Source organism: Lethenteron reissneri, chromosome 6 (genome assembly GCF_015708825.2).
Source record: "Lethenteron reissneri isolate LAM-NWPU_2019-01 chromosome 6, ASM1570882v1, whole genome shotgun sequence".
In the NCBI taxonomy this organism is placed as follows: Eukaryota; Metazoa; Chordata; class Hyperoartia; order Petromyzontiformes; family Petromyzontidae; genus Lethenteron; species Lethenteron reissneri.
Window position 1 is genome coordinate 8965421 of NC_083784.1, and position 72089 is coordinate 9037509.

General features: G+C 50.5%; 2 long non-coding RNA genes across 2 annotated transcripts; both read right to left on the reverse strand.

Annotated features, from left to right (window-relative positions):
• Positions 1 to 25545: 25545 nt before the first annotated feature.
• On the reverse strand, positions 25546 to 28843 carry LOC133355202 (uncharacterized). Its single transcript, XR_009756671.1, has 2 exons — positions 28687 to 28843; positions 25546 to 27049 (listed from the first exon to the last, which is right to left on the reverse strand). It is a non-coding gene; the product is annotated as an uncharacterized LOC133355202 (long non-coding RNA).
• An 8330-nt stretch (positions 28844 to 37173) lies between these two features.
• On the reverse strand, positions 37174 to 40678 carry LOC133355208 (uncharacterized). The gene is made up of 2 exons (XR_009756672.1): positions 40517 to 40678; positions 37174 to 38887 (listed from the first exon to the last, which is right to left on the reverse strand). It is a non-coding gene; the product is annotated as an uncharacterized LOC133355208 (long non-coding RNA).
• Positions 40679 to 72089: the final 31411 nt, after the last annotated feature.

Genomic DNA, 72089 nt, shown 5'->3' on the forward strand with positions numbered 1-72089 from the left:
TCCCCGCTTCTCTAGGGTCGGTCACCGCTGGCCGACGGTGCCAAACCGTACTCTGTGTGTGTGGCGATCTCGCCACTCCCCCCCAGCCTTCTCTCTGCGTGGCCTCACTCTAGCCCAGTCTCCAACAACTCTCCTCCTCTTCCGGTTTCTCCCCTTTAAGACCTGAACCCTTTCCCCCACGTGACGTAACTCCTCCCCCCCGTGACGTCACATCCGGAAGGCCGTTTACGCCCGCATTACACCTGTTTGAAAAATTGTGAGTGAACCAAATCAACATCAAACAATTAATAACCCAACACGTGCGTCAATAACGTTGCCTTTAAAGAAGCAGAAGATACTATTAATAAGTGACGTTTCCGTCAATGCCCGATGTTCATAAGATCAAGGTTTATGTGCAACGAGGAAGGCTCATTGCCGGCAACATTACCTATTATACACGGTCCTTTCAAAGCTACAATGTTATTGACGAATGCATTTTATTTATATGTCCTTGTGCATCGCCGCAGCATCGCCAACTTAAAAGAGCTTCTTAGCTCACAGGCTACTTCATGATCAAATGTACTGAATTAATTTGTATACATAAAGCAAGCAAATAAACACTGAAAGAGCTCATTGCTCTCCTCGTCACGCGTATGTTGCTACATCTCTATTGCCGATACCTCTTCTGTTCAATCACTTGTAGTGTTTAAATTGTAAAGGGGTCCCCAAATGTTACTTCTGTTCAGGGCCCCCCAATAGGACAAAACCACCACGACCTGCGATGAATATTCAATGACAAAAACAAATGATGATAATAATAATGATAACACTTTGTAAATCCACTGCAGCATAAAAGCTTGCCCCACGTCTTGTTGGTCACGGACTTTGTTTGACCATGCTTCACCATGCAGGTGGGCTTAATGCAATGAATCACATGTGGATAGAGTTAATGATGACCATGGATTAGACCCCATAGACTCGTGTAACTGCACAGTAGGCCACGCGTCCACCAGTGGACTAATCAAGGCATCTATTCACATTCGGATGGACACTGTACAGGGATTGACCAGTGAGGTGTTGTGTAACGTGGGGTCGATCGGTGTGTATCTGGTCATAATTACAGATGCACACATGTTCCTCAGAATAACATTTTGGAATAAAGAGTTGCCGGTGGTGGAGTCACTCCATCCTCAAGAGGAGGGCAGAACACAACGCAGGGTATCCACTCATCGCCTTCGAACTCGTCTATTATTATTGTTGTCTGTACTAGCCGGCCTGTCCCCTCGTTACGATCACCGGGAGGGGAGGGATAAGGCGAGCCGGTTACACAGGTCAGTACAGGTTGCTGAAGGTTTCAGATATTATTCACTACTGATATTAGCCGTGGTCAGGAATCGAGCTCAGATCACTGGGTTAACTGCAGTTTGCGAATTCAAATGTATACGGGTAAAGTATTGATGTGAATGCGATATGTTCACGTTGGTTCATTTCGTTTGGCGACCTTGAATGTATTGTGAAAATTCCACATTTCCCCATGGTGGAGACCACGTCACCGCTTAGACTTCTCACTAAAATTGTCCTTAAATGTATTGCCCTAGAGGGATGATGATGATAATGATGAGCTGAGTTGACCTCCAGCCAGGATATGAACTCAGAACCCCTCTGCTTATGAGTGATATCCTCTGGCAAGAGTGCCATGTGGCTGGATATCATGAGAAACAGGGGCACGTTATATTATCTCTACTGTTGCTGAAATTATAAATTGCAAGGATTCAAAAAAATTTGACGTATGAATCATAACAAGCTCCCGAGTAGTATCTCACTTTGATTTGGTCCAGTTGTATCAGAGCACAGGCAGTGAAAATTTGACATGCAAACAGTGGGGTTACAGAGGCCATGCCTCTCCCTCTGCACATTTTTGTCCTCTACACACGGACCTCACTGCTCACTTAAAAGCCATTACTGTTATCCAACACCCATGGTCATCTTTCTCCCACCTCTCAGACTCTCTGGCAGGTCTTTATGTGCTGCACAAAATGTACCAAATGTCAGTATAAACCCACGATGATCGTGCGAGTAAACAATGAATGAAAAGCCATGAATGTGCCTTTGTAGGAAAGTGTTCAATGAGTGTGTAACGTATGGTATGTGCCATATAGATAAAAAGCATGGACGTTAATTTAAATTAAAGGAACACAAACAGAAAGTCTACAAAGAAGCATTGACAGATGCACGCTGTCTTTGGAGAGAGAAAGAGAGCAAGTATCACACGCAGTCATGTCAGGGTTGTTGTTGTTGGTCACGTTCTTAATGAATTCTGTTCAGTCTATTTTGAGCAGAGAATACATATTCGACACATCGTGTTGACTGTGAAGGAAATTAAGTGGCCTTGGGCAGGACACATCATGGTGAGAAGGGATGACGGCTCATGGATGAAACTGGTGATGGAATGGCAGCCAAAGAAGGACAAAACTTAGCTGCTCACCCCGAGGTATAAACGCTCTAATACATGTGGTGGGTTCACTTGAGAGACACACTAATTCAGGAGGACACCACGTTTATTCTACGATCACAACGGAGCAATTACATAACCAGTAACCACAACGGGATAGCTACATAACCGGTAACCACCACGGGGTAACTATATAAATGGGTCAGGTCAGTCGGCACACTGCCTGACCCACGATGCCGAGCACGAGGAGAAGACGCAGCACGGTGGGTTCCATTCCAGCAGAGAGCCCCGATGGGACCATGGGACCTCCATTTTATGGCCCCCAGCGTGGCCTGGCTCCGCCCTCGGCCACACCCCCTTCTGGAATTTACCAGAAGATTATGGCCCATACACCACGTGTCCCTTCTGTCACCTTAGGCCCACATCCTTACCTTGTCCTGTCACGTGCCCTTGCCAGCCAAACCGGGCTGCGACATCCTCAGATGCCCCCTCTCTGCCAGCCACCAAAACCATGCTCCCTTGGGACCCTTTTCCATGACATAGCATACCCTGCTTGCAGAGAAGCATACTACACTCCCAGTTCCCCTCTCTATCAGTAACTTGCGCGAAGCACCGTAGTGACCCAATATATGTCACTACACATGCATTGTCTTTGTACTGTTCGCCTTTTTTGCCATTCTCTGGTTTGACACTGGTGAAACTAGACCATAAAAAAGGCTATCTATGGTGTAGGCCAATCAGTTTCAAGGACAACGCATATATTGTCAGAGCATGTTTGTTTGCATGTTCACCACAGGTACGTGTGGTTAATGCAGACTTCATTCATTTCAAAGGGTATCTATTTGGTGTTTCAACATCTTAGCACCGATAGTATTGCAATAAAGGGTAAAACCTATTATTATTTTTCAAACTAGACAAAAAAGTGTTATCTTACCAGGGAAGGCACACTGAGCTATATAGCTCTAAATGTTAGTCTGCCCCATTGAAAAGCTACCGTTAGCATTTTTTTCAGACATTTATACAATTTTTAAACATGCACCATTGTAAATTTTGACATCAATAACCCTGTTAAAAGTATATATTTTTTGCTATTCAAAGTCCAGCTCATTTAAAACCGGAGAAATCACACTTTTTCTAAATTGGTGACCATCTTGGCCGCCATCTTGAATTCTGAGCATCATGCCAGAAATCAGGCTCTGCAACATAATTTTTCACAATCAGTGGGATCGACTTGCAGTACCCTAAACACAGTTTGTTTTCCGTTCGTTACGAGATTTTCCTTTTGCATCGATTTCTAGACCCTTTTTAGAAATTGCTGCATCGACTATAATGTGTTTTTTTATGGATTTACACACAACGCTGTAAGCATTACCTCCGTCATATACGTGGAATTTCTCCGGGTATTCCGGTTTAATCCCACATGCAAAAGCTCATTCAAGGAGCTGGCAACAAATCCCAATGCAGGCGCTTCCTAAAAAAAAATATGGTACTATTATTGTACATATAGATATTTGGTATCCACAGTGAAAAGCAACGATTTTGGCCCCTAGCCATAATTTATAAACTCAGAAGCTTTCTCACTGCATGTTTTCACCTGAAGACGATTGCTTGTATTGCGATCGAAACGTGACTTTACCGAAAGTCCCAAATAGTATGAATTCCTGCAGTCACGAAAGCTTTAAGTCAAGATATAATTTAAAAAGCTTGTAAATTGCCCGTCACAATCACACGTGCCAGGTCAAGTGATGAATGCATCATCACGTGACACGAATATATCTGTGTTTACAACTTCATAAATGAGTCGGGTTTTTTAATGTGATGCACACGGGCAGTGGTGTGATAGTCGGTAAGGACAGGGGCTCTAACATTTAAACAGCGTAGTGAATTTACCGAAAGAACCAAGAAGATGAAAGCGTAGTGAATTACATTCGTAATAACTGGGTACTTCGTTACTAATTCGACAGCTATAAAAAAATAACCGCTTGCTACCCATGTGTTGTGGTGGCAAGACGGTTGGGAGGGAGTGGTGGGGAGGATGAAGAGAAACCAAAAGACTGCCTGCAAACTTTGGACCAGGAATGAGTCACCACAAAGCTTGTGTCCGATTTCTAATCTCTGTAGGGGAAGAAACCCGCATAGACCACCCTTGATCGCACATTCATCGAGTGATGCGTGCTCATTTGTTTCTCATAAAATATATGGACAAAGGGATATGTGCCTTCTTCATCTTCTTGGTTCTTTCGGTAAAGTCACGTAGAAGGGAAGTAATAAAATAATAAAAATAAAACATAATAAAACAATTCTCACGACGTTTCGGCCACAACGCAAGCAGCCGTCCTCAGGTGAAAACCAGGTCCGTCGAGGCGACAGAGTCTGAATGAAACAGCACACGGGCTTAGAGCATATATATAAGCTGGGCGCATTGACAAAGGAATTTGCATATCAACAGGAATTTAGCATATTTATGGGAAATGCAGGAATGTAATTAGTACTGCATATGCATGTGCATTATGCAGGATTAACAGCATCAAAGGGAGCTGCAGTTACTGCTGCTGTAGAAGTTGCTGCTGCTGCTGCAGTTTCTGCTGCTGCTGCAGTTACTGCTGCTGCTGCAGTTGCTGCTGCTGCTGCACTTGCTACTGCTGCTGCACTTGCTGCTGCTGCTGCACTTGCTGCTGCTGCTGCAGTTGCTGCCTTATCCATTTTAATATAACACTATGTATTATTCTACCCACCCTAATGTGTATCATACTGCTATATGTTTACTGTACAATTACGACACCATACATTACTCTGCACACTGCCTGGCTGAGATAATCACGAATGCAGGGCTGTAATCATATCAGTTTCCTTTCACTGTTGCTGTTTTCATAGATTACTGTAACCGGAGACACACTTCCACGTTTGACTTCTTGGCAGGTGGATTATTAGTGTAAAGTAGGAGCCGACACCAGATTGCAGGGGTCTCGTCCTTTATTCCTTTCCTTCCATCCACACCTGTCCCCAGCCGTCCCAATCTCGTTCCCGCCAAAGGCCCCTTCTTCCCGCCCGTTCTCTCCTTATATCTCTTCGATCACCCCTCCCACTAACCCCTCTATTGGTGGGAATCCTTCCCCTGACACCCCTACATCACCCCCCCCCCCCCCCCCCCCCGGAGAAAAAATAACCGTCCTCGGTTCTGCCTCCCCCATGGACCCTTTAAATCTCCCATGCCTCCCACCACTGACAGTGACGACAGCCCTTACCCCCCCCCACAACCATACAATGCAACATAACACAACGAAATCAATTGCGCGGCCTGCCCAGGTCTCCAGCCAGCATCCCGTAACAGCCCGGACATCCACAGGCAGCAGATGACCGTGGCGGCCCCCTCCTTCGAAGGCCCTCTCGTCGCGGTCCCTGGTTCGGTGGTGCCGGTGTCGCCTTGCCTGGCGCCGCTGTCTCTCCGGCCCCCGCTCGTGCCGCCGCTCTGTCAGGCCTCACATGGGGTGCTGTAGGTGACAAGGGAACACAGGGCACCGAACCCCCTGCCGGTCGGCGCGTGGTGGTCGGCGACCTCGGCCTGGGTAGGGATGATGATGATGTTGGCAGTGATGTTGGTGGTGATGTTGATGAAGATGACGGTGGAGAGATGTATGGCTTAAGGCGGGTGGGGTGTACAAACCATCGTCGCTTACCCAGTTGGACCTGGACGCACTGCGGTCGGAGTGCTTTAATGACCTCGACCGGCCCTTTCCAGGGTCGGTGCAGCTTTGGTGAGAGGCCAACCGGCACCTGAGGACAGTGTAGCCATGCCTGGTCCCCGACTTTGAAGGGCTTGGCTGTCACTGTCCTCTCCCGTATCCGTACATTACTCTCTTGGCTCGTGGCCGATGCGGCCTCGGCTGCTTGGCGGGCCTCTCTCAAATAAATGAGGGAGGTCTTTAGTGCCTTCGGCCATGCGTCGGCTCTTGCGGGAATGTCCGTCAGCTGCACCTCAATAGGCGGAACGGGATCCCGTCCGTACATCAGGAAAAACGGCGAGAACCCCGTCGCCGCGTGTGGGGCCACCCTGTACGCCGCTAAGACAGATGGAATGTGGAGGTCCCAGTCGGAATGGTTTTCGTCCACCACTTGGGACAGCATGGCCGCTATGGTGCGGTTAAGCCGCTCTACCATCCCATCGGTCTGGGGATGATACGGAGATGTTCGGACCTTTTTAGTGCCCAGGATAGAGCAGACGTCCTTCAATAGCTGTGAGGAGAAATTCCTGCCCTGATCCGTGAGCAACCGCTCCGGTGCCCCCTTATCAAGGACATAGCCTCCCACGAAGGCATCGGCGATGGTCTGTGCCGTTTGGTCCGGGAGGGCCCACGCCATCGGCCACCTCGTGCAGTACTCGACTCCGACCAACAGGTATTTATTTCCCCGTGGCGTGACCGGCAGTGGTCCCAGGATGTCCAACGCAACCAATTCGTTGACCCTGGTCACCGTGATGGGCTGTAGGGGCGCCCGGCTTACCCGGGGTGGCGGCTTTCGCCGCGCAAATTCGACGCAGGTAGCGACCCATCGATGCACGTCAGCGGTCATACCTGGCCAAAAGTACCGACTCTGTAATGTGTACAGTGTCTTCCGCCCCGCCAGGTGCAGCAGCTGGCGGCCGTGTACGTCCATAACCAATTGTTGACGCAGCGACTCCGGAACTACCAGGCATCGTCGGCGCCCTGTCGGGTCCCATCGCATGAGGAGGTCCTCCCATACGATGTACTCCTCCCCCCCTGCCTCTGTGGAGGCGCGTAGCGTTCGCAGTGGGGCTTCCTCCAGCTGTAGCCGTCGCCAATCGTCCAAGGTCAGCCCCAGGTCGTGGTCGGTCAGCTGGACCTCACCCTGTGCGTCCTCCGCCGTGCGTACAGGAGCGATGACTGTCCCCTCCGGCCTCGCCTCCTTGCAGCGTGCCCCGCCTGTGGTGCATGCACAAGGGCCCTGGGGCGCCAGTCGGGACAATGCGTCTGCGTTGGCATGTCTGGTCCCTTTGCGATGCACTACTTGGTACCTGTACTCCTGCAGGCGCTCTATCCATCTGGCCAGCTGGCCCGAAGGCTGGTCGATGCGGAGCGAATACTGCAAGGCCGCGTGGTCAGTGCGGACCGTAAATTTGCGACCATACAGGTAGGGTCGAAATTGCTGCACGAAGTGAACGACTGCCAGGAGTTCCCTACGTGTGACGCAGTAGCGCTGCTCCGCTGATGAAAGCACGCGACTACCATAGGCGATAACCACCTCGCGACCCTGCTGGACTTGCGACAAAACACTGCCGATGCCCACATCGCTGGCGTCCGTGTCCAGGATAAAGGGGAGGCCAAAATCCGGAAAGGCCAATGGTGGTGCATCTGTCAGACGTGAGCGCAGCTGCTGGAATGCCTCTTCCTCCAGAGGGCCCCAATAAAACCTCTGGTTCTTCGCCGTCAACACGTGCAAGGGCTTGGCAATGGTTGCGAAGTTGGGTACGAACCGGCGGTAATAAGAAACGAAACCCACAAACCGGCGTACCTCTGGAACCGTTGTGGGAACAGCCCAGGCCCTCACGCAGGCCGTCTTTTCCGGGTCTGTAGCCACTCCAGACTCACTGACGACGTGGCCCAAGTAGCGTACCAACGACTGCATAAGGTGGCACTTCGACGGCTTGAGCTTCAAGTTCGCGTTCCGGAACCGCAGGAATACCTGACGTAATCGGTCAATGTGTTCCTCGAATGATCGGCTGAAGACAATGACGTCATCCAGGCAGATGAGGCACGTTTCCCATTGGAGGCCTGCTAAGGCCAACTCCATTATGCGTTGGAACGTCGCCGGCGCAGTCTGGAGGCCCATAGGCAGGCAGTTGAACTCGAACAGGCCCTGTGGTGTCCGGAACGCTGTTTTAGGCCGGGAGTCCGCGTCTAGTGGGACCTGCCAGAACCCGGACAATAAATCCAGCGTACTGAAAAATGTTGCTCCCGCCAGTGCATCCAATGAGTCGTCAATACGTGGTAGGGGATATGCGTCGGCTAGCGTGACGGCATTGAGGCGTCGGAAGTCCACACAGAATCTCAGTGACCCGTCTGACTTCTTGACTAGGACCACCGGTGCCCCCCAGGGACTCGAGGATGGAGAAATTATGTCGGCCCGCAGCATCTCCTGCACCGCTTGTTGAATGTGCCCTTTTTCCATTGGGCTCATTCTATATGTGTTTTGGCGCAGGGGTGCGGCATCTCCCGTGTTAATGTGGTGCTGCGACAGATTTGTGCGCCCTAGGTCGAACGGTCCCCGGCTGAACACGTCCGAGAACTCATGCAATAACGAGTGCAGCTGCTGTTTCTGGTCGGGCGGCAATCCCGGCTCAGGCCCCGCCAGCTGGTCCATCCATGATTCGGCCCCTCTGTCCTCGGACTGGCTGATGCTGCCTACAAGCTCGGACTTTGTCCCTGGGGCTCCTAGTGACAAGGGACTAACGTGGGCCAGAACTGTTCCCTCCTGCACCGTCACTGTTCTATCGGAGGTGTTCAGCACCTGAATGAACAGATGCTGGTTCCTCTGTACAATAGTTTCGGCTCCCACCAGCGCATGGCGATCCATGGCAGCTGACGCCGGAGACACCAGGATGGGTGAGTCTGGTCGGGCTGTCACGAGGGGAGACCGATATTGCAGCGGAATCAGCATCTGGGCTGCCGGGGGAATGGAGACAGACTTACTGACCAGAGCCTGCACGTAGGGTACACCCCGGCTGGCCCCCTCCGCCTTTAGGAAATGGAGATGCGTTCCCTGGACTTCCAGCCGCCCATTGGCCAGATCGATTTTCATTAACATCCGCCTCAGAAAGTCCGTCCCCAACAGGCAGGGTACGGGCAACGTTGCGGAGACAAGGATGGGTCCTGCTACCGAGAGCTGCCCAATCTGTATCGGGGCTTCAACCTGGCCCAGGAAGCCCATGCTGCCTCCATTTGCTGCAATGAACGTTGTCTTGACAGGGACTAAAGGTCGGATTTTATCCGGCAGCATCTCGTGCATGGTGCTCGAGATGATCGTGGCTGATGCCCCCGTATCCACCAAGATACGTGCCGACACTCCCGCGATTTCACCGACCAGGACCGAGGTTCCCGACGTGGCCGCTACCACACGCCTTGCCAGCTTCCTCCATTGTGTGGCTGAGTCCGGCCACTGACCAGGCGGCGTCTCGTTATCCTGTGGTGCATGGTGAAATGATGGGGGATGGATGTGAATGGACTGAAGATGGGGTTCCTCCCTTTGCAGTGCGTCGCAGCAGGGTGAGCGCGCCCTTGTTACATAGTGTGGGCTTACCCCTGGGTTGAGGGCTGTGCTCTCTATGTGGTGCAATTTGCCCCCCCTTGGTGATGTAGGGTGGGCCCCCCTTGTGGTGTGGGGGGCCCCCCCCATTGTAGGGGGCAGTGGGGACTGGGGGGTGGGCCTTCCCGTGAGCCCCTCCCTTCTCCCCTCCCTTCCCTTTGTCACGGGGGCGTGGTCCTCCTGGTTCCGTCTCGCTCTGCCGCAAAGCGGTGGTGAGGCGGCCCGTGGAACTGCTCCAGGGCGCACTGTCAATCTTGTGGGCTGCCTCCGCCCCCGGGCCGTTGCCCCTGGCAACTCGCCGGCGTCGCAGGCAACTGGTGACGTCACGCCTGCCGGCGACGTCACGCCCGCCCGCGAAACCACGCCCGCCGGCGACGTCACGCCCGCCCGCGAAACCACGCCCGCCCGCGACGTCACGCCCGCCCGCGACGTCACGTCCGCCCGCGACGTCACGTCCGCCCGCGACGTCACCTCCGCCCGCGACGTCACCTCCGCCCGCGACGTCACGTCCGCCCGCGACGTCCCTCCCGGCCTCGGCGCGACTCCCGACGCGGTCTCCGGCCCCGGCGCGACTCCCGACGTGGTCCACGGCCCCGGCGCAACTCCCGGCGCGATCCGCGACACCACTCCTGGCCGCGACGTCACTCCCGGATGCAACGTCACATCCGTTCGCGACGCCACTCCGGGTCGCGATGCCACCCCTGGTCGCGACGCAATCCCAGGCCCCGGCGCTATCCCCGGCGCGATCCCCTTCCCCCGACCCGGACAATGGGGACCGGGGAACGACACCGACGGCGCCCACCCCGAGGAGACTCCCGGTAAGTTCGCGGCGTCGGAATTATAATTGCTCGGCCCGACCGAGAGGCCGGGCGGGACGGCGTCACTCGCCTGGATCCTGTCGGCGTTCGGCCCCGGCGGGTTCCAGGTGACGTTGGCGGCCTCCGGCTCTGTGCGGCACCCCCTCGCCACATGCCCCTCTCGACCACAACGGTGGCAGACCCACGGGGCGTTCCGTCGGGGGGGCTCGGCGCGATGTTGTAGAGGCGGCTGCCAGCGACGCGGCGGTTGGTCGCGCCCCTGGTCCCTCTGCTCCGCCAGTCCCCGGATCGCCGCGTACACCTCCCGCAGCGATGGCTCCGTCTCAGACGTCGGGGGTCCGTCCCCAGCTGCTCCACAGGCAGCCTGTGGCGACGGTGCAGGTTCGGCGGTTGGTGTCGCTGGACCCAGTAGCGCCGCGGCAACGGCTCGGCTGTTCCCCCCCGCCGCGCCAGCCACCGGGCCCACGGGTGGCGCCCGGCCCATGACCTGCTCGTGGGCTTGGATGGTCCGGGCAGCCCACAGCGAGGTGCGTTCCCCCGGCGTCACCACGGGCATTACAACGCCGGCGCGGCAAGCGTAGGCGATGAGGTGCTCGACCACGAGGTCCTCGAGCGCTTCTTCAGCCAGGCGAGGGAAAGCTCTCCTCGCCAACACGAGCAGTGCACCCCTGTAGGCTAAAGGGGATTCTTTAGCCCCTCGCTGGCGATCCTGGAACCGTTTAAAGGCTCATTCCGCTGGGCAATAGATCTCCCCCAAAGCCTCGTAGGCCGCCTGTAGCGTGGTCTTGCTGTGCGAGGGAAGGGAGGTGTAAGAGGCGAGTGCTTCCTTGCCCAGAACGGATGGCAGCGCTCGTAGTGCCTCTTCGTCTGTCCACTCGAGAGCGTGGAAGGCAGCCTCGAATCGGCGGACAAACTCCTCCCAGTCTTCTTCCTCAGCCACCAACTTGTCGACGGGCCCCAGCCGACGCGGCCGTCCGGCCACCTGCTCTCCGTGTTGGGTGGTTAGCCCTGGGGGTTTTGGCGGGACCGGCGGCGGCTGGCGTGACGAGGTTGGTTGCGGCTCTTGCCCGGCCGGCTGGTCGGCCTCCGAGTCCCGTGGCCTCTCCTCCCGTAGTACGCGTGGGAGTGGGGGTCCCGGTGCTGGCGGGCCCCCCATAGGGAGCCTCTGTAGGAGCTCCTGGAGTGCCCTCTCCACGCGGGCCATGCGGTCCTCCATGGGGTCCTCCAGGCGATCCGGGCCCCCTGCTGCTGCTTCTGATAGCAGGCCCCCTTGTTGCCCGGGATGGGAAGGATCCCCGGCCCCTGCTTCCTCCTCCCTTGGCTCTTTCCCGCGGGGATTTTTCTTTGTAGCCATGAGATCCCACCGCTGCCACCAGATGTAAAGTAGGAGCCGACACCAGATTGCAGGGGTCTCGTCCTTTATTCCTTTCCTTCCATCCACACCTGTCCCCAGCCGTCCCAATCTCGTTCCCGCCAAAGGCCCCTTCTTCCCGCCCGTTCTCTCCTTATATCTCTTCGATCACCCCTCCCACTAACCCCTCTATTGGTGGGAATCCTTCCCCTGACACCCCTACATTAGCATGCCTTCGTAAGCCACTATTGCGAAAGACGTTCAACATACATACATAGAACTGACGAATATGTTGAAATGTGATATAATTAAACAATATCTTCAAAATAAAGCTATAAATATATCCCTGCCTGCATGTGAATCTAAAAAAAGTGTTGCATTGACAACTGTGCACATCGAACGTCTTATCTCTCCAGTCCTAGGTGTTGATCTACCGGAGTTACTTTGCACAAGTGTGCAAATAAACCCAGCCGCTTTGCCGAGCTGTCAGCGTCAGAACTGACGCTGAAAAAAGTCAAAGGCGGAGGGGTAATTTGACCCCCACACTTGCCAAGTCTACTCTATATTTGCTGTTAAGCTGCTGCTGTAGCCTCAGTTGAGCTTACGATCGAATCGCCCCGAGCTGCACCCGATCTCACCATATCGCATAAGCTAAGCAGGCTTTAACTTTGTTAGTTCTGAAACGGGAAACTGCCTGGGATTTGCCAGGTGTTGTCGGCTTGAGCTGCCAGGTTGGCAGAAGTTGTCTCCGTGCAGAAATTGATTCTTGACTCTTTCTGTGTGAAACTTTAAGTGTTTATCCCTTCTCGTGCGGCGCGAACTAAACTCAACCTCAGCCTTGGTCCATCCCCACTTTCCCATACAACATCTGCAACACCTCCGCCGTGAAAGCAGCAACACTCCGGGGAATACATCCGCTACCAGGATAAAGACCTGCCCCATGCAACCGCACCTCAACAACAATTCGCCTACACTCGAGGAGAAGAACAAGATGCTGAAAAGGAAGAGGATTCTGAAGAAGATTCTGCAGAAGTAAAAGAAAACAGCGGAACATTGCAGAAGCCAACAATCGAATGTTTCGGTAACGATATTGGAGAACGCAAACATCATTCCCGAACAAGCGCTTCATTGCAGTGAACCTCCGCCAACAGGAGGCTCACTGCCGCCGCAAGTAGCAGCGGGCTACATCACAATCGAAATGGCCACGGCAGGAGTGTAGTGCCATAAGAGGGGAGGGGCTGCTGGGGGCTCTGGGATCCTAGGCAGATAAGCCCTCGGCGCCAGGCGCTAGGATCCCAGGCAACCCAGACGCTTAAGCCCCTTGGCGCCACCAACGGGGGGGCTGTGTGTGCTCTGTGGGATATCTGGGGGCGCACACAACCCCACCCCTCGTTGGGGACGAGGTATAAAAGGGCAGCTCCCTGGCCGATCGGGGCCAGTTGTAGCTCAAGACCCAAGACCCAAGACCAGCCAGCTTAGGACCCTGGATCCCCTCGTCCCGCTTGTCCTTGTAAGGGCCGGGATGCTGTGAGGGCCAGTGGTGGAACTCTGGGACTCCCGGCTCTACGTCCTTGTAAGGGCAAGTTCCGAGGAAGCCAGAGTTCAGACCCGCACCTTGGCTGGGTCGGGTCAGATTAGCCTACCCTAGGGTAATTGCAGCCGGAGGACCCCAGAGCGTAGCCAGAGTAGTGTATCTAGGCTATGTACCTCGGCTGTGTACCTAGGCTGTAACAGAGTATCAGGACTGTTGGAGTGTTGTATTGTAATAAAGAAGTTACCTCTACAAGTGTCTCCGGAACCCATTACAGGAGCAATAACCTTATCCACAAATGCAGAAGTAAAAGGATCACCCACGTGCGCAACCGCAACACAGTGGAAAGCGTTGCGAGCTCGTGTCCACTGCAAGTTGCTGTCCGAGGCTCTTAAGTCGGCAGCTGGATTTACAACTGAGACATTGATTGATAGTTGCCACGGATCTCCCTTGTGCAATAGCTGGGAAACTGATACATTTACGTGCGTCCGTGTGACAAATAAAAATTAGCTTAAACAAATTAGCTTGAATCCAGATGCATACGAAAGAGGTGTGTGAGTTGTCGTTAGATACTCCAGTTTTTCTCCACATGCCAGACGCTCATTCGTGGTATTGCAAAACATCGCTATGAAATGCCATTAAAAAAAAGTATTGCATGTCAGTGAGGCTTTCCAGGGTAATTCAATTTTATTTTTAATCTGATGAAAGTAGCTCACTCGCTCTCCCTGCTCATTTCACCATCCACCCACTCCTCATTCTTCCAACTCCTCTGCTCACAAAGGCAGAAAATGCGTCATAATTGCTACGACGTGTATGGCCTTCTTTTGAGCTTAGCTCAGATCACTTTAAAATAGACTGTGATTAAAAAGAAAACCTGTGGTCTGTAATCGGAAACCAATAGCATTCACAAATGACAGCTTCACGATTTATCAACTTGTTTTCATGGTGTCCTACACAGGATCTTGCGCCAATCCCTTCCTGAATACTGTAATTTGTCACGCAGGAGGAAAACGGAGTGCCTGGAGAAAAGCATTAACTGGGAGGGTGATGGTGCACACCTTTCCACTGGCAGTGCGGAGGCCAGGGTTGATATTTTATATCAATTTTGTTCAACTCCCGTCCCGTGGGCCCTGAGATCACCTTCCCTGGCAGTACAGCAAGTGGACTAATCTTATATTCTTAGGTTTTTTCGGTAAAGTCACGTAGGTAAAAAAATCTCCATTTGTGTCCATCTTTACGGGCGTAGAGCATCGCACCCAGGGCCAGTTTAAGGCATGGGCTTTAGGGGCTGCAGCCCAGGGGCCTCTGCCAGCCTCCAGAGATTAAGTGAAATGTTATTTCATTTGTGAATGCTGATTTTTATTGGTTGTTAGCCTTGTAAAAATAAAATTGAATTATTCTTTAACTTTTGAAAATATTACTGGGGGCCTCACAGTCCCTGTAGCACAGGGGCTTACAAAATCTTAATCTGGCCCTGGTCGCCCCGCTCGCAGGCATAGCTTTTCTCTGGATACTCGTTATTGAAGTTGGTCAAACATCCTGAAACTATAAACGAAACCGTTTTTTTTATTTTACCACTGAAACAACCTGGCCACAAATGATAGCTCAATGGAGCGGCTTGTCGAGTGGAAATTTGTAGCAGCCAAAATACTCTAAGCACAATGTTTATGAATGTGCAGCGAAAAACCGGAGGACACGGAGAACAATCCCACGTGACCACAGAGAAAGAGACATGCAAACTCCCAATATACAGGCCTTAGGGTCGGGATCGAACCCATGTACTCTTGCATATGAGGCTAGGGAGATAACGTCGCACCATCGCGGCACATCAATTTAGGGATGCAGAGCTGGCTACCCTACCCGAGTACTCGTCTGTGGTTTCTCAAACCTCTCAATCTTGAGGAAAACTGTGTGTGGTGTTAACAAACCAAAAATCTCAAACGTTCGCTTTTTGTAACTTTTTTTCAACTTTGTAAACACGAGGTTACGATATTTCGATTTAAAGCTTTCGTGACTGCAGGGATTCATCTTCTTGGTTTTTTCGGTAAAGTCACGTAGAATGGAAATAATAAAATAATACAAATAAAACATAAAAAAATAATTCTCACGACGTTTCGGCCACAACGCAAGCAGCCGTCCTCAGGTGGAGAACAGGTCTGTCGAGAAGACAGAGTCTGAATGACACACCCCAGGCTTGGAGTGTCTATTTAAGCAGAGGTGGAGGGGGGAAAAGCGCCTTGACAAAATAATTTACATATCAAGAGAAATTTATCATATTTATGGAAAATGCAGATATGCGATTAGTACTAATTGTGAAATGGGTAGGGGGTTTGGCGGGGGGTTTAAAGTCATATCATGCCCGTGCATTATGCAGGATTAGCAGCATCAAAGGGAGGGGATAGGGGTAACATTAATAAAGGGAAGGAATGTTAGTATGTAGCTGCAGTAACTAAACCACCACGTAAACAACTAAAGTATAAACTACATAGTATCATCAGTGTACTAAATATACTTTCCAATACGCTGAGCTACTAACAGTAAGTAATACATTACAATTCTATGTCGCAAAAAATATATATGCTTCCAGCTAAACTTTATTATCTTACATCACACGGGACTACACCGTACGATATACTGCCATAGACAAACCCAACATTAAATTATATACTGTATAATTTAATGTTATTACACTATGTATTATTCTACCCACCCTACTGTATATCACACTGCTGTATATTCACTATACAATTACGATACTATGTATTACTTTGTATTAAACATTACAATTGTATACTATTTATTATTATGCAATCCGCTATACACTATACCATTGACCGTCGCGTGAAATATACTAAGAGGAAGCAACGAAATATGTCAATGGGAGAGTGGTGGTAGGAGACTTGCAGCGGAGCAAAGAATCCATTCCCTGCGGATAATACAATATATTTAATCAATGCCAGTGAGTAGACTGCGGTCTGAAAGTCACCGTAAACGTGAACACAATCAGTTAAGATCCGAAATGGTTTATTACTTCCTTCCAATGATGCTGAGCCAGAATCCATCTTCCCCGTTGAAATTGTCTCTGTGTTTATATATGTGGATCGCCTCATGAACGAATCTCTCATGGTAGCCAGATGGCTTGCAGAGAACCTCTGTCTTGGAGAAGTCAATATCATGTGAGCCCACTGAATTGTAACAGCGATCTGCCACGGCTGAGGTGTTTGTCCTACCGTGTTTCAAGTCTGCTTTATGTTCACGGATGCGGTACGAGACATGTCGTTTTGTTTCTCCAATGTAACTGCTACCACAGAGCAAACTTAGTTAGTAGACGCCAGGGTACTGTATGTCTGGAACCACATTTTTTACAGATGGGACCAGATAACGGATTTTATGTACTGTGTTGAATCGGACCTGGATCTTGTGTTTTATCAGGATTTTGGAGATTTTTTTTGTGACCCCAGCAATGTAGGGTAAAGTGATGGTTTTGAAAGGCTCCTCAACAGGATCCTTCTTGATGGTTGGAGTGATGGCTTTGCGGATTGTCTAGTCGGAGTAACCATTAGCCTAAAGAGCTTGGCAGTACGTGTTTGAGTTCACTGGCAATGTGTTCCTGGTCGGAGATGCATTGGGCTCTATGGTATAGAGTCTTGATGAGGGAATTCTTCTGGGATGGATGGTGGTGGGAATCCGGTTTTAGGTAAGCATCCGTATGGGTGGCTTTCCTGTAGATAGAGTGGCTCATCGAACCATCAGGTCTCCTTTTAATTAAAACATCCAAAAAGGGTAGCTTACCATCTTTTTAGACTTCCATGGTGAATCTGATGGCTGGGTGTATGGAATTGATGTGGTCGAGGAATTGGTCTCAAGCAGGCCGGCTATTTGGCCAGATGACAAACGTGTCATCTACGTACCTCTTCCATAAGGTCGGGCATAGAGTGGCAGTCTGGATGGCGTCAGTCTCAAATTTCTCCATGAAACGAGACTGATGCCATTCAGTGTCCCCGTCGCCATGGTAGGCCCATCCCGATGCAGGAATCCCTGTGTCCGGTAGGATCACAGCCGATCCGTCTACAGGAGGCACGACAGGTGCACTTGCAGGTTGAACAGGCAAAGTTCAGTGGTGCGTTGGACCCTGACAGACACCGGCAAGGCAACGTTAGGAGATGATGCATCCACTCGCGGGGCCACGTAGGGTTTCAATCGGGACGTGTGAAAGTATCAACGCCGCGATCCGACCTGAACGCGCGCGGACTGCAGGCTAGGGACCTCGATAAGCACAACTGGCCCCTGCCAGGGTTTGTGCAACTTAGGGGAGGTCACCACCCACACCTGTGGGCAGTGGAGCCAGGCCATGTCCCCCACTCGCCAGGGGGACCCACAATGAGAGCGCTGGGCGCAACGTTCGTTCCGGGCCTGGGTCCTGGCCGTAGCCAATCGGGCCGCCTCCCATGCCTCTGCCACGCGTTGAGCGGCGTCACGAATATACTCGGGGAGGGGCTTAACAGGACCCCTCGCCTGCGTGCCAAGTTGCACTTCCGCCGGCGGCACCTTCTCGCGGCCGTAAATTAAAAAGAAGGGTGAGTACCCTGTTGACGCATGCGGCGCCATCCGGTAAGCGGAGAGCACCCCAGGGATATGCAAATCCCAATCGGCCTGCTTTTCGCTAACCGTATGACAGAGCATGGTTGACAGGGTCCGGTTCAACCGTTCAACCATCCCATCAGTTTGTGGATGGTAGGGAGACGTCCGAACCTTTTTAGTCCCAAGTGCGTCGCACACATCCCGCAATAGGTTGGAAGAAAAATTTTGCCCTTGGTCTGTAAGTAACCTTTCTGGCGCCCCCTTGTCCATTACATATTCGAACAGAAATGCCTCCGTGATAGACGCCGCCTCCTCCCGTTGGCCCCCAGCTGAACCTCCGGTTCTTTGCCGTAAGGAGGTGCAACGGCCTAGCGATCATGGCAAAATTTGGAACTAACCTGCGATAATAGGAAGCGAACCAGACAAAACGACGCACATCACCCACCGTGGCCAGAATCGGCCAGTCCCAGACGCACGCCGTTTTCTCCTGGTCCGTGGCCATACCGTCAGAGCTGACTATGTGGCCCAAATAGCACATGGATCGTTGCAAAAAGTGACACTTCTTGGGCTTAAATTTCAAATTGGAGGAAACGCACCCTAGCAAAAACAGCATCCAATCTCTGAATATGCTCCTCAAACGTACGGCTGAACACAATAACATCATCCAAATATATCAAGCACGTGTCCTTCTGCAGACCGGTCAACAGGAGTTCCATCAACCTCTGGAACATAGCAGGGGCAGTGTTCAACCCCATGGGAAGACAATTAAACTTAAACAGGCCCTGCGGCGTACAGAAAGCAGTCTTTTCCCTCGAGGACTCGTCCAGGGGGAGCTGCCAGAGGTCAAGAGTGGAAAAAAATTTCGCCCCAGACAAGGCATCGAGGGAATCATCCATCTGCGGCAGGGGGTAAGCATCCGCAACCGACACCTTGTTTAACTTCTGAAAATCGACACAAGAGCGTAATTTACCATCCTTTTTCTTTACCAGGACCACTGGAGCACCCCACGGGCTGTTGGACGGAGAGATAATGTCGGCGGCTAGCATCTCATCCACTGCGCCTCGTACATGATCCCTCTCCGCCGGGCTCAACCGATGTGGATTCATCCGAATGGGAGCAGCATCCCTGGTATCAATATGGTGAGAGAGCAACGAGGTGCGTCCCAGATCGAAATCGTCTTTACTAAAGACATCAGAATATTTCTCCAACAGCGCGCGAAGTGCGGACCGCTGATCCGTAGTCAAGGACGCATTTTCTTGGCACAACCCGGCGATCCATCGATCGTCCTGCGCCGTCGGTGCCGAAACCCCCCTTACGAGGCCCCGGTGGGCCGGACCGTCATTTGCTGTAAAGGCAATCGTAACATGTGCCAAGACCGTTCTGGCCCACACGACGACATTGTCCGTGCCTCCATTCAACACTTGCAAAACGGAGGCTGACCAGGCCGAACAATCGATCCAGGCCATCCGTAACCACGTTGGACGGTGACAACAACACCCCCGCCGCCCCCTCGACCCCAGGCACGGGCTTCCGATAACGCAGTGGGATAAGAATCTGCGAGCCAGGTGAAATGTCGACCGAAACATCGGAATAGCGCCTGCACCTGACGGTCTGGAGCGGACTGTCCCCATGGCGACGGCAAAAAGAAAATCTTCTGGCCCGCTGGTAACTCAATACAATTCTGATCTACCCTTATCTGAATGAGCATCTTTGCCAGGAAATCGGTCCCCAACCTGGAGATTAACACCGTCCCCGAAGCTGACACACCCCCAACCGAAATACGCGCCTCCACCTGACCAACGATGCCCATACTCCCTCTGTTCGCCGCAACCCATGAATCGTAAACTGGTCATACCCGCGACGGCGGAATGGACAGGAGATGGAATATCACGTCCTAGATGATAGTTGCGGACGTGCCCGAATCAACCAAAATCCGCACGTCGACCCCCTGTATCGAACCCGGCACGGTCGACGACCCAGTAGCGGCTGCGACCACCCTCCGTGCCAATTTCCGCCACTGCGTCAGCGAGCGACACGGATCCCTTAGAGTCCCTCTGTTAGAACAGGCCCTCGGAACACATACCGACGGTGATGCATGAGATGACAGGCCTTGCCGGGTGTCTGATGCGTTCCGACTTGCCTGACACGGTTGACTCTCTGGCGTTGACATTGCATCCTTGGCCGGGGACTCTGGTTAAAGAGGCGGGCGAGGGCGACTCTGACAGTCCTGCGTGAAGTGTCCAAGACGCCCGCAGCGGTAACACGACGAGTCGGCCCAACGCCCGGCTCCCCCCCCCCCCCCCCCGATCCCTCAGCGGTGGGCCGGAGCGCGACTCCGTTCCCCCTCGAGGAACCCACTGGGCTGCCGCTGCAGAGAGATCGCCAGGCTTCCTCTCGTCCGGCACGAAGACGGCCTTTGATGGAGTCCACCCGGTGGCGCCTCCCTCCACGGTCGGGCTCCCCGTCCAAGCAGTCACCTGTGCCCAACGGCGCAAGTTGAACTGCGCGTCGAGGCACGTGGCTGCCATCTGGAAGGTCAGCTGCTCATGGCCGCATATCGTTATCGGAATGCCCAAGTCCTTGGACAGCTCCAACATCTTACCCAGTATCAAGGGCTCTAACAAGTCGGGCTCCGTCTCTGGATACGCGGCCATGGCCAGCTCAAGCACAGCGCCCCAGGAAAGCCACAGGCGATTCCTCGGGTGCCCGTTGCCTCTGGACGAATCTGCGGTGTGCGTCGTCCGGAGGCTCGTACGCTTCCGCCATCTCTTCAAAGCCCCTTTCAGCGTCGCTTTCTTCGCGGCCTTGATGGAGCGGAAAAATTTCAAAGGCTTGTCGTCCAGGAGCGTCGGCATAATTTCCAAGGCCTCTGCATTCGTCCACTTGGCGGATCGGACGGCCGACTCAAAACGCCAGGCAAATGCGCTCCAATCTCCTCCAATTGAGAATTCTTTAATCGTCGTCAGGCGATGGCTGCGAGTCCCCGAGCTGCTGTCTTCCGATGCAGGCATCTCCTGCGGCGGCGACAAGATGGCGTCTTCCCGCCGTGGCAGCGACAAGATGGCGGCTTCCCGCCGTTCGTCCGCGACCACACCCAAGATGGCGGCGTCCTGCCGCGTGTCGAAGAGGGCGGGAAGCGTCGCAGAAGCCCCAATGGTGGACGGCTGGGCCTCAGAAGGCTCCCCGCTTGAAGGCCCGCCGCATGGCCGATCCAGCATCGTCGCTGGTGCGACCAAGGTGACTAAATCCAGCAGAACGGCCAGCAGCGAATCAAGCTGGGCTGCCACGTTTGGCCAGCCATACTCGGCGCCCATCGACGCTGACGGCCCGGCCGCCCCGACAACATCTTGTACTCCCGTCACGTAGCTCGCCGCCACTTCTCCCACGCCTTCCACGGTCAGGACCCCCCACCCCCGAAGGAAGGTCCTCTTCGTCTTCTGAAGATGGTGCAGGTATATTATTTTTCTTGAGATGTTTCGACATCTCGTTCCACTTCTGACCCCAGTGTAATAAAAGACTCCGTCAGGCACTGCTGGTCTCCGCTTGTCCTTTATTTAGGTTCTTCTCCGCACCCCCACTGGCCTCCTCTCGGACCAGTGTCATCTCGCGCACGCCCCGTGCACACTCCCTCTCATGTGCCACGCATGCTCTCTCTCTCTCGCGTGCTCCGCATGCTCCCCCGTTAGCTCCTCTATTCCCGCACTCCGCACACCGCTGGCCGACGGCGTGCTGAGGTCCTTCGGCTACGTGGCCAATGGCGCGGAATTTTCCTCACCACCCAACGTGGCTTAGCCTCTTAACTTCCCCGACTCCCCCGATCTCTTCCGGTCTCCCACTTATATACATTCCTCCCACGTGACACTGACTCCTCCCCTTCCGGATCCTCAGATCCGGCCTTCCCATACTACCCCGCTGGCTCCGCCCCCATTCACCTCGCCTCCCATTGGGAGCCAAGGTGAACGATGGCCCCTCCCACATGCCCCGCAGACCAGGCTCTGCCCCCCAATACCCCGGGCCGTGTAATAGGACCCGAGCCCAGCAACAACCCATTTACGCTCGCATTACACATTGCTGGGGTCACAAAAAGGATCTCCAAAATCCTGATAAAATACAAGATCCAGGTCCGATTCAAAACAGTACATAAAATCCGTGATCTGGTCCCAGTTTGTAAAAGATGTGGTTCCAGACATACAGTACCCTGGCGTCTACAAACTAAGTTGCCGTTGTGGTAGCAGTTACATTGGAGAAACCAAACGACATGTCTCGGACCGTATCTGTGAACATAAAGCAGACTTGAAACACGGTAGGACAAACACCTCAGCCGTGGCAGATCACTGTTACAATTCAGTGGGCTCACATGATATTGACTTCTCCAAGACAGAGGTTATCTGCAAGCCATCTGGCTACCATGAGAGATTCGTTCATGAGGCGATCCACATATACAAACACAGAGACAATTTCAACTGATAAGATGGATTTTGGCTCAGCAATTATTGGAAGGACTTAATAAACCATTTCGGATCTCAACTGATTGTGTTCACGTTTACGGTGACTTTCAGACCGCAGTCCACTCACTGGCATTGACTATATATCTTGTATTCTCCGCAGGGAATGAATTCTTTGCTCCGCTGCAAGTCTCCTACCACCACTCTCCCATTGACATATTTCGTTGCTTCCTCTTAGTATCTTTCACGCGACGGTCAATGGTATAGTGTATAGCGGATTGTATAATAATAAATAGTATAAAATTGATAATTGGTTCTTTACCCTTCTATCTGGCAACAAAACTGACAACTTTTTACAAGGAGTCATGTTTGCATAGACCGCAATACCTGCAGTCATAAATACAAACAAAAGACATAACTCTGATAATGTGCACTGTCCTTGAAGTTGATTGGTCCACACCCGAGACAGCTTTCCTTCGAGCCTAGTCTCACATGGGTTGGACCAGAAGACGCCAAAAGGCGCACAACTCAAAGACAATGCACCATCAGAGTATGAGAGCTCGGGGCAAACATCTAAACTATGGGGACCTCATTTGCCAGTAAAAATATGATAATTGGTTCTTTACCCTTCTATCTGGCAACAAAACTGACACCTTTTTACAAGGAGTCATGTTTGCATAGACCGCAATACCTGCAGTCATAAATACAAACAAAAGACATAACTCTGATAATGTGCACTGTCCTTGAAGTTGATTGGTCCACACCCGAGACAGCTTTCCTTCGAGCCTAGTCTCACATGGGTTGGACCAGAAGACGCCAAAAGGCGCACAACTCAAAGACAATGCACCATCAGAGTATGAGAGCTCGGGGCAAACATCTACACTATGGGGACCTCAATTGCCAGTAAAAATATGATAATTGGTTCTTTACCCTTCTATCTGGCAACAAAACTGACACCTTTTTACAAGGAGTCATGTTTGCATAGACCGCAATACCTGCAGTCATAAATACAAACAAAAGACATAACTCTGATAATGTGCACTGTCCTTGAAGTTGATTGGTCCACACCCGAGACAGCTTTCCTTCTTTTGTTTGTATTTATGACTGCAGGTATTGCGGTCTATGCAAACATGACTCCTTGTAAAAAGGTGTCAGTTTTGTTGCCAGATAGAAGGGTAAAGAACCAATTATCATATTTTTACTGGCAAATGAGGTCCCCATAGTGTAGATGTTTGCCCCGAGCTCTCATACTCTGATGGTGCATTGTCTTTGAGTTGTGCGCCTTTTGGCGTCTTCTGGTCCAACCCATGTGAGACTAGGCTCGAAGGAAAGCTGTCTCGGGTGTGGACCAATCAACTTCAAGGACAGTGCACATTATCAGAGTTATGTATTTTGTTTGTATTTATGACTGCAGGTATTGCGGTCTATGCAAACATGACTCCTTGTAAAAAGGTGTCAGTTTTGTTGCCAGATAGAAGGGTAAAGAACCAATTATCATATTTTTACTGGCAAATGAGGTCCCCATAGTGTAGTATAAAATTGTAATGTTTAATACAATGTACAACGTAATATATAGTATCGTAATTGTATAGGTGAATATACAGCAGTGTGATATACAGTAGGGTGGGTAGAATAATACATAGTGTAATATTACACTGTATAAGGTGGTGTATAGTAATACAGTATGTAATTTAATGTTGGGTTTGTCTATGGCAGTATATCGTACGGTGTAGACCCGTGTGATGTAAGAGAATAAAGTTTAGCTGGAAGCATATTATATTTTTGCGACACAGAATTGTAATGTATTACTTACTGTTAGTAGCTCAGCTTATTGGAGAGTATATTTAATATACTGATGATACTATGTAATTTATATTTTAGTTGTTTACGTGGTGGTTTAGTGACTGCAGCTACATACTAACATTCCTTCCATTTATTAATATTTTGGCGTTATCTGGTCCATCCCATGTGAGACTAGGCTCTAAGGAAAGCTGTCTCGGGTGTGGACCAATCAACTTCAAGGACAGTGCACATTATCAGAATTATGTCTTTTGTTTGTATTATGACTGCAGGTATTGCGGTCTATGCAAACATGACTCCTTGTAAAAAGGTGTCAGTTTTGTTGCCAGATAGAAGGGTAAAAAAACAATTATCAACCAAGAAGAGGTTACGATAGTTAGATTTCTCCACAGAAAAGTCCGAATGAACCAGATTGCTGCACTATGTGTCTTCGGTCTCTCTGTGTCCATATCGCGACGTGTTTCTCGGGGAATACTCAAGTGTACAGTCAGCTGTTAAACGTACGCCAAAGGCACACAAAGCAGAGCCAGTGACATTGTCCAAATGCTTCTCTCTACCCAACTGCGGTTGCTGAGATTTATTTGCAAAATAAAGGGGATAAGTTGAGTGAGAATTCAGCCTGAAAAGTTAAAGGATATCAACGTTTAGCTGGCATAATGTATAATATGAGGGGTTTGGGGGGGGGGGTAAATGGCGAAAATATAAATATGCCGTTAAACCCACCCACCACCGTGACAAACGTTACTATCCGGCTGCATCGGGTGGTGGCGGGTTTAACGACACATTCATATTCACGTGATCTAACCCTAAGAAACGTCTATTATTAATAATAGTGGTCGCGAAAGTCTACGTGTTAAACTGGTATAATACAATTCAGACAGAGGCTGAGCTTCACAATAAATACTGTGTTTGTAATTTACAACCCTTTGTCAATACACAACATCATGTTGGTCTTGAAGGTTCTTGGGTGTACTTCACCACGCTAATCAGCGCAGGTTTGTCAAGCAAAGAACTGGTTTAGTTAACACTGACGTTAATCGCCGTAGCCAGGAGTCGAAGTGAAATATCACCGTTGTGCCACCTCTCAAAATCACCGCACACATGGAAGCAAAGACTGCTTTTGTAAAAAATAAAACCAAAGCAATTTATTGAGAAAGTGCATAGCGCAAATCAACGATAAAATAATGGACTTGTCTTCAGTGCTTAATTTACGGCTCTCCCCACACCCAGATTGCAATGTACATTATATAATGGCACAGCACATATAATTAATTTGCATTTTTTATTAACTATAAAAATCGACGTAAAAACATTGATTCACACAAATAGCTTAATTTAAGAAGGAAATCACTCCGGGATCATCGCACGGTGCATAGTTTTCAATGTACACGCCATGTAACAAAATCGACGGATGTTGTTTTCGGAACGCGTGCACGGCTGCCTTGCTGTCGGCGATTTGCCGGCCAAGATCATTTACTGAGAAGGTGGCCCTGGAATGTGAATCAATCGGTATGGTTTTTAATTGCAATTTCTTTAATTTGCTTCTCATATCCGGATACAGGTGATTTGGCAAGCCGTTCCTGAAATATCACTTCCCCCCCTCAAAAAAAGTATGAAACACGTATATGGAAAGATTATGCATGTGTTTAAAATGTGTCCACAATATTTAAAAACCACAGCAAATGATAAATATACCAGTTTTTTTTGTTTAAAGATAGAATAATTAATTTGAGGATACTGAATCTCTTCATGTAGATGTATCGCAATGTTGTTATAACACGTTCAGAGCTGGATTGGCGACTTGTAAATGCGATGATGTTATTCGGCGTTACTTCCCCCCCCCCCCACACACACAAATGTTAACTCCGTGTGATCAATAAAAAAACTAAAACATGGATGCATCAAAGTTTTAGCTTTTGACATCGCATACAAGCCAGACACAAAGCCGAGGGCCCATGTACAACGTCGCAGTTGCCATTTACCTGTACATTGGATTTAATTGCCAAGTTATTTTGCTTTTTTTTGCGAGTTGTTTGTAGACATCAAAAAAAGTGCGCTTGGTAAAGACCAGCGCTTCGGTTTTGTACATTTGGGGATGTTTTCAGGCCATACGTTTGTTAGATGTAAGAAACGCGCCTCTAAAGTTTGATTTCTGCAACCTATTAAAACTTAAATCACAACTTGGTGTGGAATTTTTTTTACGTCCAGTTTGCCTGGGTGCAAAAAGTATTCAACGATGATGGGTCTTTGTGCCCTGTGTAACCATGTGTTGCTGCTGCTGGCGGTGGTGGTTTCGGATGGAATGTTACGGGGTGGATGTTATGAGTCAGCAGGTGAATATTATTAGGCATGGGGTGGATGTTACGGGGCATGGGGTGGATGTTACGGGGCATGGAGTGGATGTTATGGGGCATGGGGTGGGTTGTTACGGGGCATGGGGTGGTTGTTGGCACCAACTGCAGGGCTGGATGCGTCCCCTTGCTACCACGACGCCACCAGGACGAGCGCTGCTGGGAGGAGCACCGCAAAGAGTCCGCCCGTTGCCATCGCCGGTGCCTTGGCGGTGGTTTGCCGAGCCGTGGTGATTGAGGTGGAGGCCGTTGAGTTGGTCGAGGTGGTGTTGGAGGCGGCAGGTGTGGTGGTGGTGGTGATTGTGCTGGGGGAGGTTGTGGTGGAGGAGGATGTGGTGGAGGAGGAGGTTGTGGTGGTGAAGGCTGTGTTGGCGGTGGTGGTTGAGAGTACAGCAGTCGTAGAATCACTCACCGTTGACTGCTGTAATATAAAAAAATACACGCCGTTATTAACATTGTTTAAATTGGGACATTTTTTTGTGGTGATTACAGTTTCATTGGTGAAGATAAAATGTAAAAAAAAGCTGGTGTTGCATGACAAGTTGTTAGGTATATAGGGGTTCCTAAATACATATTCTGTGATAGAGCCTACATTTAACCACGCGACGGCCTACTGGTATGCATAATCTCTTGGAAAAAAAAGTACTTGGTTAACTGGATTTGTTGAGTTTTTATGTATTTATGCAATATAGCAGTAAAAAAAAATTCTATATTTTTTCATACTGAAAAGGCTTGACTTGTGGATGCTGATAAGGTTAAGTGCCAAAAACATGATACCATAATTTTCCATATAAAGAGGGTTTTTTACGTAAAAGTGAGATCTTTTCAAAATTGATATACTTCATTGCACGTACATATGTCTATATCGGAGTGAAGCGATCGTGGGCAGTGGTTACCACACTGCAATGAAACACATCAATTACGGTTTGATTCCCGCTACGCATAATATCAGCGGTGAGTAATATCTTAACCGGTCCTGTGCCTACCATCTTTGAACCAATCTACAATGACCAGCATGGTGAAGTAAAGCCAAAGAAAGCCCTGTGACCAACACTCTGTGGATAATTCTTCCATCCAGCAATGCGATTGACAAAGGCTTGTAAATTATGAATCATTATTATATATGTGTATATTGTTGCTATAAAACCCTTGTGTTGTGGGACTTGGCAATGAGATGATGTATCCGAAAATCGCGATTCATAAGTAGATTTTTTTTGGGGGGGGGGGGGGTGGATCGTTGGGTATCATGTCAATTATGCACCCTCCATCACCCAGCAAAAGCCAAACAAATCGAGTTTTGTTGTGTGAACAAACGCGCCAATCAGCTCTCTGATTTTCAGAAAACCGCTCACATTGAAAATAAGCAAGCAAAATTTGACAATTTACTTACGACGTTTCATCGGTGACTGCACAACCGTACCTGAATATGCCGGTTGCAATCTCCGGTGAAACGTCGTGCATAATTGTCCCATTTTTGCTTGCTTTATTTCGACCCCAAATTACCGATTTGGTGATCAACAAAATGAATTGCCTCATTTGTCCAGGAGACAACTCTATTGGGTTTGGCTGTGTCGGGGGTGTGGGAGGGTGCATAGCTCGAACTTGACCTCATGCTCACACTATCCGATGCACAAAAACGAATAATGAATCACAATATTGGTCGTGAAAGCCTCGACGTTTGAATCCATCCACAGATATCCTTCAACAGATTTACACAATTGATTTGCAATCTCCGGCAGAGCGCATACATTATGCTGTTCACGTGATGTGAGACAATTCGCGTTAAACTCACAACACGCACACATGTCCTGTAATATTACCCCTAATGAATTGAAACAACTGCATCATTAGCATCACCACACGTTATCGATTTATACATATGTATAAAACGCTTTTACATTATAGCCACAGCTCATTCATTCTCCATCGTAACATCTAAGATTTTTCCAAAACATGCATTGCATGGAATTGCCGAGAGATGTAAACATGAGCGTTGGTGGTGCGATATAGCCTGAAGCGAGTGCCCCCCCCAAAAAAGATGTGGGAGTCTGTACGTACCGCCAGTACATTCGCTGAGAGGCAAAGAGCCGCCAGGATCAGCAGAAGGAATCCCGCACCCATGTCTGCTTTGAGCTTGTAGATGATCGACTCGGTGACACAGACCGTTGTTCTTGTTCCAAGCTGGCTTCTTCGGGTTGCAGCTGCTGCGGCTGGAGAAGATTGTTCTGTAGTTGGTTACAAGAAGCGTGGGGCCTTTTATAGCCAAGAGAGCATGGTTAATTCGACACCTTGGACGCTGCCTCCACCCCCGCTAACCCCCACCGCCCCACCCCCTTTATCATGAAACGGCAGTTGACCTGGCAGGGTAGCTTTGTTAAAAATACTCGTAACCCCCATTCTGACGAATCACGAAGATGCCAATCATTCACTTTTTTACATCCCCGTCACGCACACGCTTTGAATATCTAAATACCCTGTTGCGGAAATGTGGTCGGCTTATTCGAAGGTCTTTGTGCTCGTCGAACGTGACTGCCCATTATGTGAGGTTGATGCAGTTGGAGCGGTGGAGCAGTGGTTATGAATCCGGCAAAAAACTACATTTGAATGAGGGCCAAGGCTGTCGTCAGTGGTAAGTGATATCTGATCTGTTTCCCCACACCCATTTCTTAATGTAGTCAGGATTTATTTTATTTTTCGTCACAGGCTTAGTCTAGTCAACGACTACCTATGGAGTTTGACTCAAGTGTGAGGATTTCATTTATCCATTATATAGTCAACTAAGGCCGTTGATAAATGTTGGTTTGGTCAGTCTTAGTATTTGGCCACGAATTATATCGGCTTAGTCGAAAAATTTGGTGTAGTGTTTCCATTACAGTTAATTTATTACTCTTTTTATAAGCTACAACTTAATTGCCTCGTGTGATGAGCAAACACAAACTACTCTGCAACCTCAGATTAGCACGGTTGACTACGTACGGTGCCCAAGAAGTTCAACATACACACACACAGACATCCTCCACCCGCCACATCCTCGACCATCCCTCCCCCCCATCACTTTCCCCTCTTATCTCTCAATGGACTCCCTTCGGGGGCCGACGGAGCCGGGGGTGGGGGGCGACGGAGCCGGGGGGGGGGGGGTTCGTGATGGGAAAAAAAGATGGCCGCCTGAGGCGCGCGCTCCAAGCGGCTGGCGGGGCCGCTTGTGTTGGGCAAGAGGCGCGTGCAGAGGGTGCCGACACTGAACTCACTCACATATCATACACTGACTCACTCATCATACGCTGACTCACACATCATACAATGCCTCACACTACCACTGACTTACACATCATACACTGACTCACTCATCATACGCTGACTCACACATCATACACTGACTCACACATCATACACTCACTCACACTACCACTGACTCACACATCATACACTGACTTTCTCACACATCATACACTGACTCACACATCTTACACTCACTCACACTACCACTGACTCACTCACACATCATACACTGACTTATTCATCATACACTCACATCATATGCTGACTCACTCACACATCATACACTGACTCACTCATCATACGCTGACTCACACATCATACAATGCCTCACACTACCACTGACTTACACATCATACACTGACTCACTCATCATACGCTGACTCACACATCATACACTGACTCACACATCATACACTCACTCACACTACCACTGACTCACACATCATACACTGACTTTCTCACACATCATACACTGACTCACACATCTTACACTCACTCACACTACCACTGACTCACTCACACATCATACACTGACTTATTCATCATACACTCACATCATATGCTGACTCACTCACACATCATACACTGACTCACTCATCATACGCTGACTCACACATCATACAATGCCTCACACTACCACTGACTTACACATCATACACTGACTCACTCATCATACGCTGACTCACACATCATACACTGACTCACACATCATACACTCACTCACACTACCACTGACTCACACATCATACACTGACTTTCTCACACATCATACACTGACTCACACATCTTACACTCACTCACACTACCACTGACTCACTCACACATCATACACTGACTTATTCATCATACACTCACATCATATGCTGACTCACTCACACATCATACACTGACTCACTCATCATACGCTGACTCACACATCATACAATGCCTCACACTACCACTGACTTACACATCATACACTGACTCACTCATCATACGCTGACTCACACATCATACACTGACTCACACATCATACACTCACTCACACTACCACTGACTCACACATCATACACTGACTTTCTCACACATCATACACTGACTCACACATCTTACACTCACTCACACTACCACTGACTCACTCACACATCATACACTGACTTATTCATCATACACTCACTCACATCATATACTGACTCACTCACACATCATACACTGACTCACTCATCATACAATCACTCACACATCATACGCTGACTCGCACATCATACACTCACTCACACTACCACTGACTCACTCACACATCATACACTGGTAGTGTCATGCTGCCAGCTATGGCTACAAGTTTGGTCCATGCTATGTATATTGTTTATTGATCAATTTTGAATCACAGTTCCTATGATTACTCTTGTTACATTGTTTTTATAGCTTTTTTGTGATTCGAAAACATGTGGTTAATCTAAATTGTCTTATGGTTGTTATTGTTGACTTTCACCACATTGGGATTTTTGCACACAGCGTTTTAATACGTTGTTTTATATTTGCTGGTTTATTCCGGGATGTTTCTGTTATGAGTCATCACTTTAAGATGTTCTGTTCATATTTTGTTTGTTGCGGTTGCACCCGACTTAAGAGCCGCATGGCTCACAGGGCTATACCTAATAAATGAACTTGAAATAAAATGAACTTGACTTTGATAACCCCACAACCAACAAACGCAACAGTTGCTGTTCAACACTAAGTGTCTGTACCGCCATCACGGCGCTTGTGCCAGGCTAGGTCCACCTTTATGCCACGTGAAGAATCAAAGGGGATTGACCAGCTGAGATGACAGGCAGATACAACACATGTGCTTCCCAATGTGCCAACTTGCTGCGTTTTAGACGCCAAATGCTCTGCTCGTTGTTGTGAGAATCTCTCCTCCGCCCTCCGATGTTGCTGGAGGGCGACTGCCTCCAATTGCCCAGTAGCGTCCATCACGATCCTCCGATCGTGACACAGCTGGCACCGGTCATCTCCAAGTCCAATCAGCTTCACATTGTTCCGTACCAAGACAACCAATCTCACCTCCAGCCCGTGCTGCATTAGTTTAACCCCCCCAACCCTCTATTATACCAAGCAGAAGCTGCTTGGGTATGCGGTGGCTTGGCATGCGAGCCACATGACGCATCCAAGGCAGCCTCACCTGCAGGAGGAGCGCACTTCACACACGCACACACGCGCGCGTATGTGACCAGGATATATTTTTGGTGGTAGTATAGCTAGTCGCTAGTTGTATATATGGATAGAGTAGCGGCTGGCCTGTTTCACACCGGAGACATGGGTTTCTTGAAAGCACGAGGACGCCAAAGTTACACGTATTTAATCACGTTCACGAGATGCTCGCACGTCGCACAGGAGAGTCCCTCGGTGTTGAGTCTGAGGATCCTTTGCTCCACGACCCAACTGGATGGCATCGTGTTTGGCCCTACAGAGTTTTTGAATTTTAAACAACTTTAATTGCCGCCAGCAGCAACAGCACTGGAGGCGATTCCGATATGAAATACACAGTCACTAGCAAACAAATTAACAACCGCTATAAATCCACATACTGTGGCGCTAAATGCACCGCGCACAACATGAAAGAAAAGTCACGTGGTGGTTGTCGTCACGCACGCCACGGCGACGAGCGTGGGCGTCAGAAGATGAACACGAGGGTGCAGTCCACGCTGGTACAGAGAGGGGCTTTTCCGGCTCCCCACCGTTCGAAGAAGACGTGCACATCACCGACGTGTGTTATGCGTGCTCCAGCCGGAGCCGCGCCTTAAGCAGGCCCCTGAACACTGGAAGCACAGAGCAGCCGTCAGTGTCACCTTCCAGCATCTTTTTCCTCGTTCTGTGCACCGCTATCTTCGCCTGAGCACAGGTGAAATTGGCGAGGTCATGGCGCTTGTTAGCCAGGTAAGGCACCCCATATACGAAGCTGCTGTTGTAGAAGGGCACCCCCAGTTTCCTGAAGATGTCCCCCAAAAGGCGAAACATTAGTTTGAGCAGCTGGCAGCGTAAGTACTGGTGGGGCAGATCCTCCCTGGCACCGCAAGAAATGCACACGTCTGTTAACCCTAGCGAGATTTGGCTGAGCCACACAACCGATGGCAACGTGTAGTGTGCCAATCTCCATTGAAGGTCACCACAGCGTTTGGCTACGGGAGACTTGTACTGAGGGGGGGGGGAGAGAAATGGTCTCTCCATTTTGTGTCCGGTCGGTCGGCCAGGTCCGGGGAATGCAGCGCCTTGACACAGCACGTGTAGAGTGCTGTGTTCGGGGGGGGGGGGTTCAGGGGCACGTTCCTGCAGCCTCAGAGCTTCAGTAGCTTGCCGGATTCGCTGTGGCCAGGGGGCTGCGCGCAGGAGAAGCATAACTTCGGGAAGGAAGAGGGGAGGGGAGGGCCGCCACCATCCCCCGGTGCCTCCAGCTTCAGGCACATCTCCTTAATGGTGCGAAGCACATCCCACAGCAGCTTTTCCCCAGCGAGCATGTAGCGGAGTCCCGCTGTGCTGGCGATCTCAGCTGCGGTCTTCCACTTGGGCTGGTGGGCCTGCATGAGGTAGAAGACTGTCTGCAGCCCTGCTGATGTGAGGCATAGGGCCAGGGTCCTCTATCCTTTGATCCCCTGGAAGAGGCTGTTGTAGAACAAGGGCTCGTTCAGGAACTGCGCGAGGTCGTAGGGCACGCGCGTTCTGCTCCACTCAAAGCTCCGCCACGCATCCAAGAGGCTCCGGTGATAACCTGGCAGCCTCGTGTAGTCGAGCAGGCTCAGGTCCATCAGGAAGGGCTTTTTTCCGTACCCCAGGCACCCCCCTGCATTCCTCAGCAGGACGAGGGCCGGCGACTTCCAGGGTAGCTCCTTCCGGTCGTACAGCTGCCGCCTGACTGCCATGAGCCTGAATTTCATGACCCTGGCGGCGACGTCCACCAGACCCTGGCCACCCTCGCCCACCGGCAGGCAGAGAACGCCCTGCCTGAGCCAGTGTTTTCCATACCAGACAAAGTGTGCGTGTGAGCGGTTGACTCTGGTGAGTAGCCAAGCAGAAGGCTGGAGGGCCTTGGTATTGTGCCACAGCACGGATTCTGCCAGGGTGTTAGCAACGAGCACTCGGCCCCTGAATGACATCTGCAGAGCATGGCATGCCTATGTCAGTAATTGAGCCTCGATTGTGTCGGCCAGCTCGGTCCAGTTGTTTAGAGCGACATATGGTTTCCCAGGTAAACCCACAGGTACTTGACTCCGTCGTCCCGCCAACTGACTCCTCCTGGGAGGAGCACAGAGCGAACACCACCTCGCGACCCCAAACACAGGGCCTCCTACTTGGCCCAGTTCACCCTAGCGAAGGAGGCCCTCTCGTACACTGCACCCGCCTGGCAGAGCGTGGAGACATCATGCGCGTCATTGAGCACGATTCATTTATAGTCTGCATAAGCCGAGAGCTTGACGACCGCGTTCTCAGGTCGCAGGACTTTGAGGCCAGACAGATTTCGTCTCAGGTGGCGAAGCAGTGGCTCATTGGACAGGGTGTACAGCAGCCCCGTGAGGGGGCATTCCTGCTTGAACCCCCTCGTCACAAGGAAAGGAGCGCCGAGCCGCTGGTTTATCTTCAAGAGGCTGGATGTGCCCAGGTACAGGAGCCTCACGTGCGAGATGAAGGCCTTGCCGAAGCCGAGCGACATTAGGAGTTTGTCCAAGTACTCGTGGCTCACCCTGTCAAAGGCCTTCTCCATGATCCAAGAAGAGGAGGCCTAAGCCCATGTTGTGCGCTTCTGCAAGGGAGATTACGTATCTGACCGTGCCGATGTTGTCGTATGTGCACCGTCCTGGGATGCAATACGACTGTTCCGGCAGGATCAGCTGACCCAGCACTGTCTTGAGACGGTTTGCCAGCACCTTGGAGAAGATTTTGTAGTCAGCGCACAAGAGGGACACGGGTCACCAATTCTCGACGAGGCGCAGGTCTTCCTTCTTGTGTAGCAAGGAGACCACCGCTTTTCTGCAGCTCTGTGGGAGTTCACCCTTCTGCAGGCTCTGTGTCAACAATTGTAGTAGTGGAGGGCCAAGCTCATCCTAGAAGGCTGCATAAAACTCAACGGGCAGGCCGTCAATCCCTGGGGCTTTACCAGCTGCGAGCCCTCTCACAGCGGTGTGGAGCTCCTGCAGGGTGATGGGGCTGTCCAGACGATCCTAAGGTAGGGCCCCCATCCAGTAGCTCCTGGACAGCCTCGTCGTGTATGGTTTCGGCGGCGAAAAGTTGTGAGTAGAAATGCCTGGCAATCTTGGTGATCTCGCTCTCAGATGTTGCTGTTTGTCCATCTGGGGTTGTGGTGTTGGTCAGTGCTTTGTTTAAGCGGAAGAAAAACGTAGAGGGAGAGTCCTTCTGCGACAAATGCTGCAACTTTTTGCACACAAAAGCACGATGTGCCTGCTTGTCTGTGATGGACCTGAAAAATCGCTGATTCTCCATTAGCGTCTCACCCTGCTGTGTGCCGTGGGATGAGCTCAGTTCTGCCTCTAGTGCCAGCAGCTCGTTCTGCAGTTGGTGCGTCACCTCGTTCTTGGCGGCGGCATGCTGACTCATGAACTGCTGACAGAGAGCCATGACCTGCCCCGTTGTGTTGTCCCATCATAGCTGGTGGGAGCTGAAGCTCCTTTGGCAGGCAGCCACTGAGCCCAAAAGGCTTTGAAGGTTTCTCTGAAGTCGGTGTCATCAAGCAGCTGTACGTTGAGTCTCCAGTAGGCACTGTGCTGCTCTGCTCTGGGAATTCGCAGAAGCACAGAGACCAGGTGGTGATAGGTTTTACAGTCCCCAAACAGGTTAACGCTGCTGGCGTTGACGTACAGTCGGTCGAACCTGGCAAAGCTTATCCTGCCTTGAGCGCCGCAGCGGCACCAAGAGTACTGCCGCTGGGCTGGATGCTGTGGTCGCCACACGTCACGCAGATCCAGTCTCGGACGAGGACAGCTAGCGGCCGTGGGGATTTAGGGTGAGGTTCGGTGGTGTTGCGGTCGAGAGCTGGATCGAGGGTGCATTTGAAATCTCCTCCCTCGACGGTGAGCACCTCATCCACATCGTCTGTTGCGAGTGTGTCCCTCAACGCGCCGAAGAAGAGCTTCCTCTCGGGGGCCTTGCTTGGCACGTACACGTTAAAGCACCTGAGGCTGGATTTATTCAGGACGAATTCGACAGAAATCAAGTGACCTTTGACGATTTCTTTGAAAGAAACATTCTCTGGTGCAAACCGCGAACTGAGCACAATTGCCACGCCGGCGAGATTGTCCTCGGCATGGCTGAAGAAGGCCCGGCCGCCTAGAAAAGACTGGCGTTGGACCTCCAGAGTGGCGTCGAGGTGAGTTTCCTGGGGGAAAGTCACATCTGCTTTGTGTTCCATGACAAAGCGGCAGGTCTGGTCCCGAAAATCTCAAATGTTAGTTTTTTGTAACTTTTTTTCAACTTTGTAAACACAAGGTTACGATAGCGAGATTTCTCCACAGAAAAGTCTGCATGAACCAGATTGCTGCACTGTGTCTTAGGTCTCTCTCTGTCCATATAGCGACGTGTTTCTCGGGGAATACTAAATTGTACAGTCAGCTGTTAAACGTACGCCAAAGGCACTGTGGCGTCTTTGTCTTTCAAAGCACAAGAAGCAGAGCCAGTGACATTGTCCAAATGCTTCTCTCTACCCAACTGCAGTTGCTGAGATTTATTTTGCAAAATAAAGGGGATAAGCTGAGCGAGAATTCAGCTAGAAAAGTAAAAGGATATCAACGTATAGCTGGCATAATGCATAATATAGGGGTTTTGGGGGGGTTTAAATGGCGTAAATACAAGCATGCCGTTAAACCCGCCCACCACCGTGACAAACCTTACTATCTGGCTGCATCGGGTGGTGGCGGGTTTAACGACACATTTATATTCACGTGATCTAACTAAAAAAAGTATATTATTGATAATAGTGGTCACGAAAGTCTACGTGTTAAACTGGTATAATACAATTCTGACAGAGGCTGAGCTTAACAATAAATACTGTGTTTGTAATTTACAGCCCTTTGTCAATACACAACATCATGTTGGTCTTGAAGATTATTGGGTATTCTTCACCACGCTGATTAGTGAAGGTTGGTCAAGCGAAGAACTGGTTCAGATATCACTTGTCACTGACGTTAATCGCCGTAGCCAGGAATCGAAGTGAAATATCACCTTTGTGCCACGTCTCAAAATCACCGCACACATGGAAGAAAAGACTGCTTTTGTAAAAAATAAAACCAAACCAATTTATTGAGAAAGTGCATAGCGCAAATCGACGATAAAATAATGGACTTGCTTTCAGTGCTTAATTTACGGCTATCCCCACACCGGTTGCAATGTACATTATATAATGGCACAGCAAATATCATTTATTTGCATTTTTTTGTAAACTATAAAAATTGGCGTAAAAACATTGATTCACACAAATATCTTAATTTAAGAAGGAAATCACTCCGGGATCATTGAACAGTGCATAGTTTTCACTGTACACGCCATGTAACAAAATCGACGGATGTTGTTTTCGGAACGCGTGCATTGCTGTCGGCGATTTGCCGGCCACGATCGTTCACTGAGAAGGTGGCCCTGGAATGTGAATCACGCGGTATGGTTTTTTATTGCAATTTCTTTAATTCGCCTCTTATATCCGGATACAGGTGATTTAGCAAACCGTTCCTGAAATATCACTCCCCCCCTCCCTCCAAAAAAAGTATGAAACATAAATATGGAAAGATTATGCATTATTTAAAATGTGTCCACCATTTTTAAAAAGCCACAACAAATAATATATATTAGTTTTTTTTGGTATAAAGATAGAATTATTCCTTTGAGGCTACTGAACTGCTTTATGTAGATGTATCGTAATGTTGTATAACACGTTCAGGGCTGGATTGGTGACTTGTACTTGCGATAATGTTATTCGGCGTTCGATTCCCCCCCACACACACAAACGTTAACTCCGCGTGATCAAAACTAAAACATGGATGCATCAAAGTTGTAGCTTTTGACATCGCATACAAGCCAGACACAAAGCCGAGGGTCCATTTACAACGTCGCAGTTGCCATGTACATTGTATTTAACTGCCGAGTTATTTATCTTTTTTTTGCGAGTTGTTTGCAGACATCAAAATGAGTGCGCTTGGTGAAGACCAGCGCTTCGGTTTTGTACATTTGGGGATGCTTTCCGGTCGTACGTTTGTTAGATGTAAGATTGATTTCTGCAACCTATTAAATCTTAAATCACAACTTGGTGTGGAATTTTTTTACGTCCAGTTAGCCGTGCATAAACCGGCTCTACAAGCCTGAGTGAAAAAAATATTCAACGATGATGGGTCTGTGCCTTGTGTAGCCATGTGCTGCTGCTGCTGGCGGTGGTGGTTTCAGAGGGAATGTTATGGGGTGGATGTTAAGAGTCAGGAGCTGGATATTATTGGGCATGGGGTGGATGTTACGCGACATGGGGTGGATGTTACGGGGCATGGGGTGGATGTTACGGGGCATGGGGTGGGTTGTTATGGGGCATGGGGTGGGTTGTTATGGGGCATGGGGTGGATTGTTACGGGGCATGGGGTGGGTTGTTATGGGGCATGGGGTGGGTGTTGGAACCAACTGCAGGGCTGGATGCGTCCCCTTGCTACCACGACGAAACCAGGACGAGTGCTGCTGGGAGGAGCACCGAAAAGAGTCCTCCCGTTGCCATCGCCGGTGCCTTGGCGGTGGTTTGCCGAGCCGTGGTGATTGATGTGGCGGCCGTTGAGTTGGTCGTGGGAGTGACGGTCGAGGTGGTGTTGGAGGCGGCAGGTGTGGTGGTGATTGTGCCGGGGGAGGTTGTGGTGGAGGAGGTTGTGGTGGAGGAAGTTGTGGTGGTGGAGGAGGAGGTTGTGGTGGTGAAGGCTATGTTGGCGGTGGTGGTTGAGAGTTCAGCAGTCGTAGAATCAATCACCGTTGTCTGTAACATACAAACATACACGCCGTTATTAACATTGTATAAATGGGGACATTTTTTAGTGGTGATGACTATTTCATTGGTGAAGCTGAAATGTAAAAAAAGCTGGTGTGGTATGACAAGTTGTTAGGTATATAAGTATTAGTAAATACATATTCTGTGATATAGCCTACATTTAACAGCCTACTGATATGCATAATATCTTGGGAAAAAGTACTTGGTTAACTGCATTTGTTGAGTTTTTATGTATTTATGCAATAGAGAGGTAATTTTCTATATTTTTTCATACTGAAAAGGCTTGACTTGTGGATGCTGATAAGGTTAAATGCCAAAAATATGATACCATAATTTTCCATATATAGAGGGTTTTTTTATGTAAAAGTGAGATCTTTTCAAAATTGATATTCTTCATTGCACGTACATATGTCTATATAGGAAGAAGCGATCGTGGGCAGTGGTTACCACACTGCGATGAAACACATCAATTACGGTTTGATTCCCGCTATGCATAATATCAGCGGTGAGAAATATCTTAAACGATCCTGTGCCTACCATCTTTGAACCAATCTACAATGACCAGCATGGTGAAGTAAAGCCAAAGAAAGCCCTGTGACCAACACTCTGTGGATAACTCTTCCATCCAGCAATGCGATTGACAAAGGCTTGTAAATTATTAATCATTTTTATATATGTGTATTTTGTTGCTATGTAACCCTTGTGTTGTGGGACTTTGCAATGGGATGATGTATCCGGAAATCGCGATTCATAATTCGATTTTTTTTTTGGGGGGGGAGGTTGGATCGTTGGGTATCATGTCAATTATGCACCCTCCATCACCCAGCAAAAGCCAAACAAATCGAGTTTTGTTGTGTGAAGAAACGCGCCAATCAGCTCTCTGATTTTCAGAAAACCGCTCACATTGAAAATAAGCAAGCAAAATTTGACAATTTACTTACGACGTTTCATCGGTGACTATACAACTGTACCTGAATATGCCGGTTGCAATCTCCAGTGAAACGTCGTGCATAATTGTCCCATTTTTGCTTGCTTTATTTCGAACCCAAATTACCGATTTGGTGATCAACAAAATGAATTGCGACATTTGTCCACGAGACAACTCTTTTGAGTTTGGCTGTGTCGGGGGTATGGGAGGGTGCATAGCTCGAACTTGACCTCATGCTCACACTATCCGATGCACAAAAACGAATTATGAATCGCAATATTGGTCGTGAAAGCCTCGACGTTTGAATCCATCCACAGATATCCTTCAACAGCGTGAACAGATTTACACAATTGATTTGCAATCTCCGGCAGAGCGCATACATTATGCTGTTCACGTGATGTGAGACAATTCGCGTTAAACTCACAACACGCACACATGTCCTGTAATATTACCCCTAATGAATTGAAACAGCTGCATCATTAGCATCACCACACGTTATCGATTTATACATATGTATAAAACGCTTTTACATTATAGCCACATCTCATTCATTCTCTATCGTAACATCTAAGATTATTCCAAAACATGCATTGCATGGATTTGCCGAGAGATGTAAACATGAGCGTTGGTGGTGCGATATAGCCTGAAGCGAGTGCCCCCCCAAAAAAGATGTGGGAGTCTGTACGTACCGACGACAGTCCATTCGCTGAGAGGCAAAGAGCCGCCAGGATCAGCAGAAGGAATCCCGCACCCATGTCTGCTTTGAGCTTCTAGATGATCGACTCGGTGACACGGACCGTTGTTCTTGTTCCAAGCTGGCTTCTTCGGGTAGCAGCTGCTGCGGCTGGAGAAGATTGTTCTGTAGTTGGTTACAAGAAACGTGGGGCCTTTTATAGCCAAGCGAGCTTGGATAATTAGACACTTTGGACGCTGCCTCCACCCCCGCTAACCCCTACCGCCCCACCCCTCTTATCATGAAACGGCAATTGACCTGGCCGGATAGCTAGTTAAAAATACTCGTTTCCCCCATTCTGACGATTCACGAAGATGCCAATCATTAACTTTTTTACATCCCCGTCATGCACACGCTTTGAATATCTGAATATCCTGTTGCGGAAATGTGGTCGGCTTATTCGAAGGTCTTTGTGCTCGTCGAACTTGACTGCCCATTATGTGAGGTTGATGCAGGTGGTGCGGTGGCTCAGTGGTTATGAATCCGGCAAAAAAAACTACATTTGAATGAGGGCCAAGGCTATCGTCAGTGGTAAGTGATATCTGATCTGTTTCCCCACACCCATTTCTTAATGTAGTTAGGATTTATTTTATTTTTCGTCACAGGCTTAGTCTAGTCAACGACTACCTATGGAGTTTGACTCAAGCGTGAGGATTCCATTTACCCATTATAGTCAACTAATTCCGTTGATAAATGTTGCTTTGGTCAGAGTCTTAGTTATTGGTCACGAATTATATCGGCTTAGTCGAAACAGTTGGAGGTGTCGTGTTTCCATTGCAGTTAATTTATTACTGCTCTGCAACCTCCGATTAGCACGGTTGACTACGTACGGTGCCCAAGAAGTTCAACATACACACAAACAGACATCCTCCACCCCCTCTATCCTACACCCGCCACATCCTCCTCGACCATCCCTCCTCCCCCCATCACTCTCCCCTCTTATCTCTCAATGGACTCCCTTCAGGGGCCGAAGGAGCCGGGGGGGGCGACAGAGCCGGGGGGGGGGGGCGACGGAGCCGGGGAGGGGGGGGGCGACGGAGCCGGGGGGGGGGGCGACGGAGCCGGGGAGGGGGGGGGCGACGGAGCCGGGGGGATCGTGATGGATCCCAGCTGCTGGCGGGGCCGCTTGTGGTGGGCAAGAGGCGCGAGCAGAAGGTGTCGAAACTGAACTCACATATCATACAATGCCTCACACTACCACTGACTTACATATCATACACTGACTCACTCATCATACGCTGGCTCGCACATCATACACTCACACTACCACTGACTCACACACCATACACTGGGAGTGTCATGCTGCCAGCTATGGCTGCAAGTTTGTTCGTACGTGCTATGTATTCCGTTTATTGTTAAATTTTGAATCACAGTTCCTATGATTACTGTTGTTACATTGTTTTTATATCTTTATTTTGTAGATTCTTAAACATATGATTAATCTAAATTGTCTCATGGCTGTTAATGTGGACTTGCACCACATTGTGATTTTTGCACACAGCGTTTTAAGACGTTTTTTTTAATATTTGCTGGTTTATTCCTGGATGTTTCTGTTATGCGTCGTCGCTTTAAGAGGTTCTGTGTTCATATTTTATTTGTTGCGGTTGCACCAGACTTAAGAGTCGCATGGCTCACAGGGCTATACCTAATAAATGAACTTGAAATAAAATGATCTTGAACGTGTTGAGTGTGAGGATCCTTTGCTCCACGACCCATCTGGATGGCATCGTGTTTGGCCCTTTCAGACTTTTCGAATTTTAAACAACTTTTATTGCCGCCAGCAGCAACAGCACTGGAGGCGATTCCGATATGAAACACACAAAGTCACCAGCAAACAAATAAACAACCGCTATAAATCCACGCTCTGTGGCGCTAAATGCACCGCGCACAACCCGAAAGAAAAGTCACGTGGTGGTGGTGGTCATCGCGCACTCCACGGTGATGAACGAGCGCGTCACCGACATGTGTGTGTTATGCGTGCTCCAGCCGGAGCCGCGCCTTCAGCAGGCCACTGAACACTGGAGGCACAGAGCAGCCGTCAGTGTCACCTTCCAGCATCTTTTTCCTTGTTCTGTACACCGCAATCTTCGCCTGAGCACAGGTGAAATTGGCGAGGTCATGGCGCTTGTTAGCCAGGTGAGGCACCCCATATACGAAGCTGCTGTTGTAGAAGGGCACCCCCAGTTTCCTGAAGATGTCCCCCAAAAGGCGGAACATTGGTTTGAGCCACTGGCAGCGTAAGTACTGATGGGGCAGATCCTCCCTGGCACCGCAAGAAATGCACAAGTATGTTACCCCTGGCGAGATTCGGTGAGCCACACAGCCGATGCCAACGTGTAGTGTGCCAATCTCCACTGGAGGTCACCGCAGCGTTTGGGTATAAGAGACTTTTGTTACACTGAGGGGTGGCCGCAATGAGGGGAAAGAAATGGTCTGTCCATTTTGTGTCCGGTAGGTCGGCCAGGTCCCGGGAATGCAGCGCCTTGATACAGCACGTGTAGAGCGCTGTGTTCGGGGCGCTTTTCAGAGGCTTGTTCCTGCAGCCTCGGAGCTTCAGTAGCTTGCCAGAGTTGCTGTGGCCAGGGGTCTGTGCGCAGGAGAAGCACAACTCCGGGAAGGTGAAGGAGGGGAAGGGAGGGCCGCCACCATCCCCCGGTGCCTCCAGCTTCAGTCGCAGCTCCTTCATGGCGGGGAGCACATCCCACAGCAGCTTTTCCCCAGCAAGCATGTAGCTGAGTCCCGCGGTGCTGGCAATCTCAGCTGCAGTCTTCCACTTGGGCTGGTGGGCCTGCACGAGGTGTAAGACTGTCCGCAGCCCTGCTCATGTGAGGCGTAGAGCCAGGGTCCTCTCTACTCTGATCCCCTGGAAGAGGCCGTTGTAGAACAAGGGCTCATTCAGGAACTGCGCGAGGATGTAGGGCACGCGCGTCCTGCTCCACCCGAAGCTCCGCCACACGTCGAAGAGGCTCTGGTAATAACTTGGAAGCCTCGTGTAGTCGAGCAGGCTCAGGTTCATCAGGAAGAGCTCCTTTCCGTACCCCAGGCACTCCCCACCATTCCTCTAGAGGGCGAGGGCCGGCGACTTCCAGGGTAGCTCCTCCCGGTCGTACAGCAGCCGCCTGACTGCCATGAGCCTGAAACTCATGACCCTGGCGGCGACATCCACCAGACCCCTGGCCGCCCTCGCCCACCGACAGGCAGAGAACACTCTGCCTGAGCCAGTGTTTCCCATGCCAGACAAAATGCGTGAGTGAGCGGTTGACTCTGGTGAGTAGCCAAGCACGAGGCTGGAGGGCCTTGGTCTTGCATCACAGCACGGATGCTGCCAGGTTGCTAGTGACAAGCACTCGGCCCCTGAATGGCATCTGCGGAGCGAGGCGGGACCATGTCAGTAATTTAGCCTTGATTGAGTCGGCCAGCTCGGTCCAGTTGTTCAGAGCGCCATATGGTTTCCTCAGATAAACCCCCAGGTACTTGACTCCGTCGTCCCACCAACTGACTCCTCCTTGTAGGAGCACAGAGCGAACACCACCTCGCGACCCCAAACACAGGGCCTCGCACTTGGCCCAGTTCACCCTGGCGGTGGAGGGCCTCTCGTACATTGCACCCGCCTGGCAGAGCATGGAGACGTCATGCGCGTCGTTGAGAACAATTCATATATCGTCTGCGTAAGCCTAGAGCTTGACGACCGCGTTCTCAGGTCCCAGGACTTTGAGGCCATACAGATTTCGTCTCAGGTGGCATAGCAGTGGCTCATTGGACAGGGTGTACAGCAGCCCCGAAAAGGGGGCATCCCTGTCTGACCCCGCTCGTCACAGGGAAAGGGGCGCCGAGCCGCTGGTTTATCTTCAAGAGGCTGGATATGCCCGTGTACAGGAGCCTAACGTGCGAGATGAAGGCCTATCCGAAGCCGAGCAATGTTAGGTGTTTATTCAAGTACTCGTGGCTCACCCTGTCAAAGGCCTTCTCCTGATCCAAGAAAAGGAGGCCTAAGTCCATGTTGTGCGCTTTTGCAAGGGAGATAATGTCTCTGACCGTGCCGATGTTGTCGTGTATGCACGGTCCGGGGATGCAATACGACTGTACCGGCAGGATCAGCTGAACCAGCATTGTCTTGAGACGGTTTGCCAGCACCTTGGAGAAGATTTTGTAGTCAGCACACAAGAGGGACACGGGTCACCAATTCTCGACGAGGCGCAGGTCCCCCTTCTTGGGTAGCAGGGAGACCACCGCTCTCCTGCAGCTCTGTGGAAGTTCACCCTTCTGCAGGCTCTCTGTCAACAATTGTAGTAGTGGAGGGCCAAGCTCATCCCAGAAGGCTGCATAAAACTCAACAGTCAGACCTTCAATTCCTGGGGCTTTACCAGCTGCGAGCCCTTTCACAGCAGTGTGGAGCTCCTGCTGCAGGGTGACGGGGCTGTCCAGACGATCCCGCTCAGGGACTCCTAAGGTAGGGCCCCTGTCCAGTAGCTCCTGGACAGCCTCGTCGTGTATGGTTTCGGTGGCGAAAAGTTGTGAGTAGAAATCCCTGGCGATCTTGGCGATCTCGCTCTCAGATGTTGCTGTTTGTCCATCTGGGGTTTGCAAACTGGAAATTTTCGTGGTGTTGGTCAGTGCTTTGCTTAAGCGGAAGAAAAAACTTAAAGGGAGAGTCCATTTGCGACAGGTGCTGCATCTTTTTGCACACAAAATCACGATGTGCCTGCTCGTCCGTGATGGACCTGAAAAGCCGCTGCTTCTCCAGTAGCGTCTCACCCTGCTGTGTGCCGTGGGGTGAGCTCAGCTCTGCCTCTAGCGCCAGCAGCTCGTTCTGCAGTTGGCGCGCCACCTCGTTCTTGGCGGCGGCGTGCTGGCTCATGAACTGCTGACAGAGAGCCCTGACCTGCGCCGTTGTGTTGTCCCACCATAGCTGGTGGGAGCTGAAGCTCCTTTGGCAGGCAGCCACTGAGCCCAAAAGGCTTTGAAGATTTCTCTGAAGTCGGTGTCATCAAGCAGCTGTACGTTGAGTCTCCAGTAGGCGCTGTGCCGCTCTGCTCTGGGAATTCGCAGCAGCACAGAGACCAGGTGGTGATCGGAAAAACCGGAGGGTACGATTTTACTGTTCCCGAGCAGGTTAACGCTGCTGGCGTTGACATACAGTCGGTCGAGCCTGGCAAGGCTTATCCTGCCTTGAGCACCACAGCGGCACCAAGAGAACTGCCGCTAGGCTGGATGCTGTAGTCGCCACACGTCACGCAGATCCAGTCTCCGCACGAGGACAGCTAGCGGCCGTGGCGATTCAGGGTGAGGTTCGGCGGTGTTGTGGTCGAGAGCTGGATCGAGGGTGCAGTTGAAATCTCCCCCCACGACGGTGAGCACGTCATTCACGTCGTCTGTTGCGAGTGTGTCCCGCAACGCGCTGAAGAAGAGCTTCCTCTCTGGGACCTTGTTTGGCACGTACACGTTAAAGCACCTGATGCTGGATTTATTCAGGACGAATTCGACAGGAATGAAGTGACCTTTGCCGATTTATTTAAGGGAGAAATTATCTGGTGCAAACCGCAAACTGAGCACAATTGCCACGTCGGTGAGGTTGTCCTCGGCATGGCTGAAGAAGGCCCGGCCGCCTAGAAAAGACTGGCGTTGGACCTCCAGAGTGGCGTCGAGGTGAGTTTCCTGGGGGAGAGTCACGTCTGCTTTGTGTTCCCTGACAAAGCGGCAGATCTGGTCCCAAACATCTCAAACGTTCGTTTTTTGTAACTTTTTTTCAACTTTGTAAACACGAGGTTACGATAGCGAGATTTCTCCACAGAAAAGTCTGCATGAACCAGATTGCTGCACTGTGCGTCTTCGGTCTCTCTGTATCCACATAGCGACGTGTTTCTCGGGGAATACTAAATTGTACAGTCAGCTGTTAAACGTACGCCAAAGGAACTTTGGCGTCTTTGTCTTTCAGAGCACAAGAAGCAGAGCCAGTGACATTGTCCAAATGCTTCTCTCTACCCAACTGCAGTTGCTGAGATTTATTTTGCAAAATAAAAAGATAAGCTGAGCGAGAATTCAGCTGGAAAAGTAAAAGGATATCAACGTAAAGCTGGCATAGGGCATACGATAGGGTTTTTAGGGGTGTAAATGGCGTGAATATAAACATGCCGTTAAACCCGCCCACCACCGGGCCAACCTTACAATCTGGCTGCATAGGGTGGTGGCGGGTTTAACACCACATTTATTTTCACGTGATCTAACTTCAAAAAACGTCTATTGTTGATAATAGTGGTCGCGAAAGTTTTCGTGTTAAACTGGTATAATACAATTCAGACAAAGGCTGAGCTTAACAATAAATACTGTGTTTATAATTTACAGCCCTTTGTCAATAAACAACATCATTTTGGTCTTGAAGGTTCTCGGTTATACTTCACCACGCTGATCAGTGCAGGTTGGTCAAGCGAAGAACTTGTTTAGATATCACTGACGTTAATCGCCGTAGCCAGGAATAGAAGTGAAATATCACCTTTGTGCCACCTCTCAAAATCACCGCACACATGGAAGCAAAGACTGCTTTTGTAAAACATAAAAACAAGGCAATTTATTGAGAAAGTGCATAACGCAAATCCACGATAAAATAATGGAATTGCCATCAGTGCTTAATTTACGGCTCTCCCCACACTCCCGTTGCAATGCACATTATAAAAAGGCACAGCGCATATAATTTATTTGCATTTTTTTTTACTGTAAAAATCGGCGTAAAAAATTGATTCACACAAATAGCTTAATTTAAGAAGGAAATCACTCCGGGATCATCGATCGGTGCATAGTTTTCAATGTACAAGCCATGTAACAAAATCGACGGATGTTATTTTCGGAATGCGTGCACGGCTGCCTTGCTGTCGGCGATTTGCCGGCCACGATCGTTTACTGAGAAGGTGGCCCTGGAATGTGAATCAATCGGTATGGTTTTTAATTGCAATTTCTTTAATTTGCTTCTCATATCCGGATACAGGTGATTTGGCAAACCGTTCCTGAAATATAACCCCCCCCCCCTCCAAAAAAAGTATGAAACATAAATATGGAAAGATTATGCATGTGTTTAAAATGTGTCCACTATATTTAAAAGCCACAGCAAATAATATACATACCACTTTTTTGGTTTGAAGATAGAATAATTCCTTTGAGGCTACTGAATTGTTTTATGTAGATGTATCGTAATGTTGTATAACACGTTCAGGGCTGGATTGGTGACTTGTAAATGCGATGTTATTCGGCGTTAGATTCCCCCCCACCCCACACACAAACGTTAACTTCGCGTGATCAATAAAAAACTATAACATGGCTGGCATCAAGGTTTTAGCTTTTGACATCGCATATAAGCCAGACACAAAGCCGAGGGCCCATTTACAACGACGCAGTTGCTATGTACATTGGATTTAACTGACGAGTTATTTTGCTTTTTTTTGCGTGTTGTTTGCAGACATCAAAAAAGTGCGCTTGGTGAAGAGCAGCGCTTCGGTTTTGTACATTGGGGGATGTTTTCCGGCCGTACGTATTTTAGATGTAAGATGCGCGCCTCCAAAGTTTGATTTCTGCAACCTATTAAACTTAAATCACAACTTGGTGTGGAAACATTTTTACGTCCAGTTAGCCGTGCATAAACGTGCTCTACAAGCCTGGGTGGAAAAAGTATTCAACGATGATGCGTCTTTGTGCCTTGTGCTGCTGCTGCTGCTGGCGGTGGTGGTTTCGGAGGGAATGTTACGGGGTGGATGTTAAGAGTCAGGAGGTGGATATTATTGGGCATGGGGTGGATGTTACGGGGCATGAGGTGGGTTGTTATGGGGCATGGGGTGGATGTTACGGGGCATGGGGTGGGTGTTTGCACCAACTACAGGGCTGGATGCGTCCCCTTGCTACCACGACGCCACCAGGACGAGCGCTGCTGGGAGGAGCACCGCAAAGAGTCCGCTCGTTGCCATCGCCGGTGCCTTGGCGGTGGTTTGCTGAGCCGTGGTGATTGAGGTGGCGGCCGTTGAGTTGGTGGTGGGAGTGACGGTCGAGGTGGTGTTGGAGGCGGCAGGTGTGGTGGTGGTGGTGGTTGTGATTGTGCCAGGGGAGGTTGTGGTGGAGGAGGTTGTGGTGGAGGAAGTTGTGGTGGTGGAGGATGAGGTTGTGGTGGTGAAGGCTATGTTGGCGGTGGTGGTTGAGAGTTCAGCAGTCGTAGAATCAATCACCGTTGTCTGTAACATACAAAAATACACGCCGTTATTAACATTGTATAAATTGGGACATTTTTTAGTGGTGATGACAATTTCATTGGTGAAGCTGAAATGTAAAAAAGCTGGTGTTGCATGATAAGTTGCTAGGTATATAAGTGTTACTAAATACATATTCTGTGATATAGCCTACATTTAACCACACAAAAGGCTACTGATATGCATAATATCTTGGGAAAAAAATTACTTGGTTAACTGGATTTGTTGAATTTCGATTTAAAGCTTTTGTGACTGCAGGGATTCATCTTCTTGGTTTTTTCGGTAAAGTCACGTAGAAGGGAAATAATAAAGTATTATGTTTAATTTTTATTATTTTATTGTTTCCCTTCTACGTGACTTTATGCAATATAGAGGTAAATATTTTCATACTGAAAAGGCTTGAGTTTTGGATGCTAGTAAGGTTAAGTGCCAAAAACATGATACCATAATTTTCCATATATAGAGGGTTTTTTACGTAAAAGTGAGATCTTTTCAAAATTGATATTCTTCATTGCACATACAAATATCTATATAGGAATGAAGCGATCGTGGGGAGTGGTTACCACACTGCGATGAAACACATCAATTACGGTTTGATTCCCGCTACGCATAATATCAGCGGTGAGTAATATCTTAACCGGTCCTGTGCCTACCATCTTTGAACCAATCTACAATGACCAGCATGGTGAAGTAAAGCCAAAGAAAGCCCTGTGACCAACACTCTGTGGATAACTCTTCCATCCAGCAATGCGATTGACAAAGGCTTGTAAATTATGAATCATTATTATATATGTGTATATTGTTGCTATGTAACCCTTGTGTTGTGGGACTTGGCAATGGGATGATGTATCCGGAAATCGCGATTCATAATTCGATTTTTTTTTTGGGGGGGGGGGGGGAGGTTGGATCGTTGGGTATCATGTCAATTATGCACCCTCCATCACCCAGCAAAAGCCAAACAAATCGAGTATTGTTGTGCGAACAAACGCGCCAATCGGTTCTCTGATTTTCAGAAAACCGCTCACATTGAAAATAAGCAAGCAAAATTTGACAATTTACTTACGACGTTTCATCGGTGACTACACAACCGTACCTGAATATGCCGGTTGCAATCTCCGGTGAAACGTCGTGCATAATTGTCCTATTTTTGCTTGCTTTATTTCGACCCCAAATTACCGATTTGGTGATCAACAAAATGAATTGCCACATTTGTCCACGAGACAACTCTATTGGGTTTGGCTGTGTCGGGGGTGTGGGAGGGTGCATAGCTCGAACTTGACCTCATGCTCACACTATCCGATGCACAAAAACGAATTATGAATCACAATATTGGTCGTAAAAGCCTCGACGTTTGAATCCATCCACAGATATCCTTCAACAGCGTGAACAGATTTACACAATTGATTTGCAATCTCCGGCAGAGCGCATACATTATGCTGTTCACGTGATGTAAGACAATTCGCGTTAAACTCATAACACCCACACATGTCATGTAATATTACCCCTAATTAATTGAAACGGCTGCATCATTAGCATCACCACACGTTATCGATTTATACATATGTATTAAACACTTTTACATTATAACCACAGCTCATTCATTCTCCATCGTAACATCTAAAATTTTCCCAAAACATGGATTGCATGGAATTGCCGAGAGATATAAACATGAGCGTGAGTGGTGCGATATAGCCTGAAGCGAGTGCCCCCCCAAAAAAGATGTGGGAGTCTGTACGTACCGACGACAGTCCATTCGCTGAGAGGCAAAGAGCCGCCAGGATCAGCAGAAGGAATCCCGCACCCATGTCTGCTTTGAGCTTGTAGATGATCGACTCGGTGACACGGACCGTTGTTCTTGTTCCAAGCTGGCTTCTTCGGGTAGCAGCTGCTGCGGCTGGAGAAGATTGTTCTGTAGTTGGTTACAAGAAACGTGGGGCCTTTTATAGCCAAGAGAGCATGGTTAATTAGACACTTTGGACGCTGCCTCCACCCCCGCTAACCCCTACCGCCCCACCCCTCTTATCATGAAACGGCAATTGACCTGGCCGGATAGATAGTTAAAAATACTCGTTACCCCCATTCTGACGATTCACGAAGATGCCAATCATTAACTTTTTTACATCCCCGTCATGCACACGCTTTGAATATCTGAATATCCTGTTGCGGAAATGTGGTCGGCTTATTCGAAGGTCTTTGTGCTCGTCGAACTTGACTGCCCATTATGTGAGGTTGATGCAGGTGGAGCAGTGGCTCAGTGGTTATGAATCCGGCAAAAAAAACTACATTTGAATGCGGGCCAAGGCTATCGTCAGTGGTAAGTGATATCTGATCTGTTTCCCCACACGCATTTCTTAATGTAATCAGGATTTTTTTTTGTCACAGGCTTAGTCTAGTCAACGACTACCTATGGAGTTTGACTCAAGCGTGAGGATTTCATTTACCCATTATAGTCAACTAATTCCGTTGATAAATGTTGCTTTGGTCAGAGTCTTAGTTATTGGTCACGAATTATATCGGCTTAGTCGAAACAGTTGGAGGTGTCGTGTTTCCATTGCAGTTAATTTATTACTGCTCTGCAACCTCCGATTAGCACGGTTGACTACGTACGGTGCCCAAGAAGTTCAACATACACACACAGACATCCTCCACCCCCTCTATCCTACACCCGCCACATCCTCCTCGACCATCCCTCCTCCCCCCATCACTCTCCCCTCTTATCTCTCAATGGACTCCCTTCAGGGGCCGAAGGAGCCGGGGGGGGCGACAGAGCCGGGGGGGGGGGGCGACGGAGCCGGGGAGGGGGGGGGCGACGGAGCCGGGGGGGGGGGGCGACGGAGCCGGGGAGGGGGGGGGCGACGGAGCCGGGGGGATCGTGATGGATCCCAGCTGCTGGCGGGGCCGCTTGTGGTGGGCAAGAGGCGCTAGCAGAGGGTGTCGACACTGAACTCACATATCATACAATGCCTCACACTACCACTGACTTACATATCATACAATGCCTCACACTACCACTGACTTACATATCATACAATGCCTCACACTACCACTGACTTACATATCATACAATGCCTCACACTACCACTGACTTACATATCATACACTGACTCACTCATCATACGCTGGCTCACACATCATACAATGCCTCACACTACCACTGACTTACATATCATACACTGACTCACTCATCATACGCTGGCTCGCACATCATACACTCACACTACCACTGACTCACACACCATACACTGGGAGTGTCATGCTGCCAGCTATGGCTGCAAGTTTGTTCGTACGTGCTATGTATTCCGTTTATTGTTAAATTTTGAATCACAGTTCCTATGATTACTGTTGTTACATTGTTTTTATATCTTTATTTTGTAGATTCTAAAACATATGATTAATCTAAATTGTCTCATGGTTGTTAATGTGGACTTGCACCACATTGTGATTTTTGCACACAGCGTTTTAAGACGTTTTTTTAATATTTGCTGGTTTATTCCTGGATGTTTCTGTTATGCGTCGTCGCTTTAAGAGGTTCTGTGTTCATATTTTATTTGTTGCGGTTGCACCAGACTTAAGAGTCGCATGGCTCACAGGGCTATACCTAATAAATGAACTTGAAATAAAATGACCTTGAACGTGTTGAGTGTGAGGATCCTTTGCTCCACGACGCATCTGGATGGCATCGCGTTTGGCCCTTTCAGACTTTTCGAATTTTAAACAACTTTTATTGCCGCCAGCAGCAACAGCACAGGAGGCGATTCCGATATGAAACACACAAAGTCACCAGCAAACAAATAAACAACCGCTATAAATCTACGCTCTGTGGTGCTAAATGCACCGCGCAAAACACGAAAGAAAAGTCACATGGTGGTGGTGGTCATCGCGCACGCCACGGTGGTGAGCGAGCGCGTCACCGACATGTGTGTGTTATGCGTGCTCCAGCCGGAGCCGCGCCTTAAGCAGGCCCCTGAACACTGGAAGCACAGAGCAGCCGTCAGTGTCACCTTCCAGCATCTTTTTCCTCGTTCTGTACACCGCAATCTTCACCTGAGCACAGGTGAAATTGGCGAGGTCATGGCGCTTGTTAGCCAGGTAAGGCACCCTATATACGAAGCTGCTGTTGTAGAAGGGCACCCCCAGTTTCCTGAAAATGTCCCCTAAAAGGCGGAACATTGGTTTGAGCCACTGGCAGCGTAAGTACTGGTGGGGCAGATCCTCCCTGGCACCGCAAGAAATGCACAAGTCTGTTACCCCTGGCGAGATTTAGGTGAGCCACACAGCCCATGGCAACGTGTAGTGTGCCAATCTCCACTGGAGGTCACCGCAGCGTTTGGCTATAGGAGACTTTTGTTTCACTGAGGGGCGGTCACAATGAGGGGAGAGAAATGGTCTCTAAATTTTGTGTTCGGTAGGTCGGCCAGGTCCCGGGAATGCAGCACCTTGACACAGCACGTGTAGAGCACTGTGTTCGGAGCGCTCTTCAGGGGCACGTTCCTGCAGCCTCGGAGCTTCAGTAGCTTGTCGGAGTCGCTGTGGCCACGGGGCTGCGCGCAGGAGAAGCACATCTCCGGGAAGGTGGTGGAGGGGACGGCCGCCACCATCCCCCAGTGCCTCCAGCTTTAGTCGCAGCTCCTTCATGGCGCGGAGCACATCCCACAGCAGCTTTTCCCCAGCGAGCATGTAGCTGAGTCCCGCGGTGCTGGCGATCTCAGCTGCAGTCTTCCACTTGGGCTGGTGGGCCTGCACGAGGTGTAAGACTGTCCGCAGCCCTGCTCATGTGAGGCGTAGAGCCAGGGTCCTCTCTCCTCTGATCCCCTGGAAGAGGCCGTTGTAGAACAAGGGCTCATTCAGGAACTGCGCGAGGACGTAGGGCACGCGTGTCCTGCTCCACTCGAAGCTCCGCCACACGTCGAAGAGGCTCTGGTAATAACTTGGAAGCCTCGTGTAGTCGAGCAGGCTCAGGTCCATCAGGAAGAGCTCCTTTCCGTACCCCAGGCACTCCCCACCATTCCTCTAGAGGGCGAGGGCCGGCGACTTCCAGGGTAGCTCCTCCCGGTCGTACAGCAGCCGCCTGACTGCCATGAGCCTGAAACTCATGACCCTAGCGGCGACATCCACCAGACCCTGGCCGCCCTCGCCCACCGACAGGCAGAGAACACTCTGCCTGAGCCAGTGTTTCCCATGCCAGACAAAATGCGTGAGTGAGCGGTTGACTCTGGTGAGTAGCCAAGCACGAGGCTGGAGGGCCTTGGTCTTGCGTCACAGCACGGATGCTGCCAGGGTGCAAGTGACAAGCACTCGGCCCCTGAATGGCATCTGCGGAGCGAGGCGGGACCATGTCAGTAATTTAGCCTTGATTGAGTCGGCCAGCTCGGTCCAGTTGTTCAGAGCGCCATATGGTTTCCTCAGATAAACCCCCAGGTACTTGACTCCGTCGTCCCACCAACTGACTCCTCCTTGTAGGAGCACAGAGCGAACACCACCTCGCGACCCCAAACACAGGGCCTCGCACTTGGCCCAGTTCACCCTGGCGGTGGAGGGCCTCTCGTACATTGCACCCACCTGGCAGAGCATGGAGACGTCATGCGCGTCGTTGAGCACAATTCATATATCGTCTGCGTAAGCCTAGAGCTTGACGACCGCGTTCTCAGGTCCCAGGACTTTGAGGCCATACAGATTTCGTCTCAGGTGGCATAGCAGTGGCTCATTGGACAGGGTGTACAGCAGCCCCGAAAAGGGGGCATCCCTGTCTGACCCCGCTCGTCACAGGGAAAGGGGCGCCGAGCAGCTGGTTTATCTTCAAGAGGCCGTGTACAGGAGCCTAACGTGCGAGATGAAGGCCTATCCAAAGCCGAGCAATGTTAGGTGTTTGTTCAAGTACTCGTGGCTCACCCTGTCAAAGGCCTTCTCCTGATCCAAGAAAAGGAGGCCTAAGTCCATGTTGTGCGCTTTTGCCAGGGAGATAATGTCTCTGACCGTGCCGATGTTGTCGTGTATGCACCGTCCGGGGATGCAATACGACTGTACCGGCAGGATCAGCTGAACCAGCATTGTCTTGAGACGGTTTGCCAGCACCTTGGAGAAGATTTTGTAGTCAGCACACAAGAGGGACACGGGTCACCAATTCTCGACGAGGCGCAGGTCCCCCTTCTTGGGTAGCAGGGAGACCACCGCTCTCCTGCAGCTCTGTGGAAGTTCACCCTTCTGCAGGCTCTCTGTCAACAATTGTAGTAGTGGAGGGCCAAGCTCATCCCAGAAGGCCGCATAAAACTCAACCGGCAAGCCTTCAATTCCTGGGGCTTTACCAGCTGCGAGCCCTTTCACAGCGGTGTGGAGCTCCTGCAGGGTGATGGGGCTGTCCAGACGATCCCGCTCAGGGACTCCTAAGGTAGAGCCCCTGTCCAGTAGCTCCTGGACAGCCTCGTCGTGTATGGTTTCGGCGGCGAAAAGTTGTGAGTAGAAATCCCTTTGCTATCTTGGCGATCTCGCTCTCAGATGTTGCTGTTTGTCCATCTGGGGTTTGCAAACTGGAAATTTTTGTGGTGTTGGTCAGTGCTTTGTTTAAGCGGAAGAAAAAATTAGAGGGATAATCCATCTGCGACAGGTGCTGCATCTTTTTGCACACAAAAGCACGATGTGCCTGCTCGTCCGTGATGGACCTGAAAAGCCGCTGCTTCTCCAGTAGCGTCTCACCCTGCTGTGTGCCGTGGGGTGAGCTCAGCTCTGCCTCTAGTGCCAGCAGCTCGTTCTGCAGTTGGCGCGCCACTTCGTTCTTGGCGGCGGCGTGCTGGCTCATGAACTGCTGACAGAGAGCCCTGACCTGCGCCGTTGTGTTGTCCCATCATAGCTGGTGGGAGCTGAAGCTCCTTTGGCAGGCAGCCACTGAGCCCAAAAGGCTTTGAAGGTTTATCTGAAGTCGGTGTCATCAAGCAGCTGTACGTTGAGTCTCCAGTAGGCGCTGTGCTGCTCTGCTCTGGGAATTCGCAGCAGCACAGAGACCAGGTGGTGATCGGAAAAACCGGAGGGTACGATTTTACTGTTCCCGAGCAGGTTAACGCTGCTGGCGTATATACAGTCGGTCGAGCCTGGCAAGGCTTATCCTGCCTTGAGCGCCACAGCGGCACCAAGAGTACTGCCGCTGGGCTGGATGCTGTGGTCGCCACACGTCACGCAGATCCAGTCTCCGCACGAGGACAGCTAGCGGCCGTGGCGATTCAGGGTGAGGTTCGGCGGTGTTGTGGTCGAGAGCTGGATCGAGGGTGCAGTTGAAATCTCCCCCCACGACGGTGAACACGTCATCCACGTCGTTTGTCGCGAGTGCGTCCCGCAACGCGCTGAAGAAGAGCTTCCTCTCTGGTGCCTTGTTTGGCACGTACACGTTAAAGCACCTGATGCTGGATTTATTCAGGACGAATTCGACAGAAATCAAGTGACCTTTGCCGATTTCTTTGAAGGAGACATTCTCTGGTGCAAACCGCGAACTGAGCACAATTGCCACGTCGGTGAGGTTGTCCTCGGCATGGCTGAAGAAGGCCCGGCCGCCTAGAAAAGACTGGCGTTGGACCTCCAGAGTGGCGTCGAGGTGAGTTTCCTGGGGGAGAGTCACGTCTGCTTTGTGTTCCCTGACAAAGCGGTAGATCTGGTCCCAAACATCTCAAACGTTCGTTTTTTGTAACTTTTTTTCAACTTTGTAAACACGAGGTTACGATAGCGAGATTTCTCCACAGAAAAGTCTGCATGAACCAGATTGCTGCACTGTGCGTCTTCGGTCTCTCTGTGTCCACATAGCGACGTGTTTCTCGGGGAATACTAAATTGTACAGTCAGCTGTTAAACGTACGCCAAAGGAACTTTGGCGTCTTTGTCTTTCAGAGCACAAGAAGCAGAGCCAGTGACATTGTCCAAATGCTTCTCTCTACCCAACTGCAGTTGCTGAGATTTATTTAGCAAAATTAAAAGATAAGCTGAGCGAGAATTCAGCTGGAAAAGTATAAGGATATCAACGTAAAGCTGGCATAAGGCATACGATAGGGTTTTTAGGGGTGTAAATGGCGTGAATATAAACATGCCGTTAAACCCGCCCACCACCGGGCCGACCTTACAATCTGGCTGCATAGGGTGGTGGCGGGTTTAACACCACATTTATTTTCACGTGATCTAACTTCAAAAAAACGTCTATTGTTGATAATAGTGGTCGCGAAAGTCTACGTGTTAAACTGGTATAATACAATTCAGACAAAGGCTGAGCTTAACAATAAATACTGTGTTTATAATTTACAGCCCTTTGTCAATAAACAACATCATTTTGGTCTTGAAGGTTCTCGGTTATACTTCACCACGCTGATCAGTGCAGGTTGGTCAAGCGAAGAACTTGTTTAGATATCACTGACGTTAATCGCCGTAGCCAGGAATAGAAGTGAAATATCACCTTTGTGCCACCTCTCAAAATCACCGCACACATGGAAGCAAAGACTGCTTTTGTAAAACATAAAAACAAGGCAATTTATTGAGAAAGTGCATAACGCAAATCCACGATAAAATAATGGAATTGCCATCAGTGCTTAATTTACGGCTCTCCCCACACTCCCGTTGCAATGCACATTATAAAAAGGCACAGCACATATAATATATTTGCATTTCTTTTTTTACTATAAAAATCGGCGTAAAAACATTGATTCACGCAAATAGCTTAATTTAAGAAGGAAATCACTCCGGGATCATCGATCGGTGCATAGTTTTCAATGTACACGCCATGTAACAAAATCGACGGATGTTGTTTTCGGAACGCGTGCACGGCTGCCTTGCTGTCGGAGATTTGCCGGCCACGATCGTTCACTGAGAAGTTGGCCCTGGAATGTGAATAACGTGGCATGGTTTTTAATTGCAATTTCTTTAATTCGCCTCTTATATCCCGATACAGGTTATTTGGCAAACCGTTCTTGAAAAATCACACCCCCTCCTCCCTCCATAAAAAGTATGAAACACGTATATGGAAAGATTATGCATGTGTTTAAAATGTTTCCACTATATTTATAAGCCACGGCAAATAATATATATACCAGTTTTTTTTTTGTTTAAAGATAGAATAATTCATTTGAGTCTACTGAACTGCTTTATGTAGATGTATTGTAATGTTGTATAACACGTTCAGGGCTGGATTGGTGACTTGTAAAAGCGATGATGTTATTCGGTTTTAGATCCCCCCCCCCCCCCACACACAAACGTTAACTCCGCTTGATCAATAAAATAAACTATAACATGGCTGGCATCAACGTTTTAGCTTTTCACATCGCATATAAGCCAGACACAAAGCCGAGGGCCCATTTACAACGTCGCAGTTGCCATGTACATTGGATTTAACTGCCGAGTTGTTTGCAGACATAAAAAAGTGCGCTTCGTGAAGAGCAGCGCTTCGGTTTTGTACATTGGGGGATGTTTTCCGGCCGTACGCATGTTGGATGTAAGATGCGCGCCTCCAAAGTTTGATTTCTGCAACCTATTAAAACTTAAATCACAACTTGGTGTGGAAATTTATTTTTACGTCCAGTTGGCCGTACATAAACCTGCTCTAGAAGCCTGGGTTGAAAAAGTATTCAACGATGGTGCGTCTTTGTGCCCTGTGTAGCCATGTGCTGCTGCTGCTGGCGGGTGTTGGTTTTGTAGGGAATGTTACGGGTGGATGTTAAGAGTCAGGAGGTGGATATTATTGGGCATGGGATGAATGTTACGGGGCATGGGGTGGGTTGTTACGGGGCATGGGGTGGATGTTACGGGGCATGGGGTGGGTGTTGGCACCAACTGCAGGGCTGGATGCGTCCCCTTGCTACCACGACGACACCAGGACGAGTGCTGCTGGGAGGAGCACCGCAAAGAGTCCGCCCGTTGCCATCGCCGGTGCCTTGGCGGTGGTTTGCTGAGCCGTGGTGATTGAGGTGGCGGCCGTTGAGTTGGTGGTGGGAGTGACGGTCGAGGTGGTGTTGGAGGCGGCAGGTGTGGTGGTGGTGGTGGTGGTGATTGTGCCAGGGGAGGTTGTGGTGGAGGAGGTTGTGGTGGAGGAGGTTGTGGTGGTGGAGGAGGAGGTTGTGGTGGTGAAGGCTGCGTTGGCGGTGGTGGTTGAGAGTTCAGCAGTCGTAGAATCAATCACCGTTGTCTGTAACATACAAAAATACACGCCGTTATTAACATTGTATAAATGGGGTCATTTATTAGTGGTGATTACAATTTCATTGGTGAAGCTGAAATGTAAAAAAAGCTGATAAGTTGTTAGGTATATAAGTGTTACTAAATACATATTACGTGATATAGCCTACATTTAACCACGTGACAGCCTACTGAAAGACTTGGTTAACTGGATTTGTTGAATTTCGATTTGAAGCTTTTGTGACTGCAGGGATTCATCTTTTTGGTTCTTTCGGTAAAGTCACGTGGAAGCGAAATAATAAAGAATTATGTTTAATTTTTATTATTTTATTATTTCCCTTCTACGTGACTTTATGCAATATAGAGGTAAATATATATATTTTTTCATACTGAAAAGGCTTGAGTTGTGGATGCTAGTAAGGTTAAGAGCCAAAAACATGATACCATCATTTTCCATATATAGTTTTTTTATGTAAAAGTGAGATCTTTTCAAAATTGATATTCTTCATTACACATACATATGTCTATATGGCAGTGAAGCGATCGTGGGCAGTCGTTACCACACTGAGATTAAACAAATCAATTACGGTTTGATTCCCGCTACGCATAATATCAGCGGTGAGTAATATCTTAACCGGTCCCGTGCCTACCATCTTTGAACTAATCTACATTGACCAGCGTGGTGAAGTAAAGCCGAAGAAAGCCCTGTGACCAACACTCTGTGGATAACTCTTCCATCCAGCAATGCGATTGACAAAGGCTTGTAAATTATGAATAATTATTATATATGTGTATATTGTTGCTATGTAACCCTTGTGTTGTGGGACTTGGCAATGGGATGATGTATCCGGAAATCGCGATTCATAATTCTATTTTTTGGGGGGGGGGGGGGGGGGTTGGATCGTTGGGTATCACGTCAATTATGCACCCTCCATCACCCAGTAAAAGCCAAACAAATCGAGTCTTGTTGTGTGAACAAACGCGCCAATCGGCTCTCTGATTTTCAGAAAACCGCTCACATTGAAAAGAAGCAAGCAAAATTTGACAATTCACGTACGACGTTTCACCGGTGACTACACAACCGTACCTGATGATGCCGGTTGTAATCTCCGGTGAAACTTCGTGCATAATTGTTTCGACCCCAAATTACCGATTTGGTGATCAACAAAATGAATTGTCACATCTGTCCACGAGACAACTCGATTGAGTTTGGCTGTGTCGGCGGAGTGGGAGGGTGCATATCTCGAACTTGACCTCATGCTCACACTATGCAACGCACAAAAACGATTTATGAATCACAATATTGGTCGGGAAAGCCTCGACGTTTGAATCTATCCACAGATATCCTTCAACAGCGTGAACAGATTTACACAATTGATTTGCAATCTCCGGCAGAGTGTATACATTATGCTGTTCGCGTGATGCGAGACAATTCGCGTTAAACTCACAACACGCACACATGTCCTGTAATATTACCCCTAATTAATTGAAACAGCTGCATCATTAGCATCACCACAGGTTATCGATTTATACATATGTATAACACGCTTTTATATAATAACCACAGCTCATTCATTATCCATCGTAACATCTAAGATTATTCCAAAACATGCATTGCATGGAATTGCCAAGAGATGTAAACATGAGCGTGAGTGGTGCGATATAGCCTGAAGCGAGTGCCCCCCCCCCAAAAAAGATGTGGGAGTCTGTACGTACCGACGACAGTCCATTCGTTGAGAGGCAAAGAGCCGCCAGGATCAGCAGAAGGAATCCCGCACCCATGTCTGCTTTGAGCTTGGAGATGATCGACTCGGTGACACGGACCGTTGTTCTTGTTCCAAGCTGGCTTCTTCGGGTAGCAGCTGCTGCGGCTGGAGAAGATTGTTCTGTAGTTGGTTACAAGAAACGTGGGCCCTTTTATAGTCCAGCGATCGTGGATAATTCGACACCGTGGACGCTGCCTCCACCCCCGCTAATCCCCACCGCCCCACCCCCCTTATTATGAAACGGCAATTGACCTGGCCGGGTAGCTTAGTTAAAAATACTCGTAACCCCCATTCTGACGAATCACGAAGATGCCAATCATTAACTTTTTTACATCCCCGTCATGCACACGCTTTGAATATCTGAATATCCTGTTTGGGCAATGTGCTCGTCGAACGTGACTGCCCATTATGTGAGGTTGATGCAGGTGGAGCGGTAGCACAGTGGTTATGAATCCGGCAACAAAAACTACATTTGAATGAGGGCCAACGCTGTCGTCAGTGGTAAGTGATATCTGATCTGTTTCCCCACACCCATTTTTTTATGTAATCAGGATTTTTCGATTTGAAGCTTTCGTGACTGCAGGGATTCATCTTCTTGGTTCTTTCGGTAAAGTCACGTAGAAAGGAAATAATAAAATAATAAAAATAAACCAATAAATAATATTTTATTATGTTTAATTTTATTTATTATGTTTTATTTTTATTATTTTATTATTTCCCTTCTATGTGACTTTACCGAAAGAACCAAGAAGATAATCAGGATTTATTTTATTTTTCGTCACAGGCTTAGTTTAATCAACGACTACCTATGGAGTTTGACTCAAGTTTGAGGATTTGATTTACCCATTATAGTCAACTAAGTCAGTTGATAAATGTTGGTTTGGTCAGAGTCTTAGTTATTGGCCACGAATTATAGTCGGAAGATTTGGAGGTGTAGTGTTTCCATTGCAGTTAATTTATTACTCTTTTTATTAGCTACAACTTAATTGCCTCGTGTGATGAGCATACACAAACTGCTCCGCAACCTCCGATTAGCTCGGTTGACTACGTACGGTGCCCAAGAAGTTCAACATACATACACACAGACATCCTCCACTTCCTCTATCCTCCACCCGCCACATCCTCGACCATCCCCCCCCCCCCATCACTCTCCCCTCTTATCTCTCAATGGAATCCCTTCGGGGGCCGACGTAGCCGGGGGGGAGGGGCCGACGGAGCCGGGGGGGGGCCGACGGCAGAGGCGTAGCTAGGATATTTTGCGCCCGGGGACGAACTATACAATTGGCGCCCCCCCCCCCCCCCCCCCCCCCCGTTTAATCACATTTTCCTATTACATCGAATAAGAAATAACAATTTACATTTTAATGAAACATTGTATTTAAAGAAGCAAATTTATAGAAATTATATTACATGGCTCACTCAGTCACTGTCGTAGACTGGTTGACATAGTCTACAAAGATACATTTTTCTTGATTTCACTGTATCAAACTGGTCAATCACGTAATCAAAATAAGTTTTTTCCAATGTTCATCTTTCAACGCTAAGAAGAGCAAGATCGCTGAGACGATCTTGTCCCATTGAAGCACGCAAATACGACAAAATAAGTTTCAATTTGCTGAACGACCGCTCACAGCTTGGAATTTAAACTGCTATTGTTAATAAAATTTGCAGTGAAATTCGCAAATTAGGAAAAATGTCGTCTCCATAAAACACAATAAAACCAAGAAGATCCAAAGGTGTTTCTGGTAGAACTTCATTCCGGTTACTGAGCAGCATTTTGCAATGTCCAATTTCTATGAAAAGTTCGTGGCCATTGATGTCGGTGTCATACAAATTTCCAAAATATGTGCAATTTCGACGAATTTCATCGACATCTGTGTCGGATAGAAGAGTTTTGACGTCCAGCAGAAATCCAAATTTTGTGTTCAGGTCTTTTAGTCGTAAAAACCGTGTTGACATCTTCTGTTGAATTCGATAAAATACGCTCTTCATAATGCGCACAATTTCTTCTTCGGCTGAAAGTCCTGCATCTCTTGCCAGTTCTCCTGGCATCTTCCGACGTCGCCTAATTCTTCTTTCCACATCGATCCCTCAGGCTGTGCATCTTGTTTTGGCGTTTTCTACAGCAACTTGGCTCAAATCATCACAAAGCTTGACAAATTAATGCTCCAAAGATTCAAGATCAGTTGCTGCTTCCTTGAAATTCATAGTTGGATCCTGTAAGCGCTTCTGAACACGATCAATTTTTCCAAGAATGACATTCCAGAAATGTAATAAAACTATGAAGTTAAAATTTAATACGCATGCCTGTAACTGTTCTGCATCACTTCTGGTTTCAGGCGTCATATTTACGTCCTCCGATAATTTGTCTAGCAGCCCTATTAGTTCATCCAGTCCTTCATAGATAGCTTTAACAGCTTCTGATTGTGCACTCCAGCGTATTTCAGACTCCAGCTTGACTGTGATGGGCACAGCTTTGTTTAACTCTTCCCAACGAATTGTTGAACGAGAAAAAAACAAATATATACTTTCAACTGTTCCAAAAATGTGACGACAAGTGGATCCTGTTTAGCTGAGTGTACTCCTGATAAGTTTAAGCTGTGGTTGTCACAGTTGACAAACAATGCTCTGTGATTTTTGTCACATATTCGTTGGTGAAGGTCGGATATATGCCCAGTCATCACAGCAGCATTGTCATAGCATTGTGCCCGACAGTCGGCTAGAGGTATGTTGTCAGATTTCAGTCTCTCGACGATTACTCTTTCTAGGCTTGCTGCATCTTTTGCATGTGTGGTGGTCAAGGTTGACACCAAGGTTGACACAGGTCACACAGGTCACACAAGCTAGGGGAGAGGTACGTACCGGTCTGGACCGGCCCGGATCGACAGGGACGAGAGGTGGTTGGAACGGCTCTGAGGGGAGGGGGCTGGCGAGAGCCAGGGCCCGAGACACCCCCGCCCCTCAGAGAGAGAGGGGATATATAAGACGGCTCCCGGAGAGCGGAGGGGTGGATCGGAGGAGAAGCTGAAGGAGGAGAGCCGGAGATCCTGGACCCCCAAGCCTCAAGGATGCCGCCCCGCTGGAACTGAGTGGGCTGAGTAGCTGTAGGCTAGGGAAGAGAGTAGCTGAGTAGCTGTAGGCTAGGGAAGAGAGTAACAGAGTAGCTGGAGGCTAGGGAAGGAGAGAAATGAGAATAGAGCCGGAGGCTGTACCTCCCTAGGTTGTGTGTGTGGGACTGTTTCCCCAGTGAGTCCTGAGGACTAGTGTTATCGGAATAAAAGCGTGTGGCCTCTACGAAGTGTCGGTCTCATTCAAGAATACTACAATTGGTGTTAGAAGCGGCCAAAGAACCTCGCCGACATGGAGACAAGACAGAAAACGCTCACCAGGGGCCAGGAGAAGGACGTCGAGGGAGACGCTGAGCCGGAGGCGGGAGCGCCATTTCCGGGGGACGGGTCTGCGGGGGCGGGCTCGGGTTCTCCGGGGCCCTCCAGGAGTCCGCCGACGTCGGGATGGGCGATCCAGTCAGCCCATGCCCGGCTGGCCGATCTCCTCCATGCCGCTGCCTCCATCCTCGACGAGCTCACGCTGGGGGGAGCGGGAGCGCCGGGTGGAGTACCAGGCCGGAGGATGGGACGGGTTCCCGCCGAGAAACGCGCCATTCCCGCGCAAAACTTTGACGTCACCTCCGGAGGGGGAGACGTCACTTCCGCCGGGGATGCGGCCGCCGGGGATGACGTCACTTCCGCCGGGGGGGTCACCGCTTCCGGGGGACATGACGTCAACCGCCCAGGAGGTCAGGGGGCAGAGGTGGCCCGCGTCACATCCGCCATCTGCGGCCTTACATCGGGAGAAGCAGAGTTTTCGGGTAGGTGCCCGCCGATTCCGTCTGATATTCTGCCGCCGGAAGATGCTTCATATACTGCACTTGGGACGCTGCTGTCTTCGAGGGGGGACTACATCCCGGCGCTACAACAGCGCTTGCCTTCGCTTCAGGTTTTCACGGCAAAGGGGGGGGACTGGGCTGCTTTTTCACGCCGTTTCGTGGCGAATGCCGAGACGGCTGGGTGGTCTGCTGACATCGCTCTCCGAGCCCTGCCTTCCGCCTTGGACGACGTGGCCTTGGCCACGTTCCTCCTTATTCCACGGAGGCAAGGCTCCACTTTGCAGGAGGCCCTCGATCGAATGGCCTTAGTGTATGGACCTCCATCCGAAACTAGACATCGTTTCGCCAGTCGGAGGAGGGAGGCGGACGAGACACCTCTTGCCTATCAGAGTGCACTGATGGCGTTGGCTCAAGCAGCCTACCCTCGAATGGACGATGTGGGCCTGGACTCCATCGTGCTGGAGAAGTTGCTGCTGCTGGCTCGGGAACTGAGGATTGCCATCCACGTCAAAGATGAAGCTAACCTTTCCTCGCTGGGGGCGGCACATTACCTGCACACAGAGTTGCTCCTCCAGCGGGATGGGCAGGTGGCTGCGTGCGCCGCTGCAAGAGTGGACGAGGTCCCGGATGCCCAGGCCTTCGCGTCACAGCGGGCCGCCAGTTGGAGGGGGGCCGACCGGCCTCGCCAAGGGGAAAACCGGGGGAGACACGGATCCCCGCGGGCGTGGGCTGGCGTCACGTGCTATAACTGTGGCCAGCTGGGTCACCTGGCATTGGGTTGCCCAGCACCCCGGCGCCGGGCTTCGGGTCATCCACCATCGTCCGCCCGTCCGCCGGCCGCTCCACAAGACCCCCAGGCATGTCGCGACACCTCACGCACACGGTCCCTGCCCGCATCTCATACACCGCGAATCGGCGCGCCAGTAAATCGCGTTGCGTTGAGGGGTGGGGAGCGGAATGGGGCTGATGTTCGGGGGCCACTTCGCACGGTTCAGTGGTCCGAGTTGGCCCACAGGGTCGTGGCCGCGGCGACGGGCTCGTCGGTTATTCTCGGGGATATTGAGGGAATTCAATTTCGATTGTTGGTCGATACGGGGGCTTCGGCTACTATAATCTCCGACCTCATATACAACGTGTTACCAAAGAGATGTCAGGCACTCACCCCGTTCTCCGTCCCTTGCTTTGCGGCAAATGGGGGTTCCCTGGGGATCATTGGCCAAATAACTGCACAAATTTGTATTGGCGACATTAAATTATCTGGTCCCATTTTGGTTTCCGATGCCTTGGCCGTTCCCTGTCTGTTGGGTACGGATTTCTTGGGGAGGATGCCCATCAAAATTTTGATTGACAAAGGCTGCATCGAGCTTCCTTCGGGCCGCCGGATGGCGTTTCTGCCCTCACCAAACCGGCTGCGCACAGCTTGCACGACTGTTCCGGCTATGGCGTCTGAAACCATGCGGATTCCGCCGGGTGCGCAGATGCTGATACCGCTTCAGTTACGCAAACCACTGGAGGCAGACGCTACGTCGGGGGTTTTGTTGTCTCCTTCAAACACGACCGAGCGAGGGTTGGACCTGGTGGGTGCACAAACGCTTGTGCCTAGAGATGGACAGCCCTTCATTCAGGTGCTGAATGCGGGGTTGCGGACGAAGGTCGTGCACCGAGGGGCTGTCATTGCACATGCGTCGCTGCCGCTGCACACTGACTCTGTTGCAGCTCATGTCGGTGAGGTGCCGGCGTCCGAGATGCAGGTGGGTGTCGATGAGGCATGGATGGATTCTCTCTGTTCAGGGGCTGAAAATCTTTCAGAGTCACAATGATTCAAGCTGCGCATGTTGCTTCGTGATTTTCCCGATGTTTTTAGCAAACACAAATTCGATGTTGGGTGCACTAATCTATTGAAACACCACATTGATACGGGGGATTCCGCTCCCATTCGGCAAAATCCGTTCCGATTAAGTCCGGCAGAGAAGGAACATGTCCGGTTGGCAGTGAATGACATGCTTGCCGCAGACATTGTGGCTCCCTCCAACAGCCCATGGGGTGCGCCCATTGTGCTTGTTAAAAAACATGATGGCAGTTTGAGGTTTTGTGTGGATTTTCGGAAGCTTAACAAGGTTTCGCTGGCGGACGCGTATCCACTCCCTCGCATGGACGAGTCGCTCGATGCCTTGGCGGGGGCACGGTATTTTTCAACCTTGGACCTTTTGTCGGGGTTTTGGCAACTGCCCTTGGATGACGCTTCCAAACCTAAGACCGCGTTCCGTACGCCACAGGGCCTTTATCAGTTCAACCGGTTGCCCATGGGATTGCACTCAGCTCCAGCGACGTTCCAGAGATTGATGGAACTGGTCCTCGCTGGCCTGCAGTGGGACTCTTGTCTTATATATCTGGACGACGTGATTATTTTCAGCCGTACGTTTGAGGAACATCTGGACAGACTGCGGGCTGTATTTCTCAGAGTGCGATCGGCTAACCTTAAATTTAAGCCTCAGAAATGTTTCCTGTTGCGTGAATCGGTGCGGTACCTCGGCCACGTTGTCAGTTCTACGGGTATAGCCACCGATCCTGCTAAAACTGACTGTGTAAGGTCGTGGCCCACGCCCACGTCTGTGGGGGAAGTCCGCAGCTTTATAGGCTTTGCGTCCTATTACCTGCTCTGACGGCTAAGGGGGCTAAATTCCATTGGGGGGAAGAGGAAGACAGGGCGTTCAGGGCGCTTCGCGATGCCCTTGTCCGAGCTCCTCTCTTGTGCTATCCCGATTTCACGTTGCCCTTCATCCTGGACACCGATGCCAGCAATACCGGCATCGGCGCGGTGCTTTCGCAGGTTGTCAACGGGGTCGAACGGGTCGTTGCCTACGGCAGTAGAGTCCTGTCTCCGGCAGAGCAACGTTATTGCGTCACCCGCCGTGAACTGCTCGCTATTGTCGTGTTTGTTCAACAAAATCGACCGTACCTGTACGGTAGGCATTTTACGGTTCGTTCCGATCACGCCGCGCTACAGTATGCATTGAAAATAGACCAGCCGTCCGGCCAGCTGTCACGTTGGCTTGAGGTCCTACAGGACTACACGTTCACGGTGGTGTACCGGAAGGGGACACAACATTTGAACGCGGATGGCTTGTCACGCCTTCCTCCGGGTGATGGGTGCGCGTGTTTTATGGGCTCGGGGAGATGCAAATCGGCCACGAGTACCGCTCCGGCTTCTCCCTTGGCAGCGGCAGCAGGGGTGGTCGATAGGGAACCTGTCGCCGAGGGGGACTCGCAGGTGTTGGTCGCTCGCGACTCACTCCTCGATCTGCCTCTGGACGAATGGGGACGGTTCCAGATGGAAGACAATTCCCTCCTCAGGTTACGCCGTCGTGCGGAGAGAGGGGGAGATTGTCAGGAAAGGGTAGGTACTGTCAGGTTGCGGGAGGGTCTCCTCATGTCATGGGACGCCAGCTCGGGGCGTTACAGAATCGTCGTCCCCACCGCTCTGCGGGGCAGGACCGTGTGGGCGGCGCACGAACGCGTCCTGCATTTAGGTATTCACAAAACGCTCGCTACACTGCAATTGGATTTTTTTTGGCCGGGAATGGCGCGCGATGTCGCCGACCTTTTGAATAGTTGCACACAGTGTGCGCGGCGGAAACACCCGGCTAGGGCGGCTTGCCCACCCCTTCAGTCCATTCAGGTGTCCCGGGTTAATGAGTTGGTGGCTCTTGACATTCTGGGTCCCTTCCCTGTCACCGCTCGGGGAAATAAGTACCTGCTGGTTGGGGTTGAATATTTCACCCGTTGGCCTATGGCCTGGCCCCTCCCCAACCAGTCGGCAGCGGCCATTGCGGAGGCGTTTCTCCAGGGCTACGTCCTGGATAAGGGTGCCCCGGAACGGCTGCTAACCGACCAGGGAAAGAACTTTTCGTCCAATCTTCTGCGGGAGGTTTGTGACCTTTTGTGCACACAGAAGGTCCGGACTTCCCCCTACCACCCGCAGACCGATGGTATGGTCGAACGTCTACACCGGACCATTACCTCTATGTTGTGTCATCAGGTAGACGACACACAGTTGGATTGGGACCTGAAGATTCCCGGAGTTCTGGCCGCATATAGGTTAGCGCCTCACGCGGCCACGGGCTATTCGCCCTTCTACTTAATGTACGGCAGGGAAGTCGACCCCCTCGTGGAGGTGCAATTGCGGGTCCAGTCTGCGGCTTCTCGCTCGAAACTGTCCGAACACGCTCAGTTCAATATTCGGAAGTTGGTCGAGGCGAGGGTGGCCGCGCAGGAAAATTCCAGGGCAAGGCAACGGGCCAATGAGCGTCTGTATGATCGCCGGGTTACGGTGTATAAATGGGCGGTAGGGGATAAGGCGTGGCTGCACTGCCCGCAGGTGCCGCTGTCGACGTCATCGAAATTGCTGCGGCCCTGGCGGGGGCCGGTCGACATTGTTCGGGTCGTTCGGGACCAGTGTGTTAGGGTCGCGTGCGGACGGCGTTCTTGGTACGTGCACCCCTCGCGCCTGAAGCCCTATGTCGCACCACGCACTCACACACCTTCATCTCGCAGGGGCCGGCCGTGTGACGTGTCCGGCAGGTTGGGGGAGGGGCCTCGTGACCCCCTTGTTGTTCCAAAACCCCCTGCCACTCTTTCGGATGCTGCAGGTGTGAGTCCACCTAGGGTGGTCTCGCCAGAGGAGCGGGAAGCGAGCCGGCCGCCTGTCCAGCAGGAAGACGGCTCGCGGGCTGTGTCCCCGGGGCCTCGAAACGTGCCGGACGCCCGTCATCTGGCCCCTCCTGACCCTCCGCAAGGAACGCTGGCTTCTGGCGATGGACCCGCCACACGGACTCGTTCGAAGGGTCTCAGGTTCTCCTGAGACCTGTCGCAGATACACTGCCTCCTCACGGGGCCTGGGTGTTCGAGTCACCTTGTTCGTTGGTGTGGTGTGTCCGTGGTGTTCTTGTGTACAGGGGGGTTGGGGTAAATTATCGGGGATAGTTGTGTTGTTGTTGTTCTGTTGTTGTTATTGTTGTGTTGAGGCTCACGCATTGTTCTTGTCGTGTTCAGAATTCCTGGTTCGCGAGTTAGGGTTGGGATGTGGATAGTGATGCAGCCGGGACGGCTGCGTGCTGTATAGGGGGGGGTGATGTGGTGGTCAAGGTTGACACCAAGGTTGACACAGGTCACACAGGTCACACAAGCTAGGGGAGAGGTACGTACCGGTCTGGACCGGCCCGGATCGACAGGGACGAGAGGTGGTTGGAACGGCTCTGAGGGGAGGGGGCTGGCGAGAGCCAGGGCCCGAGACACCCCCGCCCCTCAGAGAGAGAGGGGATATATAAGACGGCTCCCGGAGAGCGGAGGGGTTGATCGGAGGAGAAGCTGAAGGAGGAGAGCCGGAGATCCTGGACCCCCAAGCCTCAAGGATGCCGCCCCGCTGGAACTGAGTGGGCTGAGTAGCTGTAGGCTAGGGAAGAGAGTAGCTGAGTAGCTGTAGGCTAGGGAAGAGAGTAACAGAGTAGCTGGAGGCTAGGGAAGGAGAGAAATGAGAATAGAGCCGGAGGCTGTACCTCCCTAGGTTGTGTGTGTGGGACTGTTTCCCCAGTGAGTCCTGAGGACTAGTGTTATCGGAATAAAAGCGTGTGGCCTCTACGAAGTGTCGGTCTCATTCAAGAATACTACAATTGGTGTTAGAAGCGGCCAAAGAACCTCGCCGACATGGAGACAAGACAGAAAACGCTCACCAGGGGCCAGGAGAAGGACGTCGAGGGAGACGCTGAGCCGGAGGCGGGAGCGCCATTTCCGGGGGACGGGTCTGCGGGGGCGGGCTCGGGTTCTCCGGGGCCCTCCAGGAGTCCGCCGACGTCGGGATGGGCGATCCAGTCAGCCCATGCCCGGCTGGCCGATCTCCTCCATGCCGCTGCCTCCATCCTCGACGAGCTCACGCTGGGGGGAGCGGGAGCGCCGGGTGGAGTACCAGGCCGGAGGATGGGACGGGTTCCCGCCGAGAAACGCGCCATTCCCGCGCAAAACTTTGACGTCACCTCCGGAGGGGGAGACGTCACTTCCGCCGGGGATGCGGCCGCCGGGGATGACGTCACTTCCGCCGGGGGGGTCACCGCTTCCGGGGGACATGACGTCAACCGCCCAGGAGGTCAGGGGGCAGAGGTGGCCCGCGTCACATCCGCCATCTGCGGCCTTACATCGGGAGAAGCAGAGTTTTCGGGTAGGTGCCCGCCGATTCCGTCTGATATTCTGCCGCCGGAAGATGCTTCATATACTGCACTTGGGACGCTGCTGTCTTCGAGGGGGGACTACATCCCGGCGCTACAACAGCGCTTGCCTTCGCTTCAGGTTTTCACGGCAAAGGGGGGGGACTGGGCTGCTTTTTCACGCCGTTTCGTGGCGAATGCCGAGACGGCTGGGTGGTCTGCTGACATCGCTCTCCGAGCCCTGCCTTCCGCCTTGGACGACGTGGCCTTGGCCACGTTCCTCCTTATTCCACGGAGGCAACGCTCCACTTTGCAGGAGGCCCTCGATCGAATGGCCTTAGTGTATGGACCTCCATCCGAAACTAGACATCGTTTCGCCAGTCGGAGGAGGGAGGCGGACGAGACACCTCTTGCCTATCAGAGTGCACTGATGGCGTTGGCTCAAGCAGCCTACCCTCGAATGGACGATGTGGGCCTGGACTCCATCGTGCTGGAGAAGTTGCTGCTGCTGGCTCGGGAACTGAGGATTGCCATCCACGTCAAAGATGAAGCTAACCTTTCCTCGCTGGGGGCGGCACATTACCTGCACACAGAGTTGCTCCTCCAGCGGGATGGGCAGGTGGCTGCGTGCGCCGCTGCAAGAGTGGACGAGGTCCCGGATGCCCAGGCCTTCGCGTCACAGCGGGCCGCCAGTTGGAGGGGGGCCGACCGGCCTCGCCAAGGGGAAAACCGGGGGAGACACGGATCCCCGCGGGCGTGGGCTGGCGTCACGTGCTATAACTGTGGCCAGCTGGGTCACCTGGCATTGGGTTGCCCAGCACCCCGGCGCCGGGCTTCGGGTCATCCACCATCGTCCGCCCGTCCGCCGGCCGCTCCACAAGACCCCCAGGCATGTCGCGACACCTCACGCACACGGTCCCTGCCCGCATCTCATACACCGCGAATCGGCGCGCCAGTAAATCGCGTTGCGTTGAGGGGTGGGGAGCGGAATGGGGCTGATGTTCGGGGGCCACTTCGCACGGTTCAGTGGTCCGAGTTGGCCCACAGGGTCGTGGCCGCGGCGACGGGCTCGTCGGTTATTCTCGGGGATATTGAGGGAATTCAATTTCGATTGTTGGTCGATACGGGGGCTTCGGCTACTATAATCTCCGACCTCATATACAACGTGTTACCAAAGAGATGTCAGGCACTCACCCCGTTCTCCGTCCCTTGCTTTGCGGCAAATGGGGGTTCCCTGGGGATCATTGGCCAAATAACTGCACAAATTTGTATTGGCGACATTAAATTATCTGGTCCCATTTTGGTTTCCGATGCCTTGG